At 43.3% G+C, this 60,948-nt stretch overlaps 1 protein-coding gene across 1 annotated transcript; it reads left to right on the plus strand.

Annotated features, from left to right (window-relative positions):
- Window positions 1–12,954: 12,954 nt before the first annotated feature.
- Window positions 12,955–60,572, plus strand: LOC311147084 (collagen alpha-1(XV) chain-like; the record flags this gene model as incomplete). The annotated part of the gene is made up of 43 exons (XM_084183709.1): window positions 12,955–13,264; window positions 19,887–20,443; window positions 22,439–22,513; window positions 23,160–23,252; window positions 28,015–28,147; window positions 28,708–28,745; window positions 28,858–29,058; window positions 29,171–29,197; window positions 29,294–29,356; window positions 29,448–29,525; window positions 29,618–29,677; window positions 29,972–30,103; window positions 30,330–30,413; window positions 31,483–31,536; window positions 31,660–31,695; window positions 31,847–31,975; window positions 32,083–32,142; window positions 32,252–32,287; window positions 50,374–50,415; window positions 50,534–50,596; window positions 50,988–51,023; window positions 51,244–51,327; window positions 51,635–51,700; window positions 52,286–52,321; window positions 54,145–54,207; window positions 54,366–54,455; window positions 54,551–54,586; window positions 54,848–54,901; window positions 55,014–55,070; window positions 55,190–55,249; window positions 55,552–55,593; window positions 56,880–56,907; window positions 57,028–57,102; window positions 57,259–57,284; window positions 57,572–57,661; window positions 57,810–57,954; window positions 58,125–58,189; window positions 58,395–58,523; window positions 58,652–58,756; window positions 59,480–59,548; window positions 59,670–59,867; window positions 60,073–60,188; window positions 60,356–60,572. The coding sequence occupies 43 exons, from the start codon at window positions 12,955–12,957 to the stop codon at window positions 60,570–60,572; spliced, it is 4,158 nt and encodes a 1,385-aa protein (XP_084039835.1).
- Between the last annotated feature and the right edge of the window lie 376 nt (window positions 60,573–60,948).

Below are 60,948 nucleotides of genomic sequence, written 5' to 3' on the forward strand. Positions count from 1 at the left end.
TAGAACGGGGCTAATGACTTTAAACTGGGGCTAATTACTGTTTTGTCTAAATTACACTATAGGAGCTTGGGAATACTAAAACGAACATCCAAAACAATATTGTGACGCAACGCGCAAACCATGAATAGACGTAACTTTTTGGTAGCAAATGTAATGTTCTTCATACATAGAAGGCCATAAAAGGAACATCTTCGTCTTTCTCTCTGTGTAAAACTTCATTGCGTATACTGTGTCATGTACACTGACTGTACAAAACATTATGAACACCTGCTCTTTCTATGTCATAGACTGACCAGGTGAATCCAGGTGAAAGCTATGATCCCTCTTCTTCTTCGATGAGGTTTAACGGCGGTTGGCATCCAATAAATGTTGTATTACCGCCTTCTACTTGACTGGAGTATAACTCCCTTATACTTTCCTTTAAAAAAAAATAATAATACAAAATGTAATACAAAATAAAAACAATTATAATACTAATACCCTACCATCTAACACTACACTCACAAAACATAAACAATTATAATAAATACCATACTCCACTATTTAAATCTATTTAGTCCTTCTTCAGGCCAACAGCCTGAAAGGATGGGACACCACCACTTAACACACCCTGTAACTCTTCTGATGTCAAGTCTCACACACCCAAATGCCTCTCTGCAGCTCCCACCACAACCTCTATTTTCTGCGACTTATGTTCCATCCCTGCAGTACAGTTGATAAACATTGCTATTAATACCAAAAATCCATATATCACTTGTTGGTTTATCCCTCTGTACTGGTACAGATCTACTACTCACACCACTCCTCTCAGGATCCCTTCCCCTTGACCCATCCTCCTCTACTTTCTTCACTGCCTCAGCATATGACAACTTCTGCACTACTCTAACCCTGGAAACCTCAACCTGCCTCTCTACTTCTCACACGTAGAAACCTCCCTCCTACACACTGCTGGGAGGGGAGGGGGGGGGGGGAGGGGAGGGGGGGGGGGGGGGGGGCAATTTAGCCATAGGAAAACAGAACTGCAACAGAGGCTGCATTGAGTTGGATCGCTGAGAGGGAAAGTGAACTTATGTATGTGTGTGTTCGGAAAGAGAGAGTTGAAAAGTGAAATGCTGTATAATTACCTGTTCCAGAGTGGAGAACAGTCACACACTGTCTACCTCTCCACTGGTCTCCACCCGTAGCTCTTATATCTAGACAGGGATTGGCTGGGAGAGCTGCCAATCAGTTTTGTTCCTCTGACACAATAAATAATTTGGCTGCTGTATGGACAGCCTACCTACATACTCTGTCTTCAAGGCTAGATTGGTCCAACCGTACATTTAAAGTGATGTTTTATGCTTTTTATGTCAAGTTAGCATTTTGTTAGTAGTAATGCCCTCTTATTTGAAAGTTATGTGGCAATTTAGGAGTTTTATGTCATTGAGATTTGTCACTTTTTTTAAGACATTGGCAGCCCTCAGATGAAATTTAGGCTTAGCTAAATGTATAACCAACTGATGAGGATAGTTACAGGAGGAAGGATCTGAATATCCTAATGTCTGATGGCATACAAATAATTGATTATTTTTCATGCAAAATCAGATTGAAAGAAGAATATGACATTGGAATGTCTGTCTGGCTACATGGTGGAACAAATCCTTTTTTGAGAGAGAGACTACAAGAAGCCAAACTGAACTAGAGGCCAGTGGGCCCATGTGTCTAACTAAATCACCCCAATAAAACCAGATTGCTCTTGATCTGCTGCCCATAATATTAATACAACATTCGAAGGTCAGACTCTTGATAAGACAGCTTCCCAGTGATTGTGATTTAATGTGGCAAAGTTCTGTTTTTGTTCACCCGCAAAGCCTCCTTCGCTTTGCTAATTGATTAGTGAGGCCTGGCCTCTGTCAGGTTGGCTCTTCTCCTCCACATTGACGGTAATCCTCCCAGGAACCTGACCTCTGGTGACATCACTATGGACAATCTAAAGGGACAGGGACTGCTGTGGCACCCTATTCCCCATATAGCGCACTACTTTTGACCAGAGTCCTATGGGTCCTGGTCAAAAGTTGTGCACTACAAAGGGAATAGGGTGCCATTTAGGGCAGACTGTGTGAATGCTAGGTTGTTCTTGTGAGGGAGTGGTTTTATCTGCAGTTCTGTTTATGACCACATGGTGAAGCTGGAGGACCACTCTGTGTCTACTGTATGAATGAATGGTTCCAGGATGTAATTCTATTGTATCACAGTCTTACAGCATGGACACTGTACAAGCTGTAGACATACAGGGAAGGTGAATGCTTTTACACCTGTAACAAACTACACAAGAAGTTACCAAGAAGCTTAATTGTTATATTAAACACAGTCACTTTTACAATAGGGACATTTGAAGGAATTCATTACAGATTTGAATGGGGGTATTCAAACCCATTCATGGTTAGACTTTATATGAGCACAGTATTTATATTATCATTGTTCATTGCATATATTGTAGGCATATTAATCACTTTGTGCCGAAACTATTTTATACATAGTACATTTGATGAAGTGCTAGGTGTTACTGGATAGTGGATATAGTGTACTACATTGTCAAATGTATTGTGTGCTGATTCCATATAGATGGAAAATTACAGTATCTCTGTGTGAATAGATTAACAACAACTGATGGCTTGTGACAATAAACCAATTACTGGATGTTGTGGGGACAGTGAAGTGAGATGGAGGTTAGCCCCTAGCCCTCTATAGTGGTATTCTTATAGGGGCCCCCTCACATGAAACACTACCACCGCAGGGCAGGCTAACCTGGGCTTCCTTCCTTCCTCCCTGCCGGGTTTCCTTAAAATTACACTAAATCCATCATCTGGTTCATTTAGCAAACCTCCAGTCCCAACTCTCCCAGTAACTCTCATTAGGACCACTGAAACACTAGTGTCCAGTCTCTTTAGTATGGAATCCATCCATACCTCCACTGTGGATTGCTGTGACAATGCACAGGCAATTCCAAGTGCTGGTCGTAATATCTAAACATGCACATCACAATAACAGTTGGTGTTCAATGGATGATTGTGTATTGATAATCTTAATGTGCATTTGAATGGGTACTGTAACTGTACTTGACGCAGTATCTGAACAGTGTGTTCCTCTGGTACTTATAGATGATTGGTCCAGAGTGGGCTCATCCTCGTCTTCCATGTTTGTGTGTGTGTGCTGCTGACAGTGCTGTCAGAACCTGTCCTAGGCCCCATCCCCATCCCCTCAACACACAACACCAGGGTCCTGAGTACTGAGTAGCGAAACAGGCTTCTCTTTGTCACTACGCCTGCCTGCCTGTCTTTTTGCCTGCCTGTCTGTCTGCCTGCCTGCATGTCTTTCTGCCCGGCCCCTCTGATCACTGAGCTGTGCAGGCTTGGCAGAAATCCCTCTCCTCTCCTCCATGCCCTGCATTCCCATCTCCTCTGTCACAGTCCAGCTTTTCACTCTCCCATGTTTAATCAGTGCAGGGGGGGGTTACAGGTCCATTATCCATTTACATTTTAAGTCTATAAAACATATACCCGTAGGCTACCACTCAAAATAAAAAATGCCACTAAGAAATATATACAGAGTTTAAGTAATAATACATTCAGTATAAACAGGAAAATAAAAGAAAAAAGAAGTGGCCCTCCACCCCCAACCTCCAATCCCAATCCCCAACCCCACCCAGCCAACATGTCTCCATCCAACCCCTGATTGCTGCCTGCCAGCAGTAATCGTCTCTGATTGATTGAGAGATTCTAGGAGCTATCATCTTTAAGTAACATAATAGATGCAAAGCGTTGAATATTTACATTCATGCACTTCAAAATAACTTTTGTAACTTTGCCCTTGAAGCATTTAACTGCAGGGCATTAGAAAAAAGGAGCTGCCTGGTATTTACTGTCCATGATATCGGCAAGCGTACGAATTCCATATTTGGTCCATTGGGGGGATGCAAAAGGCAGCCCTCCAGATCGCAAGGCATTATTGTGAAATATTGGAGAATGAGCACACCATTTTGATTCCCAGTTACCTTGTTTTTACATTTTAATAGGACCAAAGTGTACTTTACATTGTTTAAGGGATATATCAGTGAATACTACCTCTCTTAGGGCAATAGGAGACACCATATGTCTCTCTATACTCAGCCAGAGGGGGGAAAAATCATGTCTAAACCAATAGGATGTGTCGAAATGCTAGTGCCTGGAAATACGATTTAAAGTTTGTTACGGATAGTCCTCCTAAGTCTTTCCCTCTTTGTAAGTTTGTTAATTTTATCCTGGATTGTTTACCTTGCCATACACATTTTGAAACTGCACTATGAATTTTATCCCAATTGCCAGAAGGGGGAGCCATGGGAAGCATTGGACTACAGAAATTCAGCCGCAGCAGTACAGTGCATTCTGAGAGTATTCAGACCCCTTTACTTTTTCCACATTTTGTTACGTTACAGCCTTATTCTAAAATATTTTTTCCTCATCAATCTACACACAATACCCCATAATGACAAAGCAAAAACAGGTTTTTAGATTTTTTTGCAAATGTACAACAACAAAAAAACCGGAAATATGACATTTACATAAGTATTCAGACCCTTTACTCAGTACTTTGTTGAAGCGCCTTTGGCAGCGATTACAGCCTTGAGTCTTCTTGGGTATGACGCTACAAGCTCGGCACAACTGTATTGGTTGAGTTTCTCCTCTCAAGCTGTCAGATTGGATAGGGAGCGTCGCTGCACAGCTATTTTCAGGTCTCTCCAGAGATGTTCGATCGGGTTGAAGTCTGGCAGGGCCACTCAAGGACATTCAGAGACTTGTCCCGAAGCCACTCCTGTGTTGTCTTGGCTGTTTGCTTAGGGTCGTTGTCCTGTTGGAAGGTGAACCTTCGCCCCAGTCTGAGGTCCTGAGCACTCTGGAGCAGGTTTTCATCAAGAATCTCTCTGTACTTTTCTCCGTTAATCTTTCCCTTGATCCTGACTAGTTTCCCAGTCCCTGCCACAGAAAAACATCCCCACAGCATGATGCTGCCATCACCATGCTTCACCGTAGGGATGGTGCCAGGTTTCCTCCAGATGTGACGCTTGGCATACAGGCCAAAGAGTTCAATCTTGGTTTCATCAGACCAGAGAATCTTGTTTCTCATGGTCTGAGAGTCCTTTAGGTGCCTTTTGGCAAACTCCAAGCGGGCTGTCGTGCATTTTACTGAGAAATGACTTCCGTCTGGCCACTCTACCATAAAGGCCTGATTGGTGGAGTGTTACAGAGATGGTTGTCCTTCTGGAAGGTTTTCCCATCTCCACAGAGGATCTCTGGAGCCTTCGGGTTCTTGGTCACCTCCCTGACCAAGGCCCTTCTCCCTCGATTGCTCAGTTTGGCTGGGTGGCCAGCTCTAGAAGAGTCTTGGTGGTTCTAAACTTCTTCCATTTAAGAATGATGGAGGCCACTGTGTTCTTGGGGACCTTCAATGCTGCAGAAATATTTTAGTACCCTTTCCCAGATCTGTGCCTCGACACAATCCTGTCTCAGAGCTCTACGGACAATTCCTTTGACCTCATGGCATGGTGTTTGCTCTGACGTGCACTGTCAACTGTGGGACCTTATATAGACAGGTGTGTGCCTTTGCAAATCATGTCCAATCAATTGAATTGACCACAGTTGGACTCCAATCAAGTTGTAGAAACATCTCAAGGATGATAAATGGAAACAGGATGTACCTGAGCTCAATTTCGAGTCTCATAGCAAAGGGTCTGAATACTTATGTAAATAAGGTATTTCAGATTTTTTATTTTTAATAATTTTGCAAAAATGTTTAAAACCTGTTTTTGCTTTGTCATTATGGGGTATTGTGTGTAGATTGGTGAGGGAAAACATTACTTTAATCCATTTTAGAATAAGGCTGTAACGTAACAAAATGTGTAAAATGGGAAGGGGTCTGAATACTTTCCGAATGCACTATATATTTATTTTGACAATAGATATTCTGCCGGTTAAAGCAACTGGGACATTATTCCATCCAGGTCAGATTGAATTTACTTTAGCGTTCTGTTAAAGTTTCTGCTGATGGTTTTATCTAAATAAAAGGAAATATATCTACTCCCAAGTATTTAAAATGGGAAACGATTGGGATTCCATAAGTAGAAGATGGTGTCCTCCATCGGGGTCTTGAGATGCAGTAGGGCTGATTTTGGTTAGATTGATTTTATAATTTGAGATTAAGCTGAATTTATCTATGATCTTCAATGCGTTTGGGAGTGATTGAGATACATTGTCTAGATAAAGTAAAATATCGTCAGTGTATAACGAGATTAAGTAATCAGTAGATTCTAGGGAAATTGGTGTTATTCCTTCGATTGAAAAATTGCCTGGGCCAGGGGTTCCGTGGATAATAAAAATAGCAAAGGGAAAATTGGATTGCCTTGTCTGCTGCTTCTAGTGATTCTGAAAGGAGCAGATATTGCCTGTTATAACTATGGCTGAGGGATTGGCATATAGCATTTTAATCATAGTAATGAAATTGGAGCCAATTCCCATATGTTCCAAGACAGACCAGAGATATGTACATTCTCATCTATCAAAATATTTGTCTGTATCGAGAAATAATACAGCCCAAGGAGTTGTTGTTTCTGATGAAGCATCTAAGATATGTAATAGTCGACTGAGTTTATCTGAGGATTAAAGTTTTTTAACAAACCCGCTTTGGTCCGTGTGGAACAATTTGTGTAAATCTCGAGACGGGACAACAACATTTAGGAAAACAGTTTCATATCTGTGTTTATCAAAGATAGGGGGCGATAGTGAGAACACTGGGTGACATCCTTACCTTTTTTAAATAAAAGTTACATTAGTGCTGTATTCAAATCTCCTTGATGAACCTTTGTGAATGGCTGTGTTAATCATTTCGAGCAATAGTGGACCTAATTGATTCCAACATTTTAAATAAACCTCAGAAGGAATATCGTCCCATCCATTGCCTTTATTCATGCTATCCAATGCCCTTTTGAGTTAATTAAGAGAGATTTGGGCTCCCAGTGAGGTGGCTTCTTCAGTTGAGAGAAGAGGAGTTCTTAAATATTTTAGAAAGGCCTTAGTCTGGCGTGTGGATTTACAATCAGAGGTGTAGGTACAGTTATTTATAGAAGCGGGACAATCTTTGATTGATTAATTTGGGTTCTGATAGCAATTCCCCTGTTTTAGATTCAATAATTGCTATATCAGCTAATAGATCAGTACTGTGTAGCTTGTTGGATAGTAAACGACTAGGACGATTACCATGGAAGTAATGGTTGAGTCTAACTCGATTGATGGCAAATTCTGCTCTCTTTAATCAATAAATTAAGTTCTGTCTTGACTTTGGAAAGAGTAATAGCTACCTGGTCTGAAAATAGTGTTTGTTGAGAACTCTCTAATCCAGTTAACAACATTTCCAATTCTGGCATCTTTAATTATGATTTCTTCAACCCAGATGCAATTGCAGTTGCATTATTTTTTATAAAACCTTCGGTGGCATCCCATAGAAGCTGGGGTTCATCGACTGAATTTGTATTGATCATTTTGAATTAATTTAGTTCACTTTCAAATTGATCACAGAAGGTAGGAATTGTAGTAATGAAATGGTGAAACGCCATCTTGTGGCTCTTTTAGTAGATTCTAAGATTTGAAGTTGACATTAGTAAGCATGGTGGTCAGACAAGCTCATATGTTGAATTTATATTTTCTCAATTAAAGAAAATAGAGGTGTAGATAATAGTATGAAATCGATTCGTGAGACTGATTTATGCCTGTTTGAGTAGAAAGTGTACTCTTTTGCTTTAGGATTATGTGCTCGCCAGGCATCAATGAGGTTGTAATCAGAGAGTATATGCTGGAGAGCCTTGGTTGTGTGTGGATTGTAGTTGGTCTTATTAGATTTGACTCGCATGTCCAAAATGGCATTCAGGTCTGTCCCAATATCCAGATGGAATTCCTAACAATATCCTGTTCAGAGAAGAAGAAAAAACATAGGATCACATGAATTTGGAGTGTACGCATTAATAAAGGCAATTTCCTTTCCATTATGGATACATCTAAGGAAAGTGATTCTGCCTTTTTGGTCTTTGCCTTTTACCCAATATGGTGATTTTGAGTTTCTTATGTATCATTATGATAACACCTTTTAGTTTTGTTTGGGGCTGATGAAAAAGCAGCCAGTTTGTACAAATGGTTCTGAAATTCTACAGTATGTGCGTCCTTATGGAGCAGGTGTGTTTCTTGGAGCATTGCTATATCAATATTGTTTTTTGCTAGGATATCAAGACAGCTGGAACGCTTGATAGGAACATTTAGGCCTTACAAATTCCAAGAGAGAATAGCTAGCGTTGCAATTGTTCTTCAGAAAGGAATGTTATATTAATGATATAATTGTTATCTTTAGTGTTAATAAGCCCATGGATGTGTAACAAAAACCATCCCCCCCCCCCCCCCCCCCTTCCCTCCCTCCCCTTCCTTAAACAATTGTGTAGTAGTCCGTATGGGACTGGCCATCTCTCATTACCAGTAACAAAAAGTAGGGGAATAGCTTCCAACTTATATTGCCATATTTTGCCATTTAGGGATTCAATGTGCTGTAGCCCCATAAGGAAGCAGGCCCAGTCTGTGTGACACCTCAATACAGTATATTGTTCATTAATTGTTGTGGTGTCATCACTGTGTTAATGTCCTCCTGTTCCATAGGCAATATAATAATAACAAAGTCCAATACTCAACAATAATAGTAATAATTCTCCTTGTACCCACTTGAGGGGGTGTCCTCATCATTGTCTTATGCTGAGGGCAGCATATACCCTAGCCATATTCTAGGCTGCGTGATTGAATGTTGAGCCAGTCATAATGGGGTTCAATCTGTCGACTTGTCCCCTTGCGTATTGGGTTTGATGTGGTTCTCGCAGAAGTCTTGAGCTTCCTTGGCAGTGGAGAACGTGCATCTTGTGTTCTGGAAGGTCAAGAGGCCGGATGGATGAAGCCGCATCTCAGATTTAGCTTGTGTAGCTGGGATCTCACCTCATTGTAGGTCGCCCTCTGTTTTAGCAGTTCGCCACTATGATCTGGGTAGATGCTGATCCTTTTCTCCACATACAGTGAGGGAAAAAAGTATTTGTTCCCCTGCTGATTTTGTACGTTTGCCCACTGACAAAGACATGATCAGTCTATACTTTTAATGGTAGGTTTATTTGAACAGTGAGAGACAGAATAACAACAAAAAAATCCAGAAAAACGCATGTCAAAAATGTTATAAATTGATTTGCATTTTAATGAGGGAAATAAGTATTTGACCCCTCTGCAAAACATGACTTAGTACTTGATGTCAAAACCCTTGTTGGCAATCACAGAGCTCAGACGTTTCTTGTAGTTGGCCACCAGGTTTGCACACATCTCAGGAGGGATTTTGTCCCACTCCTCTTTGCAGATCTTCTCCAAGTCATTAAGGTTTCGAGGCTGACGTTTGGCAACTCGAACCTTCAGCTCCCTCCACAGATTTTCTATGGGATTAAGGTCTGGAGACTGGCTAGGCCACTCCAGGCCCTTAATGTGCTTCTTCTTGAGCCACTCCTTTGTTGCCTTGGCCATGTGTTTTGGGTCATTGTCATGCTGGAATACCCATCCACGACCCATTTTCAATGCCCTGGCTGAGGGAAGGAGGTTCACACCCAAGATTTGACTGTACATGGCCCCGTCCATCGTCCCTTTGATGCGGTGAAGTTGTCCTGTCCCCTTAGCAGAAAAACACCCCCAAAGCATAATGTTTCCACCTCCATGTTTGACGGTGGGGATGGTGTTCTTGGGGTCATAGGCAGCATTCCTCCTCCTCCAAACACGGCGAGTTGAGTTGATGCCAAAGAGCTCGATCTGACCACAACACTTTCACCCAGTTCTCCTCTGAATCATTCAGATGTTCATTGGCAAACTTCAGACGGGCATGTATATGTGCTTTCTTGAGCAGGGGACCTTGCGGGCACTGCAGGATTTCAGTCCTTCACGGCGTAGTGTGTTACCAATTGTTTTCTTGGTGACTATGGTCCCAGCTGTCTTGAGATCATTGACAAGATCCTCCCGTGTAGTTCTGGGCTGATTCCTCACCGTTCTCATGATCATTGCAACTCCACGAGGTGAGATCTTGCATGGAGCCCCAGGACAAGGGAGATTTACAGTCTTTTGAGTTTCTTCCATTTGAGAATAATCGCACCAACTGTTGTCACCTTCTCACCAAGCTGCTTGGCGATGGTCTTGTAACCAATTCCAGCCTTGTGTAGGTCTACAATCTTGTCCCTGACATCCTTGGAGAGCTCTTTGGTCTTGGCCATGGTGAAGAGTTTGGAATCTGATTGATTGATTGCTTCTGTGGACAGGTGTCTTTTTTATACAGGTAACAAGCTGAGATTAGGAGCACTCTCTTTAAGAGTGTGCTCCTAATCTCAGCTTGTTACCTGTATAAAAGACACCTGGGAGCCAGAAATCTTTCTGATTGAGAGGGAGTCAAATACTTATTTCCCTCATTAAAATGCAAATCAATTTATAACATTTTTGACATGCGTTTTTCTGGATTTTTTTGTTGTTATTCTGTCTCTCACTGTTCAAATAAACCTACCATTAAAATTATAGACTGATCATTTCTTTGTCAGTGGGCAAACGTACAAAATCAGCAGGGGATCAAAAAAATAATCCCTCACTGTAGGTCAGAGCCCTCGATTCTACTGCGAGGCGAACAATTCGCAGTTTGACTTCAAAACTGTGGATTTGTACAATCATAGAGTGAGAGCCATTCCGGAGAGGACCCGTGTGGTGCGCAATATTAATTAGCAGCATGGGACCCAGCTTCTCCTGCCCAAACAGTTCATAGAACAGATTGCTCATGAAAGAAGTTGGGTTGCCCGCATCCACGCCTGTTTCAAGTCCTACAACCCGTACATTCACTTAACCAGAATAATTTTCAAGTGATTCCATTTTCTCTTTTAGGAGATTGATTGCCCCTTCTAGCTTAGGTCGCTCTGTTTCCAGGTCATGGATTCACACCTCTGTCACATTGACCGTCTTCTCCAGACTTTCCACTTTAGTTGAATAGGCATCCACTTTAGAAGTGAGTGATTAATTTACCGGTTTTAATTGCAAGTCGAGGGCAGAGGTAGTCTCCTCACGAACAATCTCTCGGAAAGTAGCAGCCAGCTCTTTCTGTTGTGTGGTGTTGAGAGCCGCCATGTTCCCACAGGTGAATTGTGGGTGGACAGATTATTTTATCTGCTGGAGTGAAATGGATCTGCAAATCTTTTCTTGTCATACAATGAATGTCTCACACCTTAATATGATGTTTACAATTGACCATTTTTGAAAACAAATCCGTTAATTCATAGTAATTTTGCAAAAGAAAGCCACGATAAGGTCACGCATTTCAATGCATGCCACCAGATCCCAGCAAAAGCCTTGTTGAGCATTTTTGTCAACAATTCAAAAACTGTGGAGATGTATTGCCATAGCCGCGGGAAGAAGTTTGGGGCTGTTTGCCCATGCTACAGACAGCTATATTGGTCCGCTTATACATAACTAGTAAAGGCCCGGGGCACTACTTTTGGTCAAAAATACTTTTTGCAAACAAAATCAAATTTTTATATTAAAGAAAAAATCATTATTTTTCAGGGGGTGCAGCAGCACCCTCAGCACCCCTAGTTCCCGCGGTTTATGTGTATTGTTACACCTATAGTTCTATTCAGCTTATTCATGTACATGAATGCAACTGACTAAGGATAGGTAATATGTGAAATGTATGAACCGTTAATGTCACATTTAATTGTGTGCCTTTGTGGTGCCCTTTTTACAGCATTCTTTTGAGGTCTTGTAGTCCTGACTCTTGTCCCTGGGGGAATTGAAAATGTGTATAGTGCTCACCATGTCCTTTAGGGCTGGGAATTGCCAGGGACCTCATGATACAATATTACGATATTATCACGGTACTTAGGTCCCGATACGATATGTATTGCGATTCTCATGATTCTATATGTATTGTGATTCGATACTGCGATTATATTGCGATTTGATGTTCCAAGCATATTGCTCACTATACAGTATGTCTGCTGCAGAAACATATGAGAGAGCCATAATAAAAACGAGTTTTGATCAGTCATGGAAATAAAGGTGCTGAAAACATGTTGGATCACTTTTTAAAAAGAAGATGGAGAACGTACTATAGGATAAAAAATGCTAGAGCTAATGTCGCGGTGCCCCTAATTATTTTTACTGATTTGTTGTCGGGCTCCCGAGTGGCGCAGCGGTCTAAGGCACTGCATCTCCGTGCTTGAGGCGTCACTACAGACCCCCTGGTTCGATTCCAGGCTGTATCACAACCGGCCGTGATTGGGAGTCCCTTAGGGCAGCGCACAATTGGCCCAGTGTCGTCCGGGTTTGGCTGGTGTAGGCCGTCATTGTAAATAAGAATTTGTTCTTAACTGACTTGCCTAGTTAAGTAAAGGTTAAATAAAATAAGAAATAAAAATAGTAAGCAAACTGTTGATGGCCAGCTCCTGCATGTAAGCTGTACTAGGGTTGATGATAATGGTATACAGAGGGGGATGGCATTACTCAAGGGGGCTGTGGCTTACGGCTGGCCCTTACATCCTCTTAACACACCCACCCACTGTGATGGGAGCCAGAGTGAAGTGAGCCAGACGTGGTGTAGAGCTGCTGCCACTGCTCTTGCTGTGCTGCCTGTGAAATACCTAAGTCTGCGTGGTGCTGAGGGGGCCTGGAGCAGGGGTCGCTGCTAATCACAGAGCAGAGCAGAGGGAGAGGAGATCCAGTAGTGGCTGAGAGAGAGATAGAGAGAGAAGATAGAAGCAGGGAAGGGAGTGGAGCATGAGAGCTGAGCTGTGAACATACTGGAGAACATAAATCTTGTTGACTTTTTAGTCGGTAGTTGGAGCATCAGGACAGGATGGCTGTCCTGCATCTGTGCAGTCTGCTGCTGCTGCTCATGGCTCCTGTTCAAGGCCAATGGTGGGGTGTGTTCTGGGGGAAAGCACAGGACATGACCACACAGGCCCCCACCACCGAGGTCCCCACCACCACCACCAAGGTATTTTGGACAATGGAAGGGACAGAGGTGGGCACCCAGACGGAGGTGTACACTACTGCACCTGTTCAGAGTACACTTCTACAGAGCACACAGGAGCCTGCAGGTGCTGGAACAACAGAGATCAAGCCCAAGGCTAAGAAAATACCTCTGAAAATGTGGAAGAGTCGTGGTAAGTTATTCTGTGCTGTGCAGGAGTCGAGGAACACCTGGAGTGTGCTGGATGATGTAGTTTTTTCAGGTTAATTTCCGTTTGGGATTCTGTCCAAAAAAGTGGTCTTTATGTTGTGTTTAAATAACAACAGTTCTGCTACTGGTTCTGCACTTGGCTTGCACGTTCAATTAAACAGAACCAATGCTCTGTGAGTTCTCAGTCATCGACTTAGCATAATGCTGTAAAAACTTCCCCTGAAGGAATCTAAAGGCCCTGACAATGTGGCAGCTGTGGAGCTATGGACTCATGGTGGTTCATAATTTTTGTTAAAGTAGTCTCAAGCTGATACTTGTAGTGGGATCATGACAGAGATTAGGTAGTGTGTTCCCTCACAGCCTGCTCAAGCTTACTGAGCATGGCTACGCTTTTTTAACTTGTCTAATTGAGGCTGTGCATTGCTGAGGGGAGCAGGTTTCCTGCTAGCCCCTTGGTTTCCAAAGTAAATCCCTATCACATGATATTAAAATAATAGGATTAGGGCCAAGAGCCTTCCTGGAACCTGGGGAAAATGTGGTCCGAGAAGTGTGAGAATTGTTTCAGAGCCTGCGCTGGGCTGGGTTGTGCGGTGAGAGAGCGAGAGTGGGGAATGGGGCACAGACGGATGGGTGAGGTACGGGAGGGAGGACTGATATCAAGAGGCTGGAGATGAGAGGAGCGATACAACATTTTCATAACTGAGATGGATGGGGCACCGGATATAGGGAAATCCATTTCCAAAATACTGTATGTCTGATGTCTTGCCTGACTAGAAGAATTGGGGGCTAAATCATCATTCAGTAAACTCCGAGAAAATCACTGGACAAAGAGGACAAAGTTGTATCCACATTCTGCAAGCTCTCTCTGAACAAAATGTGTTGTTAACTCTTGTCTCTCCTGTCTATTCCTCTGTCTGAGCTGTACTGTAGGTGTTACGCTCTGACATCTTCTCTCCACAATGTTAATGTGTCTGTCTGAGGAGGATGTCTGTCTGTCGATCCAGCTTTGATAATTGCCGGCCATAAACAGTAACTCACGCTCCCAGACATCCACTCAGTATGGCAACCTACTTATAGAACTTTAGACAGTTCACACCATTCACCTGTATGTTATTAGCATTACTGTGTTGCTATGCTAAAACAGGCAGGGTTTTCATTGAGGACATCAGATATATGTTTGTATATAAAATACCAGTCAAAGTTTGGACACACCTACTCATTCAAGAGTTTTTCTTTATTTTTACTTTTAATAGTGAAGAAATCAAAACTATGAAATAACACATATGGAATCATGTAGTAACCAAAAAAGTGTTAAACAAATCAAAATATATTTTATATTTGAGATTCTTCAAATAGCCACCCTTTGCCTTGATGACAGCTTTGCACACTCTTGGCATTCTCTCAACCAGCTTCAACTGGAATGCTTTTACAACAGTCTTGAAGGAGTTCCCACATATGCTGAGCACTTGTTGACTGCTTTTCCTTCACTCTGCGGTCCAACTCATCCCAAACCATCTCAATTGGGTTGAGGTCGGGTGATTGTGGAGGACAGGTCATCTGATGCAGCACTCCATCACTCTCCTTCTTGGTAAAATAGCCCTTACACAGCCTGGGGGTGTGTTGGGTCATTGTCCTGTTGAAAAACAAATGATAGTCCCACTAAGCGCAAAACAGATGGGATGGCATATCGCTGCAAAATGCTGTGGTAGCCATGCTGGTTAAGTGTGCCTTGATTTCAAAATAAATCACTGACAGTGTTACCAGCAAAGCACCATCACACCTCCTCCTCCATGCTTCATGATGGGAACAACAAATGTGGAGATCATCCGTTCACCTACTCTGCGTCTCACAAAGACAGCAGTTGGAACCAAAAATCTCATATTTGGACTCATCAGACCAAAGGACAGATTTCCACCGGTCTAATGTCTATTGCTCGTGTTTCTTGGCACAAGCAAGTCTCTTCTTATTATTGGTGTCCTTTAGTAGTGGTTTCTTTGCAGCAATTCGACCATGAAGGCCAGATTCACGCAGTCTCCTCTGAACAGTCAATGTTGAGATGTGTCTGTTACTTGAACTCTGTGAAGCCTTTATTTGGGCTGCAATCTGAGGTGCAGTTAACGCTAATGAACTTATCCTCTGCAGCAGAGGTAACTCTGGGTCTTCCTTTCCTGTGGCAGTCCTCATGAGAGCCAGTTTCATCATAGCGCTTGATGGTTTTTGCGACTGCACTTTCAAAGTTCTTGACATTTTCCAGATTGACTGACCTTCATGTCTTAAAGTAATGATGGACTGTCATTTCTCTTTGCTTATTTGAGCTGTTCTAGCCATAATATGGACTTGGTCTTTTACCAAATAGGGCTACCTTCTCTATACCCCCCTACCTTGTCACAACACAAATGATTGGCTCAAATGCATTAAGAATGAACTTTTAACAAGGCACACGTGTTAATTGAAATGTATTCCAGGTGACTACCTCATGAAGCTGGTTGAGAGAATGCCAAGAGAGCGCAAAGCTGTCATGAAGGCAAAGGAAGAATCTCAAATATAAAATATATTTTGATTTTTTTAACACTTTTTTTGGTTACTACATGATTCCATATGTGTTATTTCATAGTTTCGATGTCTTCACTATTATTCTACAATGTAGAAAATAGTAAAAATAAAGAAAAACCCTTGAATGAGTAGGTGTGTCCAAACTTTTGACTGGTACTGTATTTCTACCGAGTTGTTTTACGTGAACTTCTGAAAGATCTTTCTCTGATCCCACTAATAGATTGGCTTGGTTGTGGTAGTCTGGGTTGTGTGACTCAGTCAGTGTTTGTGTGAGGCTACATGTTGTGGGAGGCATTTGTTCCGAGTGGAGGATGTTCAAACACTACCACCCTCCTCCCTAATTGGCATGTCTTTTTCCACTTTACTAATTTGATGAATTACAGACACAATCAGAGACCATGTCTCGTCTGTGGGCGAAGAGGCCCACTGATGTGTAGAGGAGGGTTAACACTTGACAAGACTGAGGGGAAATCAATGGCCAAGAGGTTACCTCGTGGAATGTTGGGGTGAGAGTGTTCGCCAAGGGAGATGAACTGCATGTGGGGGAGAATGGAGAGAATGTGATCTACCAGTATCTTTCTCCGCTAAGCCCTGTCTCTACACCACGATGAAAGGCCCCTCAACCCCAATTAAAGGCTTTACGCCAAGTGTCTGTAGGTTATGTTGGACAGGGTAAAAAGATTGAGGGCAATGAGCCATTGGTGAACGTTTGACTCATTAGGGGGTCGTTAGGCTCAGTGATCAGGATAGATGGGTTTGGGAGACCCTGGCCACATCGGTTATGGTAGTATGAGATATCAGTCCTATACTGTGCTTGCGCTCTTTGGGATAGTTTCCAGGACACAGTTTAAGCCGAGTGCTGTACTACCCACATGAAAAAATACTATAGTATACTTTGGTATAAATACTATAGTATTCACTGTAGTGTTTTTGCGGAATTTACTGTAGTATACTGTAGTATTTACAGTTAACTATAGTAAAATAAAACTACAGTATATACTATAGTAATTAATGTCGTGTTTTTGTGGATTGAAGTATACTGTAGTATTTACGATAGTATTTTTGCAGACTGTACTATACTGTAGTATTTACTGTAGTGTTTTTGTTTTATCTTTGACATACTGGAGAAATACTAAAATAGCACATTTTCCATAACCTGTAGGTAGGTAGGTAGGTAGATAGGTAGGTAGGTCGGTCTGGGATCTGAACAGATAGTTCAGCGCTTCTGCTGTTTTCTATAATCTGTAGGGAACACAATATATGGTCTATACTTGGCATGTAGGTTTCTCACTAATGGGTGGCACAAATTGCGATATGGGGAGGGGAACGGGCAGTGTATAGTAATTACTATAGTAATTAATGTAGTGTTTTTGTGGCTTGAAGTATACTGTAGTATTTATTGTAGTGTTTTTGCAGACTGTAGTATACTGTAGTATTTACTGTAGTGTTTTTGTGGACTGTAGTATACTGTAGTATTTTGGGTGGCACAAATTGTGAAATGTGGAGGGGAATGGGCAGGGTATATGCAAATTAAATACTGTGTTTTTCTGGACATTACTGTAGTATTTACCAGAGTGATTTTTTGTGGCTAATACTATAGGATTTACTGTAGCATTCCACAGTATACTACAACATTCTATAGTAAGCACTACACATGATCGAGAGATACTACAGTGTGTAGTATATTATTCTACAGTACACTACAGTTTACTATATAATTCTATAGTACGTACTGTAGTATTCTATTGTGAACTGTAATATATCTTCATCTATGTAAAAAGTATTTTCAATGTAGAATTTCCATTGAAAGTGCTTTTTAGTCCAGGACTAGGCTTAATCTGTGTCTGGGAAACCCTACCTTTGTGTTCTATGCATAAAACCATATAATAGTGATTGTGATGATAGCCAGGGACTGATCAAGGTCAGGTGACAGCACATACACTACCGGTCAAAAGTTTTAGAACACCTACTCATTCAAGGGTTTTCTTTATTTTTTACTATTTTCTACATTGTAGAATAAGAGTGAAGACATCAAAACTATGAAATAACACATATGGAATCATGTAGTAACCAAAAAAGTATTAAAGAAATCTAAATATATTTTTTATTTGAGATTCTTCAAATAGCCACCCTTTGCCTTGATGACAGCTTTGCACACTCTTGGCATTCTCTCAACCAGCTTCACCTGGAATGCTTTTCCAACAGTCTTGAAGGAGTTCCCACATATGCTGAGCACTTGTTGGCTGCTTTTCCTTCACTCTGCGGTCCGACTCATCCCAAACCATCTCAATTTAGTTGAGGTCAGGGGATTGTGGAGGCCAGGTCATCTGATGCAGCACTCCATCACTCTCCTTCTTGGTCAAATAGCCCTTACACAGACTGGAGGTGTGTTGGGTCATTGTCCTGTTGAAAAACAAATGATAGTCCCACTAAGCCCAAACCAGATTGGATGGCGTATCGCTGCAGAATACTGTGGTAGCCATGCTGGTTAAATGTGCCTTGAATTCTTAATAAATCACAGACAGTGTCACTAGCAAAGCACCCCCACACCATAACACCTCCTCCTCCATGCTTTACGGTGGGAAATACACATGCAGAGATCATCCGTTCACCCACACCGCGTCTCACAAAGACACGGCAGTTGGAACCAAAAATGTGGACTCCTGCCAAAGGACACATTTCCACCGGTCTAATGTCCATTGCTCGTGTTTCGTAGCCCAAGCAAGTATCTTCTTCTTATTGGTGTCCTTTAGTAGTGGTTTCATTGCAGCAATTCAACCATGAAGGCCTGACTCACACAGTCTCCTCTGAACAGTTGATGTTGAGATGTGTCTGTTACTTGAACTCTGTGAAGCATTTATTTGGGCTGCAATTTCTGAGGCTGGTAACTCTAATGAACTTATCCTCTGCAGCAGAGGTAACTCTGGGTCTTCCATTCCTGTGGCGGTCCTCATGAGAGCCAATTTCATCATAGCGCTTGATGGTTTTTGCGACTGCACTTGAAGAAACTTTCAAAGTTCTTGAAATGTTCCGGATTGACTGACCTTCATGTCTTAAAGTAATGATGGACTGTCATTTCTCTTTATTATTTGAGCTGTTCTTGCCATAATATGGACTGGGTCTTTTACCAAATAGGGATATTTTCTGTACACCCCCCTACCTTGTCACAACACAACTGATTGGCTCAAATGCATTAAGAAGGAAATAATTTCCACGAATTAACTTTTAAGAAGGCACACGTGTTAATTGAAATGCATTCCAGGTGACTACCTCATGAAGCTGGTTGAGAGAATGCCAAGAGTGCGCAAAGCTGTCATCAAGGCAAAGGGTGGCTATTTGAAGAATCTCAAATATATATTTTGCTTTGTTTTACACTTTTTTGGTTACTACATGATTCCATATGTGTTATTTCATAGTTTTGATGTCTTCACTATTATTTTACAATGTAGAAAATAGTACAAATTAAGAAAAACCCTTGATTGAGTAGGTGTTCTAAAACTTTTGACCGGTGGTGTACTTATATGATATTATCTGCTAATTGATTCGTTACACTGGAGGAGGAGTTCCATAAAGGTTCCAGTGATTGCAGTTCTGACTGCAGTGGTGAAATGACGTAACTCGATTACGTACAGGATGCTGACATGTCTTGATGAGAGCATTGGATGTTATTGTGATTTTTAGTAATGCTATGCTGATAGTAGAAATGTTGCTGATATCTATAGTAATACTGTACCCTCTATTATATTTACATTTTAGTAATTTAGCAGATGCTCTTATCCAGAGTGACTTACAGGAGCAATTAGGGTTAAGTGCCTTGCTCAACGGCCCATCAACAGATTTTTCAGTCGGCTCGGGGACTTGAACCAGCGACCTTTCGGTTACTGGCACAACGCGAACCAGCGACCTTTCAGTTACTGTCCCAATGCTCTTAACCGCTAGGCTAACTGCTAGGCTAACTGCCACAGAGTTTTCTTTACAGCTTTAGGCTCATACGTGATTCTGTTCATTGTGTTTTGATCTCATGATTCTGTTGCGTTTCCTCCTCCTTACAGAGCATGGCTCTAAAGGCCACCTAGACCTGACTGAGTTGATTGGGGTGCCGCTCCCTCCCTCTGTCACCTATATCACCGGCTATGAGGGCTTCCGGCCGGCCTACAACTTCGGGCCCGGCGCCAACATCGGACGCCTCACCAAGACCTTCATGCCCGACCCTTTCTTCAAGGACTTTGCCATCATCGTCACCATTAGGCCCAGCAGCAACCAGGGAGGGGTGCTGTTCGCCATCACTGATGCCCAGCAGAGGGTGGTGCAGCTGGGGCTGGCGCTGACAGCCGTGGAGGATCAGACTCAGAGTATTCAGCTGTACTACACCGAGGGGGGCCAGGGGTCCTCACACAGCCAGCAGGTGGTGTCTTTCAAGGTGCCTGATATGACCAAAAAGTGGACAATATTCACTCTGTCGGTGCAGGACCAGGAGGTGCGCCTCTATATGGACTGTGATGACTTCCAAGCAGAGACCTTCCACAGGAGCAGCCACCAGCTCAGCTTTGAGCCCAGCTCAGGCATCTTTGTGGGCAACGCTGGAGGGACTGGGCTGGAGAGGTTTGTGGTAAGTCGAGGGTTGCTTCTGATCATTTTACAGTACCATGTCTTACTGTAGGTTTATGTGTGCTGGGTTTGGGTGGGTTGGTCTCTCTCTCTCTCTCTCTCTCTCTCTCTCTCTCTCTCTCTCTCTCTCTATCTCTCTCTCTCTCTCTCTCTCTCTCTCTCTCTGTGTGTGTCTATGTTTAATTCTTTGCACAAATTACTTGCACTGTGTGGATTGTTAGTCCTACTCTGTTTGCCCAGGCTGCGTTAGCATGAACATTACTCCATTAACATGATAAAAGACTCAAAGGTCATCTGTGTTTAATTAGTCTTAACTACTGTCCTAAAAGCTCCACAGCTGGGACATCTTCCCATTCGCTATGCACCACTTGTCTAGCATACAATATCGGATTTCAACAAGAATGTTTAGCTATATCATAAATAGTGATTAATGTATGAATATGCTCAGTCAGTTTCTCAGAATCAGCACATATAAGGTTGTATAACTCCGCTCCAAACATCCTGAAATTTGAGAGCCATCGATAGTACACAGACTAACGGGAGGTCCTGGCAGTCTCTCAGAGAGGAAGGGAGAGATCAGCTTTGTTTAATAAACAGACCCATGGTCAGCTCTGCTCAGCTCAAGTCCTCACGTTCATGTGTCCTGTGATGTCTGTTCCAGTTTTTGCTTCTCTGAGAGGAGAAACGGTGAGGTTCACTAACTGAGGAATTAAGGAGGCGACAGTAGTGTCTGGTCTAGTCAAAACAATATCTCCCACATACCACACATTGACTGTCAACCAGTGTAGTTATGGAGAGTGAGACCATTGAGATATTTCATATTGATTATCTATGAAGAGAGAACTATTCAGCTGGTTCAATATAACCAATTAAAATATTCATATTAATAATTTTGTTGGGTGTCATACTTCTAGATCAAGTCCAGTAAGAGCAGAACTTCCCCTAAAGCCCACTTCTATTAGGTCAAACAAACACTGAGCTATTTATGTTCGTATTCTTATATTTTATTATTTCTTATTGTTGTTGCATTGTTGAGAAGGAACCTGCAAGTAAGCATTTCATTGGACAGTGTATACCATGTGTATCCTGTACATGATATGACTAATAAAAACTTGATGAAGTGAATGGGACTTTCTCCACGCCCCTAAATGAACCATCCGGCAACGTTCTTTATTAGTATGCTGCTGCGCCTCGAGAGTTCTGACGGTGGTGGTGGTGGTGTGTGTTTGGGAAAGTGGTTTCCGTGGCGACGGCAGCAAAGTGGGCAGCTTTTCCTTTTGTTGTTGTGAGGCAATTTGGTGCTGGACTGGCGAGGGGCCTGAGATGGCCAATAGGGGTACACCACAGTCAGTCAGTCAGTCAGTCAGAGCAGAGGGGCCAGAGAGGGAGGGGGGATAATAAGAGGGAGGGGTAGAGAGAGGGGAAAGTGGGAGAGGAGGAGGTGAGAGGAGGTGAGAGGGGAAGATGGGGGCGAGAGAGGGGGAGATGAGGTGGGAAAGGAGGGGTAGAGCGGGAGGAAGAGTAGGCGGTAGAATAAGGGAGTCCCACAGTTAATCATCAAGCCAACAGAACACAGTGGACTGTCATGCGGGGCGATACAATACTGCTGGGTTAAACTCTGTGCCACGAGATGGCTCTGGCCCTTCAAAACCAGCCAGGACGACAAAGCTCCGAGTTTTGTTCTGATGCAGCCTTGATTCGTTTCACTCTCACTCTCTCTCTCTATCTGTCTTTCTATCTTTGGTCTTGTGTTCTGTCTCTGTCTCTCTATGCAATATTGTCTGTTTTTATGATTTTACAGTAGTAAATGTGTTTCAGTAGTTTGCTGTGTTCCATACTGACTGACTGTGGGGCCAGTATTTTACATCCCACTGATCCCAGATCAGAATCTGCCTCTTTCTCTCTCGCTCTCGCTCTCTACATCAGCACAATAACTCCTTATCATACATCACCAAAGCATTATCACATAGCTCTCTCTTTCTCTCCCTCTGTACAGGGCTCTATCCAGCAGCTGGTGATCAAATCAGACCCCAGGGCTGCAGAGGAGCAGTGTGAGGAAGATTATCCCGATGTGAGTGTCTACACACCACATCCTGACACAATACACATTCAGTTCCATTGATATGTATGTATCCATAGCCTTGAGATCCTGACATTCTAGAGGCCTCTTGAAAAAGAAAAGGAGAGCCTCACACTCTAGGAGCTCAGATGCAAATATTCTAGAGGCCTCGTATTGAGTAACGTGTTGAGCGTTTGGCTCGCAAGACAAATTTATCCATGGCTTGACTTGCATAAAGAATACACTTGGCTCTCTCTAGTGTTCAAAAGAGGGAATAATGTTTACTAGTTGACGGTCACTTTTAACTGGCTCTCACTCACATCACTCACATCCATTTGAATCACAGGAGGTTGGTGGCACCTTAATTGGGGAGAACGGGCTCGTGGTAATGACTGGAGCGGAATCAGTGGAATGACATCAAATACATCAAACACATGATTTCCAGGTGTTTGATGCCATTCCATTTGCCGTTCTCCCCTCAGCAGCCTCCACTGATTTGAATGTACATAGCTGCCACTACTCTCGCCTTGCTTCACCTAAATTATGTGAATGAAGAGTTCCCTCTAGTGGTTAGTTAGGGAAATTCTACTTCTAGGTCACTGGTGTCAAAATCATGTTTGGATGGAGAGATGTATGGTGGTAGTCTTCTGTATTCCAGGCTTCTGGGGATGGGAGTGGGGACGAAACGATGGACGACCGTGAAACAGAGGATGAGCTGATGAACATGGAACGAAGAAAGGAAACAGCACGGGTGAGTAAAGATGGATAGTGTGAGCATGGGGTGTGAGAGATTGTGTTCAGTGAGAGGCTGTCAACGGACGCTGGGTGAGCAGAGATGAGAGAGAGAACATCCGTCCACACAACTAAGATTGGCTTGGACACAAGGCACATTGCTGTCTGAGCAACACTTTCTAACAGACTTCATTGGAAGTCTCTTACATAAGCCTTTGACATGTAGTGGAACATCTTTTGTCTGTTTCATCAGTTTCAATTTGTACTGATACAAAACACAAGTAATGTAATAGTGAACACTGGGGGGATATATTCCAGTAGGACGATTCAGTACCTCTATCCCTCTACCCAGTTTTGCGAAACCCAATAACTAGCCTGCTAATATTGTTGCACTCGTTAAGTCTAGGGGTCTTAAGCCTTGTTACATGGTCTGTAACCTGAATGAATGTGTGCATTTATGTGAGAAATCAGCGTTTGAGGACCGTGTTGAATGCACATCACTGCATGGAAAGGCACATTTACGGGTCGAACACGCCAGTGCACAATTCCAAAAACAGTTTCTGGAAATTTGCGTGAAAGTGCACAGCCCTGAACACGTCCGGTATATCTCCGATAACGGACCACTTGTGTGTGCGGACGTGTGTACGGGCATGTATATATCCGGAACGGTTCAGTAAATCCCCACACGTCCACCCACATCTTGAAATTCCAATGCATGTTTGACGTCAGTTGCAATACATCTCTGTCCACGTCCGCCCAAGTCTCTCCCATAAATGTCAGTAAATAACCGTGCACTTGTTTAAGGCTGTGCATGCTTATTCGCCACAATGAATGCTAATGCTAGTCATTGCTAGCTTGCCTTAGTGGCTGTCAATGGTATATTAAAAACACAATTAATTGTGGAATTAATTAATTAGTGAATTAAGAATAGCTATTATTAATATCACACCTCAGGGTTCCTACACCTTTTCAGAAAAAAATATGTAAGCACCACTATCAAGGTTTTCCCTGCACCTCACAATGTCGCTATACTATCGCTAAACATCTCTTAGTTCCTTGAATAAAACACACAAATCCACTCTATAATTTCAGCAGAGAAGGAGAAAGCAGGTAATAGTATCTGCATTTAGTCTAAGCAGGGCCTGAAACTAAAGTAACCGCCATGGAGGCTCGACCTGGGCCAAGCTGGAGGAATTCTGCCAGTACAATGCTTGAGTTTAATATTTTTTACTTTCATCTTTGAATTTCAAATGTGGTGCTTACCAGCTTACATTTGTGTAAACAGGTATACACCAAATGAAGGAAATATGAACGAGACTATTCAAAAGTTTTCAAAAGAATCAAGCACTATACTGACAGTCATCCAGCTTGGCCCAGGGCGAGCCTCCATTGGGGTTACTGTGGTGCTATAGTGTTGAGGGTAGAGGGGTCCATGGGATCTAGGTTGCTTTGACGAAAACTCCCCATATATGATTTGTGTGGTGTGGCTCGCCAAGTAGCTCTGGTCCCTCTCCAAGTTCTTGACAAAGGGCAGTGAGCGCCTCACTCTGGAAGCAGGGGGGGCTTAACGAACCACACTGGTTTTCCGTTTTGCAGGCCATCCTCATCGCTCATCAGGTCAACATTAACTCCTGTCCAAATGTCTCTCATCCTCTGCAAGCACTCTTGACTGTGCATCTAGAAGCAAAAACTAAGAAAACTATAGAATACAGTAAACAAATGCATCAGTCTCAAGTCATGCATATTCATATATACTGAACCAAAATATAAACGCAACATGCAACAATTTCAAAGATTTTACTGAGTTATAGTTCATATAAGGAAATCAGTCAATTGAAAGAAATTCATTAGGCCCTAATATATGGATTTCACATGACTGGGCAGGGTATGAAAAATTTATGCACTCACTAACTGTAAGTCGCTCTGGATAAGAGCGTCTGCTAAATGACTAAAATGTAAACTGTAAATGGGTGCAGCCATGGGTGGGCCTGGGATAGGCCCACCCACTGGGGAGCCAGGCCCAGCCAATCAGAATGCGTTTTTCCCAACAAAAGGGCTTTATTACAGACAGAAATACCTTCAGACGATCCTGCAGATGAAGAAGCCGGATGTGGAGGTTCTGGGCTGGCATGGTTCCACGTGGTCTGTGGTTGTGAGGCCAGTTGGACGTACTGCCAAATTCTCTAAAATGACGTTGGAGGCAGCTTATGGTAACAAAATTCTCATTAGATTCTCTGGTAACAGCTCTGATGGACATTCCTGCAGTCAGCATGCCAAATGCACGCTCCCTCAAAACGTGAGACATATGTGGCATTGTGTTGTGTGACAAAATTGCACATTTTAGAGTGGCCTTTTATTGTCCCCAGCACAAGGTGACCTGTGTAATGATCATGCTGTTTAATCAGCTTCTTGATATGCCACACCTGTCAGGTGGATGGATTATCGTGGCAAAGGAGAAATGCTCACTAACAGGGATGTACACACATTTTGAGAGAAATAAGCTTTTTGTGTGTATGGAAAAGGTCTTTTTTCAGCTCATGAAACACGGGACCAACACTTTACATGTTGCATTTATATTTTTCTGAACTTTAATTTAAAGCCCCACCAACCCCAGATAGAGATATTAAAGGGGAATTCCAACCTATCACGTAAACCCCACCCCCCCAAAAAAACAAATTTATATAAGTGAAATTACTGAGATTATTAGTATTATAGGAATATTGTGAAAACAATAGTTGAATTCCACCTGGTTGAAAGGGGCTTCACATGCTTTTGGCTCCATGCACCGGATGTATCGCCCTCAAACAACTAGCCAAAGATAATGTAATGACCCAGCTGGGTCATAAAGGAAAAAGAGACGGACACCAGATGTGCAGGGCAGAACACAGGTTTATTCCTAAACTGGGCTATTGTTCAGGCCACAGTCCACGCCGCTAAATTCCGAACGTACACAAATATACCATGTCAAGTTAAGGGTCACCCTCCTAGGAGCAGGTCAGGGTCCCGAACAGAAGAGAGAGAGATGAGACAGTAGCCCCTATTTATGCATTTCAAAACCCCATGGGATTACCCATCATACCCCCTCAACCTTTCCGTCTGTCCTGGCATATTGAACCCCTGCTAGCACCTATGAGAACAATAACACACCCATGAAAACTGAACACAATACCGGGTCGTTACAATAATTATAATCAAACGAGATATGCAACAAGTTATGCATGTGATACTGGCAGTACACAGAGCTACAAGCATGTGGGCGTTTTTGCCAAAATATGAACCTGGTTCATGATTACTGTTATTTTCAGTAAAACAGTCAATGCAGTTCTGATACAGAGGCAATTAGTGTTCCAACAAAGTACAGCAAATCGGTGATTAATGGAACCCCAGGGGCTATAGCAGCCACTCTAGACCAGGTGGTTGGAATTCAACATTTGTTTTCATTCTACTCTTCTAGACTCAAATATATAACTTGAAACATGTAATTGGGCCATGCACCACCTTTGTATTCCAAGGACCAGGAGTAATACAGGAGTGGTAAAACTAGGGTTACACAGAAGCTACTTGTACAAAAAGGCTTACCACCTTTCTCCTCTGGCAACCCTTCTTTGCGTGTTTCTCCACGATTGTGTCCCCTATGTTCTCAGGTAAACCTGAAAGATACGCCCGCCTCAATCTCGTAATAGGTGGCACAAGAACCTGCAATGGATATAAGCAAAAGGTTAATTGTATGTTGGTTTGGTGCATCGCCTTGTTATCGTATGTAAAAAGGCATTAAACATAACTTTGAGCGTTTCACTCTTTTTCTCCTGTGTAAACACAGCCTATTCTCACTAGATGTGTATGTAGCTATGACACCCATGCATTGTATGGGCAACACCAGTATATCTCCTTCACTCTATTTATACAGTGCCAATTGTACAAGAAAATTATAGAAGAGGCCTGTATTAAATGTAAAAAATAAAACAGCTAGCAACATAAGCTAGTAGGGCGAAATGGAAATTCACACCCACGACCGTGCACCTCAAATATCACAGGAATATAGCAGATCCGATTTCACCCAGAAACTCTGCTTTTCATGCAGTGCATGTGCCCAGAAGACAGCAACGTACCGAGTTCAGGGCCAGCTCCGACTTGACCTCCTGGTTGGCCAGTCCAAGCGGATTATAATTTGTTCAAATGGTGACGAAACATAAATATGTACAAAAAGGAAAAATACCAAAGGCATGCCCAAACTAAAGACATCATGGCCACTAAACAAACCCAGTAGCCTCACGGCTTGCCCCCTGAGACACTGACTGAATATCACCTTAATTGGCAGCACTTGGTGTGCTTATCAACCAGGCCCCCTGGGGGAATGGAGTGTGGAAGTGTAACCTGGATAGCGTGTTTGTCTATGTCCCCCCCATATCAAGTCTCTACACTGGCCTTTGATGTGTCTGTTATGTCTACTGGTAGCAGTGGTTGTTTATCAGGAAAATGTGGCCAACCCCCACATCCTTGTCAATAGGAAGCAAACACAGATACAGTGCTGCACTCATGTACCCAGTGAAGATCACTTTTTGTTGTCTGTTTCTCTTCTGTTCCGGGAGTGCTCCAGATTCCAGCTGTGTGTATGCTACATTGACTTTCATCCTCCCAACACTAACACACCAATTTACTTACCCCCCCTCTCTCTCGCTCGCTCTCTCTCTCGCTCTCTCACTCTCTCGCTCACTTTTTACTCTTTCTCACATTCACTCTTTATCTCTCTCTCTTCCTCCTTAATATTTTTCTCCCTCCAGCCAGAGGATATGCTGAGCGGGCCGGTGCGAGCCCCGCCCACAGAGTCTCCGGAGGTGGAGCTAGATGAGTACTCAGGTCACCTGACTCCCACAGAGGAGGCCCATCAGGAGATGCTGCTCAGAGGTGGGGAAGGCAGGTTCACCATGCTCTTATCTTAACCAATCATCATATTACATTTACATTTTAGTCATTTAGCAGACGCTCTTATCCAGAGCGACTTACAGTTAGTGAATAAATTTTTTTTTTTTATACTGGCCCCCCGTGGGAAACGAACCCACAACCCTGGCGTTGCAAACGCCATGCTCTATCAACTGAGCTACATCCCTGCCCGGCCATTCCCTCCCCTACCCTGGACGACGCTGGGCCAATTGTGCGCCGCCCATGAGTCTCCCGGTCACGGCCGGCTGCGACAGAGCCTGGATTCGAACTAGGATCTCTAGTGGCGCAGTTAGCACTGCGATGCAGTGCCTTAGACCACTGCGCCACTCAGGAGACTATGGCAGTACAGGGCACTTTCATATAACTGATAATTGAGCTTGATTTAACTCGTCTGGTGACTATGTCAATTGTTATTAGATTTTCCCTTTGCATTGATCAATCATATCTGTCTCTCATTGGTTAATATTGTTGGTTGAATACATCATATATCCCTCATTGGTTAATCCTATTGATGTCTCTTATTCCTCTCTCAGGACCCAACCAGACAGAGGAGCCAGAGAGGTCAGGGGATGTAAGTAATAGTTACGTGCCTCAAAACCTGATGTCCTTTAAATGCTTAATTCATTATTCAGTATTTAATACATCTTCTTACACAACGTTCTCCTCTTTGCGCTGATCATCAGGGTGGGCCTCTTAGCCACAGACAGAAAGGAGAGCGAGGAGAGCCTGGGCCTATGGGTCCTGCTGGTCCCCGTGGCCCCCCTGGCCCCTCCACTCCCTCTGAGGGTAGGAGGTCTGGGCACAGCCAGCCAGGACCCAGGGGCCCTCAGGGGCCTTCAGGACCAACAGGGGCCCCTGGGGTGCCAGGGAAGGATGGACAGCCAGTGAGCTTTATGTCATTACTCTGTGATAGTAGTACATGTTTGATTATGTTTTCTATTACCTTCACTTGACATGACTGAAAAGATAAATCAAAGGAGCATTCACATTTTTCAGGGAAGCAAGGGTGAAGATGGAGATCCAGTGAGTAAATGTGGTCTTGTGTCAAATTGTACTGTTCTGTCATACATAAATACTGTATGTTTTAAGAAATGACCTAATCTATGGTCATCTCCACAGGGACAGAGAGGACCTCAAGGTTTCCCAGGTTTGGCAGGGGAGGTTGGAGTCAAAGGAGACAAGGTACAGTAATAAAAGGTGTTCAAAGGAAAAATGTATATTCAATGTGTGTGAGATAGGCAGTTAGTCGTACCCTGTGTTCTCTTCTGTACAGGGGGACCCAGGAGCAGGCCTACCAGGGCCTCCAGGCCCCCCTGGACCTCCCGGACCCCTCAGATCACACAGCGTACCGGTGGGTAGCAGTGTAACATCCTGGAAACATCGGATTGAACTGGGGATCAAATGGGGATTTGTCTTAATTGCCTGTTTTCCTTTGAATTGCAGTACGGAGAGGATGCACTCAGCTCTGGCTTTGGGGACCTTGATGATACAGAATTGATCAGAGTAAGAACTTTAATTCTGCTGTCATCTGTTATGTTTTTCTCTAATAAAATGTCTCTAGGAGGAGTATTTTAGCCACATACTGCCAGCCTTATCTCGCAAGATTTCATAAATAAGTTTTGCTACACTTGCTTGCGAGATCAGGCTGGAAGTACGAGGCTACGAGAATTCATCACTCAATGTTAAACGTGTGCCATGCATCCCATATCCAACAGGTGGTGGTGTTTAATCTGATCACCTATAGTTGAGACCAACCCACTGTGATGATTTTACAGTAAGGTGTCCTCTCTCTCCTAGGGTCCTCCTGGCCCTCCAGGTCAACCTGGCCCCCCTGGACCCACCAGCCCCTTCAACGCCTCTGAAGGCCTGTTCCCTGGACAACCAGGTCCTCCTGGCAGATATGGCCTTGTTGGGAAACCTGGACCTCCGGTGAGTTGTCTGTCTATCTCACGTTCTCCCTAAGATCCACTATTGATGTTTCCACCTGTTACCACCCATTTTCACCTGTTATTGATGTTCCCACTTTTGTTTTGTATTGTACATTTTATTTTGTTATACTCTTCTATATGTGTATGCATGCATTGTAGTTGACAGTGGTTTCCTCGCCACTCTCTGTTGTTATTGACCTGGCTGTCCCTGGCCTTTATTGTTTCAGGTGATTGAGGATTGGTTTAGTGGTTCTGACTTGGGCTCTGGGTTTGGCTCAGGGTTGTTCGGCTCTGGGCTTGGTTCTGGCGAGGTATTTCCCTGGTTCCTTCACTGAACCAGTAGGCTTGAAAAGGCAGAACGTTCTCTCCAACCATGTTTTCTAACAGCCTGGCCCATTTAACTTACTGTACGTGAGATGAGTGTGTGTGTGTGTGTGTGTGTGTGTGTGTGTGGGGGGGTGTGTCACTGGTGTATCACACAAGGCCGGGGGGCCCACTAGCTCTGGGGGCCTTTTGTTGGGGGAAGGGCAAACATTTTGCCAAGGCTAACATTTTTAGAATTACAGGAATTTAGCTGTAAAACTGCAACATTTTCTCTCAGCATCATGGCAAAATGTGTAAAATAGCATGAAATTAGCTATAAAACTGCAGAATGTTTCTCTTTGCCCCATGGCAAAATGTATAGAACCCCCCCCCCCCCTAATTCTAACAGCCTTGCTCAGACCTTGCGGGGGCCCCCACGAAACTGAGGTACGCCACTGGTGTGTGTGTGTGTGCACGCATGTGCTTCTGCTTAGAATTGTTTACCCATCTATGAAACCATCAGGGGTCTATGCTCATCCCCCATCCCCTCATTAAGCGGGAAACAACCTAGGTTTGACTTGATGGACATTGAGCTTGAGCTATATGCTTCATACATCAAACATGGTCAAGCTACATTGGAGAGAACCTGCCTTTTTATATAAGTCTGTTGCCTGCGTGCTTTCACTAACTGCATTTATGGAGCTTGCCCTTTATTTTTTTACAGTCAATGAGCCATGTTGTTCCTTTAGGAATGGCAAAAGGGACAATGGTGGCAACGGCTGGCTATGTTTTTTCTATTTTAGACAGAGGAATATCATATTTTATGATGAAAAGTAACTAATTCTGTGGGATTCAATATCAAATTCTCACCATGAATAATTACCATGAAGAGAAATATTTTAAATGACTTGTTGGAAGTTATCTTTGCAACTGTATCTATGGTAGCTACTATCATTCTAAGGAAAGCAAGACAGTCTTGGTCATGATAGACTAGTCACTTGACTTGTGTGACCTGTATGTGCAGGAAATTCAGAGAGCAACGGTTGTGACATCACATCTCTCTGCTGTTGATTTCAGGGTCAACCTGGTCTGGATGGGGATGTTGGGCCGACAGGGCCTAAAGGTCTGAAAGTAAGATGACAGTTACTCTGGAAGCTATTGTTTGCATTTTCTAAGGGAATGTAGCTGATTTGATCCCCCACAATCATTTCCATTGCAAATGCTTACTTTAACCTATCTCTCTTCCTCACATAGGGTGAACAAGGACTAGTTGGACCAAATGGACCAAAGGTATTTCTAACCATCTGACCACTCAGTTATCAGTTATAAAAATGCATTAATCAAACAATGAGACCTAAGTTCCTAATCAAGCTGCTGACATGCATATCTACTACTATACTGTGTTCTTCATAGTCAGTTTTGGGCTTATTCTTCCCTGCAGGGTGAATCAGGTGACCCAGGGTTGGCAGGAGCTACAGGACCGAGGGGACCAGAGGGGAAGAGGGGCGACCCTGGCCCTCGGGGGCTGCCTGGCCCCCCCGGACCCCCAGGAGCAGGATTGTTTGTTGAGGTGCTGTTTTGTTGATTTTACTGTTGAGTCAGTTTCCTATCATACGGTTGTCTTGTTTTGTCTCTATTGATTCTGAATGCAACAATGTTGTGTGTTGGTGCTTGCAGGACATGGAAGGGTCTGGGAAGCATGACATGCTCCTTGGCGCAGGACTCAAAGGCCCTCAGGTGAGTGAGAGTGGTGTATGTGTGTGTCTCCTGTAGTTTTGAAGTACTTGTAAATTGTGTTTCTCCTTAAGTTTCCATGAGAATAACTGTTATCTACTCTCTTCTGTAGGGACCTCCAGGTCTTCCTGGCCCTGCAGGACCAAAGGTAGGATTACAAACATGAAAATAACTAGGCTGTGAAAATAGTGGTGTAGGATTTTAATTTGATCACACTGTTGTTGCAGGAAATGTAAACTTTAGTGTATTCAAGGTTTAAAAATGCTTCTAAAGTTTGTATTTTCCACTTTAACATTTCAGACTTGATTTGCCCTAAATGAAAATGTATCAAGCTCTACAAAAATGTCCATTAATTATAATCCACACAATAATTCACGTTTTCTGCTGTGAGAAACTGGTCAAATTACAATCCTACATCTGTAACTACACTGAACAAAAATATATACGCAACATGCAACAATTTCTAAGATTTTACTGAGTTACAGTTCATATAAGGAAATCAGTCAATTGAAATAAATTCATTAGGCCCTAATCTATGGATTTCACATGACTGGGAAGACAGATATACATCTGTTGGTCACAGATACCTTAAAAAAAAGGTAGGGGCGTGGATCAAAAAACCAGTCAGTATCTGGTGTGACCACGCTTCATGCAGCGCGACACATCTCCTTTGCATAGAGTTGATCAGGCTGTTGATTGTGGCTTGTGGAATGTTGTCCCACTCCTCTTCAATGGCTGTGCGAAGTTGCTGGATATTTTATTTATTTATTTATTTAACCTTTATTTAACCAGGTAAGCCAGTTGAGAACAAGTTCTCATTTACAACTGCGACCTGGCCAAGATAAAGCAAAGCAGTGCGATAAAACAACAACAACACAGAGTTACATATGAAATAAACAAAACCTACAGTCAATAACACAATAGAAAATCTATATACAGTGTGTGCAAATGTAGTAAGTTATGGAGGTAAGGCAATAAACAGGCCATAGTGCAAAATAATTACAATTTAGTATCAACACTGGAGTGATAGATGTGCAGAAGATGATGTGCAAATAGAGATACTGGGGTGCAAATTAGCAAAATAAATAACAATGTAAATAACAATATGGGAATGAGGTAGTTGGGTGGGATAATTACAGATGGGCTGTGTACATTTTACATTTTACATTTTAGTCATTTAGCAGACGCTCTTAACCAGAGCGACTTACAGGAGCAATTAGGGTTAAGTGCCTTGCTCAAGGGCACATTAACGTCATTTAGCAGACGCTCTTAGCCAGAGCGACTCACAAATTGGTGCGTTCACCCTATAGCCAGTGGGATAACCACTTTACAATTTGGGGGGGGGGGGGGGTTAGAAGGAATACTTTATCCTATCCCAGGTATTCCTTAAAGAGGTGGGGTTTCAAATGTCTCCGGAAGGTGGTGAGTGACTCCGCTGTCCTGGCGTCGTGAGGGAGCTTGTTCCACCATTGGGGTGCCAGAGCAGCGAACAGTTTTGACTGGGCTGAGCGGGAGCTATGCTTCCGCAGAGGAAGGGGAGCCAGCAGGCCAGAGGTGGATGAACGCAATGTCCTCGTTTGGGTGTAGGGACTGATCAGAGCCTGAAGGTACAGAGGTGCCGTTCCCCTCACTGCTCCATAGGCAAGCACCATGGTCTTGTAGCGGATGCGAGCTTCAACTGGAAGCCAGTGGAGTGTGCGGAGGAGGGGGGTGACGTGAGAGAACTTGGGAAGGTTGAACACCAGACGGGCTGCGGCATTCTGGATGAGTTGTAGGGGTTTAATGGCACAGGCAGGGAGCCCAGCCAACAGCGAGTTGCAGTAGTCCAGACGGGAGATGACAAGTGCCTGGACCAGGACCTGCGCCGCTTCCTGTGTAAGGCAGGGTCGCACTCTCCGAATGTTGTAGAGCATGAACCTGCAGGAGCGGGTCACCGCCTTGATGTTGGCGGAGAACGACAGGGTGTTGTCCAGGGTCACGCCTAGGCTCTTCGCACTCTGGGAGGAGGACACAGCGGAGTTGTCAACCGTGATGGCGAGATCATGGAACGGGCAGTCCTTCCCCGGGAGGAAGAGCAGCTCCGTCTTGCCAGGGTTCAGCTTGAGGTGGTGATCCGTCATCCATACTGATATGTCTGCCAGACATGCAGAGATGCGATTCGCCACCTGGTTATCAGAAGGGGGAAAGGAGAAGATTAGTTGTGTATCGTCAGCGTAGCAATGATAGGAAAGGCCATGTGAGGATATGACAGAGCCAAGTGACTTGGTGTATAGGGAGAAAAGGAGAGGGCCCAGAACCGATCCCTGGGGGACACCAGTGGTGAGAGCACGTGGTGCGGAGACAGCTTCCCGCCACGCCACTTGGTAGGAGCGACCGGTCAGGTAGGACGCAATCCAGGAGTGAGCGGCAAAACAGGTGCAGTGAACGGTAAGCTGCTCTGACAACTGATGCTTAAAGTTAGTGAGGGAGATAAGTGTCTCCAGCTTCAGAGATTTTTGCAGTTCGTTCCAGTCATTTGCAGCAGAGAACTGGAAGGAATGGCGGCCAAAGGAGGTGTTGGCTTTGGGGATGACCAGTGAGATATACCTGCTGGAACGCATACTTTGGGTGGGTGTTACTATGGTGACCAATGATCTAAGATAAGGCAGGGATTTGCCTAGAAGTGATTTATAGATGACCTTGAGCCAGTGGGTTTGGCGACGAATATGTAGTGAGGGCCAGCCAACGAGAGCGTACAGGTCACAATGGTGGGTAGTATATGGGGCTTTGGTGACAAAACGGATGGCACTGTGATAGACTACATCCAATTTGCTGAGTAGAGTGTTGGAGGCTATTTTGTAAATGACATCGCTGAAGTCCAGGATCGGTAGGATAGTCAGTTTTACGAGGGCATGTTTAGCAGCATGAGTGAAGGAGGCTTTGTTGCGAAATAGGAAACCGATTCTAGATTTAACTTTGGATTGGAGATGCTTAATGTGAGTCTGGAAGGAGAGTTTACGGTCTAACCAGACACCTAGGTATTTGTAGTTGTCCACATATTCTAAGTCAGACCCGCCGAGAGTAGTGATTCTAGTCGGGCGGGCGGGTGCAAGCAGCATTCGATTGAAGAGCATGCATTTAGTTTTAGTTTAAGAGCAGTTGGAGGCCACGGAAGGAGTGTTGTATGGCATTGAAGCTCATTTGGAGTTTTGTTAACACAGTGACCAATGAAGGGCCAGATGTATACAAAATGGTGTCGTCTGCATAAAGGTGGATCTGAGAGTCACCAGCAGCAAGAGCGACATCATTGATATACACAGAGAATAGAGTCGGCCCGAGAATTGAACCCCATAGAGACTGCCAGAGGTCCAGAAAACAGGCCCTCCGATTTGACACATTGAACTCTATCTGAGAAGTAGTTGGTGAACCAGGTGAGGCAGTCATTTGAAAAACCAAGGCTATTTAGTCTGCCAATAAGAATGCGGTGATTGACACAGTCAAAAGCCTTGGCCAGGTCAATGAAGATGGCTGCACAGTACTGTCTTTTATCGATCGCAGTTATTATATCGTTTAGGACCTTGAGTGTGGCTGAGGTACACCCATGACCAGCTCGGAAACCAGATTGCATAGTGGAGAAGGTACGGTGGGATTTGAAATGGTCGGTGATCTGTTTGTTAACTTGGCTTTCAAATACTTTCGAAAGGCAGGGCAGGATGGATATAGGTCTGTAACAGTTTGGATCTAGAGTGTCACCCCCTTTGAAGAGGGGGATGACCGCGGCAGCTTTCCAATCTCTGGGGATCTCAGACGATACGAAAGAGAGGTTGAACAGGCTAGTAATAGGGGTTTCAACAATTTTGGCGGCTAATTTTAGAAAGAAAGGGTCCAGATTGTCTAGCCCAGCTGATTTGTAGGGGTCCAGATTTTGCAGCTCTTTCAGGGCATCAGCTATCTGAATTTGGGTGAAGGAGAAGCGGGGTGGGCATGGGCATGTTGCAGCGGAGGGTGCACAGCTGGTGGCCGAGGTAGGGGTAGCCAGGTGGAAAGCATGGCCAGCCGTAGCAAAATGCTTATTGAAATTCTCGATTATCGTAGATTTATCGGTGGTGACAGTGTTTCCTAGCCTCAGTGCAGTGGGTAGCTGGGAGGAGGTGCTCTTATTCTCCATGGACTTTACAGTGTCCCAAAACTTTTGGGAGTTAGTGCTACAGGATGCACATTTCTGTTTGAAAAAGCTAGCCTTTGCTTTCCTAACTGATTGTGTATATTGGTTCCTGACTTCCCTGAAAAGTTGCATATCGTGGGGGCTGTTCGATGCTAATGCAGTACGCCCCAGGATGTTTTTGTGCTGGTCAAGGGCAGTCAAGTCTGGGGTGAACCAGGGGCTACATCTGTTCTTAAATCAGAATTTTTTGAATATTTAAGATGGAGAGGAAAGCACTTTTGAAGAACATCCAGGCATCCTCTACTGACGGAATGAGGTCAATATCCATCCAGGATACCCGGGCCAGGTCAATTAGAAAGGTGTTTTCACTTAATTGTTTTAGGGAGCGTTTGACAGTGATGAGGGGTGGTCATTTGACCACGGACCCATTACGGATGCAGGCAGTGATCGCTGAGATCCTGGTTGAAGACAGCGGAGGTGTATTTAGAGGGTAAATTAGTCAGGATGATATATATGAGGGTGCCCATGTTTACGGATTTAGGGTTGTACCTGGTAGGTTCCTTGATAATTTGTGTGAGATTGAGGGCATCTAGTTTAGATTGTAGGACGGCCGGGGTGTTAAGCATATCCCAGTTTAGGTCACCAAGCAGTACGAACTCTGAGGATAGATGGGGGGCAAGCAATTCACATATGGTGTCATATGGGTCTTTAGCAAGCGGCAACAGTGAGAGACTTATTTCTGGAAAGGTGGATTTTTAGAAGTAGAAGCTCAAACTGTTTGGGCACAGACCTGGATAGTATGATAGAGCTCTGCAGGCTATCTCTACAGTAGATTGCAACTCCGCCCCCTTTGGCAGTTCTATCTAGACAGAAAATGTTGTAGTTCGGGATGGAAATTGCTGAATTTTTGGTGGCCTACCTAAGCCAAGATTCAGACACTACTAGAACATCAGGGTCGGCAGAGTGTGCTAACGCAGTGAATAACTCAAACTTGGGGAGGAAGCTTCTGATGTTAACATTCAAGAAACCAAGGCTAATGTATAGAGAAGATTAAGACAAGATGGCGTATTGAATAGAAAGCAGGACAAACCACCTCAAGATAAAAACATAATATTCAAAATCAGTAAGTTAGACTAAATATTAGGATTTCATATCTTCGCAGTTAATAAAATTAAATCTGGATAATAACACAAAACAAATCATAAGGCTAGAGAAATATATCGACAAATATTACAACAACACGCAATACCCAAACATGGCGGAAGATAAACGAGGAGAACCAATCTCCAAGAGAAAACGCGACTCGTCGAACGATACAGATGATATATGCTTTTCACCACTGGGTCTGGTAAGTGTGGAAAGCGACCTGTTGAAGTCGATAAATGACAAATTGGGCATACTAGAATTGGTCAGTAAGGACGTTAAAGAGTTGAAAGCAAGTCTTGAAATGAGTGACGAAAAAGCTGTGATAATGGAGAAAGAAACCAAAAACGTAAAAGTGACAGTCACTAAGATGGAAACGGACGTTAGGGAACTTAAAAAGGAGAACAACCTTCTGAGATAAGCCTTACTAGACATCCAAACTAGATCGATGAGAGAAAATCTAGTATTTACGGGTATTCAGGAAAAGGAGGCAGAAATAACCGAGAATATTATGAAGGATTTCCTGCATACAGCGCTTCAAATCCCACTCGAGGCTGTCGATAAAATCCAACTCGAACGTGTACACCGTTTTGGACAAAGAGGACAGAAATATGATCGCCCAATCGTTGCCAAATTTGCATTTTTTAAGGATAAAGCAATGGTTAAAAGCCTAGGTTAAAGATTTGCTGGCACGAAAATAGACATGAATGATCAGTTCCCGAGGGAGATTGCAGAAAGGCGCAAAGTTCTGTATCCAATCTTCAAGGAAAATAGATTAAAAGGTAAACGTGTTGCACTTGTGGTCGATAAACTATATATTGACAATCCAAATGTTCAGAGACACAAAGACTACTCCATGGCTATTCTAAAAGTTGTAATAGAGGAGTCGAGTAATGGAACACCCAATACTAGCAATGATAGGAATTGTAATATTAAAGAACATTTATAGTAAGTATAGTGTTTTAAAATAGGATAAAGCGATATAACAAGAAAAGATAACAAGCAGAATAATACATATTTTAATACAACTAATTAGAACATGGCTTTTTTGGCGGGCAGTTGTTGTTTTGGCGGAAGGTTGTTGTGGTTGGTTCTCCCTGGCGTCCTTTCCACCTTGCGGCAGGTGTGGGATGCGAGTGCGTTTGAGCGCTCTGCCCATTTCCTCCGCAGTCAACCATGTGGTGTGCATTTTTGTGTTTGGAAAGGTGTGGCGTTAAGTGAGTGAGAGGGGAAATGGTTGCATATCCCAGAGCCGACGGGTGTCTATGAGCAGGGGTAGTGAGAGAGCTTTCAATTTTGTGTAGATGAGGGATATACATTTTTAAATATAGTATACATCTAATCTAATTTTTTATTGTCCTATCATGATGGAAAGATCCCCAACCCTATATCCTGGACACCCACCTGAGTGCCCCATACACCAAAGGGAAGTTCCCATCTGTTTTATGGACCTGCTGAGAGTATGCAGCCTAAACAGAGAAATAAATGCGGTCAGAGACCTACTTGAGCAGCACCGCCCCCTCAAGATTCTGAGCCTGCCTGGCAGGGGGTCACACTCGGACAATCAGAGAGGGGGTTTATCATTGTGGCCCAGGTGGCACAAAATAATCAAAGGTCTGACTGCACGGAGATGCTTGGGAAAAATGGTTACAACGGGGGACCAGAGTGTTTGTGTCTCAGGTGAAGAGGGTGGATCTGATCTCCATCACCTAGGACTTGACATAGATTAATCAAATCTCACATTGTTGTCAATTTCTGCTCAATCTTGCATGCTTTCTCAATCAGCTGTTACTGTATGTGCACTCATAAATCAGGTCCTTTCTTGAGTTGGCTCTGGGATGTAAGAACCGTTGAGCATCTGATTTTATGGTTGATTGTGGAGGAAGGGGGTTGAGTGTGTTGGAGTATGTGCGTGTGTGTTTGTCCTGCATCTGTTGTGGGGAGTATGGGATGGACCGCGGTAATTGTTTGCTAGGATAATAATTGCTTGTCAATAAATGAAATGGCAATCCGGGGTATATGTTAAAATCCTATGCATGAATATTACGCATATTAATTGATAATGATGGAAAATAAGATATGCAAGATATTTGAATAGATATATATTTTGAGAGAGAGAGAGAGAGAGAGAGAGAGAGAGAGAGAGAGAGAGAGAGAGAGAGAGAGAGAGAGAGAGAGAGAGAGAGAGAGAGAGAGAGAGAGAGAGAGAGAGAGAGAGAGAGAGAGAGAGAGAGAGAGAGAGAGAGAGAGGAGAGAGAGAGAGAGAGAGAGAGAGAGAGAGAGAGAGAGAGAGAGAGAGAGAGAGAGAGAGAGGGTGGGATGCCGATCACTGGGATAACGACTCAACTTGGGATGAGGAGGGGCTTTAATGGGGGAATTAGTGGAGAACAATTGAAGGGTTACTTAGTAGCAATGCAAATATCACGGTACAGCTATATGGACACTCAATCATTATGATATTTTTTATTGGTAAATTTACAAACATATATAATGATAAATAGACTTGAAACTTGTATCTCATTATGGTTTATAGTGAAATAAGTATAGCCAGTTATAATTGTAATGGCTTAGCTGATAATAACAAAAGAAGAACAATATTTACATGGCTCAAAGAGAAGGAATATAATATCTATTGTTTACAGGAAACTCATCAATTCTAGATGAAGTTGCGTGGAGGCTTAAATATCCTGATGTAGTGAGATATACATGGCGGAGACTCAATCAAGCTAGTCGTCTTGACTTCTTTCTTATCTCATTCTCGTTGGCACCAAAAGTTTTAAAAGTGTTGATAGGGGACAGAATGCGGTCGGACCATCATATAATTGGCATATACATTACTCTTACTGAATTTCCACGTGGGCTAGGATATTGGAAATTTAATCAAAGCCTATTGGATGATAATTTATTTTTAACTAGGACAAAGGAATTTATAACTGACTTTTTCCGACATAACATAGGTACAGCAAATCCCCTTATTGTATGGGACACCTTTAAATGTGCCTTTAGAGGCCATGCAATTCAGTACTCATCTCGAAAACAAAAGCAATTTAGGTCAAAATAATTTATACTAACAAAGGAAATAGAAAGTCTAACATAACAGATAGATTGCAATAAAAACTGTAACATAGAGGCTCAGAATAAATTAGAGGAAAAACAAAAAGAAATGGAGAAACTTATTCAAGAAAGATCAAGTGTAATATATTATAAAAATAAAGCATACTGGATGGAATATTGGGAAGAATGCACCAAATTATTTTTTTATCTTCAACATAGGAATGCTACCAAAAATAATTTAATAAAACTGGTTACAATTGACAGAGTCACCCATGATTCACCAAATTATATTTTGAAGGAGGAAACAAAGTACTTTAAGCATATGTTTTCGTTTCAGTCGCCTACATCTCCTCTAACTGAAGCTAATTGTAGAGATTTTGTTTCTATTGATAATGTCAAATTAACAGTCATACAGAAAGACTCATGTGAAGGTGAAATTACAAAGGAGGAACTTCTGGATGCAATTAAAGACTTTAAGTCCGGTAAAACTCCAGGGTTGGATGGCATACCAGTCAAGGTATACCAAACCTTTTTTGATATACTAAGAGGACCGTTATTAGCATGTTTTAACCACTCCTATATAAATATATAAAATTTACATTACCATGTAGTTTACCAATAAAATGGTCTGATGGTGATGTGGATATACTCAGAATACATATCCCAAAGGAAATAAATGATCTCACTTCAATAAATTTGAACAGAAAGTTAGCAAAAATACAGTGGGGAAAAAAAGTATTTAGTCAGCCACCAATTGTGCAAGTTCTCCCACTTAAAAAGATGAGAGAGGCCTGTAATTTTCATCATAGGTACACGTCAACTATGACAGACAAATTGAGAAAAAATAATCCTTAAAATAATTTTTAATGAATTTATTTTCAAATTATGGTGGAAAATAAGTATTTGGTCACCTACAAACAAGCAAGATTTCTGGCTCTCACAGACCTGTAACTTATTCTTTAAGAGGCTCCTCTGTCCTCCACTCGTTACCTGTATTAATGGCACCTGTTTGAACTTGTTATCAGTATAAAAGACACCTGTCCACAACCTCAAACAGTCACACTCCAAACTCCACTATGGCCAAGACCAAAGAGCTGTCAAAGGACACCAGAAACAAAATTGTAGACCTGCACCAGGCTGGGAAGACTGAATCTGCAATAGGTAAGCAGCTTGGTTTGAAGAAATCAACTGTGGGAGTAATTATTAGGAAATGGAAGACATACAAGACCACTGATAATCTCCCTCGATCTGGGGCTCCACGCAAGATCTCACCCCGTGGGGTCAAAATGATCACAAGAACGGTGAGCAAAAATCCCAGAACCACACGGGGGGACCTAGTGAATGACCTGCAGAGAGCTGGGACCAAAGTAACAAAGCCTACCATCAGTAACACACTACGCCGCCAGGGACTCAAATCCTGCAGAGGATTGGGAGAATGTCATATGGTCAGATGAAACCAAAATAGAACTTTTTGGTAAAAACTCAACTCGTCGTGTTTGGAGGACAAAGAATGCTGAGTTGCATCCAAAGAACACCATACCTACTGTGAAGCATGGGGGTGGAAACATCATGCTTTGGGGCTGTTTTTCTGCAAAGGGACCAGGACGACTGATCCGTGTAAAGGAAAGAATGAATGGGGCCATGTATCGTGAGATTTTGAGTGAAAACCTCCTTCCATCAGCAAGGGCATTGAAGATGAAACGTGGCTGGGTCTTTCAGCATGACAATGATCCCAAACACACCGCCCGGGCAACGAAGGAGTGGCTTCGTAAGAAGCATTTCAAGGTCCTGGAGTGGCCTAGCCAGTCTCCAGATCTCAACCCCATAGAAAATCTTTGGAGGGAGTTGAAAGTCTGTGTTGCCCAGCGACAGCCCCAAAACATCACTGCTCTAGAGGAGATCTGCATGGAGGAATGGGCCAAAATACCAGCAACAGTGTGTGAAAACCTTGTGAAGACTTACAGAAAACGTTTGACCTGTGTCATTGCCAACAAAGGGTATATAACAATGTATTGAGAAACTTTTGTTATTGACCAAATACTTATTTTCCACCATAATTTGCAAATAAATTCATTAAAAATCCTACAATGTGATTTTCTGGATTATTTTTTCTCATTTTGTCTGTCATAGTTGACGTGTACCTATGATGAAAATTACAGGCCTCTCTCATCTTTTTAAGTGGGAGAACTTGCACAATTGGTGGCTGACTAAATACTTTTTCCCCCCACTGTAGATAAGATCTTGCTACCATGGAAGGGTAAATACCTGTCAATTTGTGGAAAAATCCCCCTGATGAACTCTTTAGTATTATCCCAGTTTACCTATTTGCTTATGGTCTTGCCTACGCCTAACGAACAGTTGTTTAAATTATATGAGAACAAATTTATTTGGAACGGCAAGCCAGACAAAATTAAACGTGCCTATTTATTTACATTTAAATTTTTTTTTTTTACATTTTAGTCATTTAGCAGACGCTCTTATCCAGAGCGACTTACAGTTAGTGAGTGCATACATTTTTCATACTGGCCCCCCGTGGGAATCGAACCCACAACCCTGGTGTTGCAAGCGCCATGCTCTACCAACTGAGCTACAGGAGGTCTATTTATTATTAATATAATGAATATGAATTCGGAGGACAGAAATGATTAAATATTAAAGCATTAGACCTATCACTAAAAGCTTCAGTCATACAAAAGTTATACTTAAATCCGAACTGGTTCTCTAGCAAATTAGTAAGATTGTCTCATCCAATGTTCAAGAATGGCCTTTTTCCCTTTATTCAGATTACAACCACTCACTTTCAGTTATTTGAAAAGGAAATAATCTCCCAAATATCACTATTTCTAAAACAAGCCATAGAAAGTTGGTTGCAATTTCAATTTAATCCTCCAGAAACAACAGAACAAATAATGCAACAAATATTGTGGTTAAACTCAAATATACTAATTGACCAAAAAACTTATTTTTTTGAGAAAATGTTTAAAAAAGGTATTATCTTTGTAAATGATATTATCGGTAGGACTGGTGGAGTTATGTCGCACATGCAGCTAACAAAAACATATGGAAATGTCTGCTCTACCCAAAATTACAACCAAATAATTGCAGCCTTACCGCAAAAATGGAAGAGGAAAGTGGAAGGGGGAGAAAGTAAGGAACTTGTCTGTCGGCCTTGCATTAAAGAACATAATTGGTTAAGGAAAACTGTGATAAATAAAAAAGTATATCAGTTTCATTTAAGGACCAAAGGATTGACAGCCGTCCCATATAGATTGCAAAATAGTTGGGAAGAGATTTTTGACGTACCGATTCCATGGCATAGTGTTTATGAACTGATGCGCAAAACGACACCGGATTCAAAACTTAGAATATTTCAATTTAAATTATTATATAAAATTCTTGCTACCAATATAATGTTATTTATATGGGGGATACAATCTTCCCAGCTCTGCAGATTTTGCTGCGAAGAGACAGAATCATTAGATCATTTGTTTTGGTACTGTCCATTTGTAGCTTGTTTTTGGACACAGGTCCAGGAATGGCTAAAGGATTGCAATATTTACCTGGAGCTAACCTTGCAGATAGCATTACTGGGTGATCTGAAAAGTCATAGTCAATCGATCAATAATATAATAATACTTTTAGCAAAAATGTTTATTTTCAATTCGCAATCTGTAGAAGCAATGAGAATAGAAAGGTTCAGAACTTTTGTAAGACATCACAGTACAGTTGAAATATATATGGCAAATAGAAATCCTATATGGATGGTGTTAAGAGATAGATGGGAGGTGTTGAATGGAATTGAAGGATGGGACTAATAACAACTAACAACAACTAATAACAACAAGATAACTAATAATGTAAGCATACTGTGTCCATAATAAGTATATAGGTTGTAGGTTGGGAGCTTTTGTGAAAGAGCACAGTTAGAAAGATATGGCATATATAAGCAAACCGGATGGACATCATGAAAATGATCGGAGAGGTTGAGAGTAGAAGAAGTTCAGGCAAAAAACAAACAAAATGTAAATATTGTAAAATTGACTGAGTCCATAAAATGTAGATAGTAAGTATAAGCTTCACTAGTTTACTCCAAGTAGGGAAAGGGTGGCAGGGTTGGAAAGTAATAAAGGGGAATATATTTGTTTTATAGGATATGTATGTATGTATGTATGTATGTGTGTGTATGTGTATATATATGTATGTGTGTATGTATGTATGTATGTATGTATGTATGTATGCATGTATGCATGTATGTATGTATGTATGTATGTATGTATGTAAACATGTGGGATTGTCACGCCCTGGCTCTGGGGACTATGTTATGTTGAGCCAGGGTATGTAAGTCTATGTTTGTATATCTATGTGGGCCTGAGTGACTCCCAATCAGAGGCAACGAGTGTCAGCTGGTTGTCTCTGATTGGGAGCCATATTTAACTATCGGTCTTTTCACTTTGTGTTGTGGTTTCTTGTTCCGTTAAGGTTTGTTCGTGTTGTAACCTTAGACGTCACGCATCGTTGGTTATTGTTTTGATCGTGTGATCAGTTAATAAATATATATTATGTTCACCTTCAACGCTGCGCATTGGTCCTCTCTCGTAGACGATCGTGACGGAAGAAACCACCAGAACTGGACCAAGCAGCCTAGTGAGGAGCAGAGTAGGTGGACTTGGCAACAGTGGAGGCAGAGCTTCGACTGGGTCAAGCCGAATGAGGAGCTGAATGACGGAGATTGGAAGCAGAGGAGCGAGAGGTGGGCGAGAATTATCGAGGCCTGGCCCACGGGGAAGAGAGACTCCCAGAAATTTTTTAGGGGGGGGCTCACGACGTCGGACCAGCAGGAGGCCGCGATAGAGCGGCCCAGTGGGTTGCCAGAGGAGGCCGCCAGGTTACGGGGGCCACTGGTCGAAGAGGGGATGGAGGATGTAGAGGCACGGCGAGAGGTACTGGCGTGTGTTGCCAGTCCGGTCCGGCCCGTTCCAGATCCCGGTGTAGGGCCAGTGGTGTGTGTCCCCAGTACGGTCCGGTCTATTCCTGCTCCCCGCACCAAGTCAGGGGTGCACATCGTCAGCCCGGTTCGGCCCGTTCCTACTCCACGCACCAAGCCTACGGTGTGCGTCGACAGCCCAGCCCGGCCCGTTCCTGCTCTCCGCACCAAGTCTGTGGTGCGCGTCGCCAGCCCAGTCCGGCCCATCCAAGCTCCCCGCACCAAGCCAGTGGTGTGCGTCGTCAGTCCGGCACGGCCCGTGCCTGCTCTCCGCACCAAGTCTGTGGTGCGTTTCGTCAGCCCTGTCCGGCCCGTTCCTGCTCTCCGCACCAAGTCTGTGGTGCGCGTCGCCAGCCCAGTCCGGCCCATCCAAGCTCCCCGCACCAAGTCAGGGGTGCGCTTCGTCAGCCCGGTCCGGCCCGTTCCTGCTCCCCGCACCAAGTCAGTGGTGTGCTTCGTCAGCCCAGTCCGGCCTGTCCCTGCTCCACGCACCAAGCCTACGGTGTGCGTCGTCAGCCTGGTAAGGCCCGTTCCTCCTCCACGCACCAAGCCAGGGGTGCGCGTCGTCAGTCCAGCACAACCCGTGCCTGGGTCATGTCCGGAGCCGGATCCGCCGCCGAGGCGGAGTGCCCACCCGGTCCCTCCCCTGTTGTGGTTGTTTGGCGCGGTCGGAGTCCGCGCCTTTGGGGGGGGGTACTGTCACGCCCTGGCTCTGGGGACTATGTTATGTTGAGCCAGGGTATGTAAGTCTATGTTTGTATATCTATGTGGGCCTGAGTGACTCCCAATCAGAGGCAACGAGTGTCAGCTGGTTGTCTCTGATTGGGAGCCATATTTAACTATCGGTCTTTTCACTTTGTGTTGTGGTTTCTTGTTCCGTTAAGGTTTGTTCGTGTTGTAACCTTAGACGTCACGCATCGTTGGTTATTGTTTTGATCGTGTGATCAGTTAATAAATATATATTATGTTCACCTTCAACGCTGCGCATTGGTCCTCTCTCGTAGACGAGCGTGACAGGGATTGGAAGTGATGCAGACAATTACATTGATGGAAGTTACAATCTATCTGCAATATTAAGTTGATCTACCCCCCCCCCCAAAAAAAAAAAAAATAAGAAGAAGAAGAAACCAAGGCTTTTACGGTTGCAGAAGTCAACAAATGATAGCGCCTGGGGGGTAGGAGTGATACTGGGGGCTACAGGGCCTGGGTTAACCTCTACATCACCGGAGGAACAGAGGAGGAATAGAATAAGGATACGGCTAAAGGCTTTTTAGAGCTGGTCTTCTAGTGCGTTGGGTACAGAGAATAAAAGGGGCCGATTTACGGGCGTTGTAGAATAGATTCAGGGCATTATGTACAGACAAGGATATGGAAGGATATGAGTACAGTGGAGGTTCACCTAAGCATTGGGTAACTATGAAAGAGAGAGCATCACTGGAGGTACCGATTGAGCCGGTCTCCGTGTGTATGTGGGGTGGGACAAAGGAGCTCTCTGAGGCTGGTTGAGCGGGACTGGGGGCTCTACAGTGAAATTGTATAATAAGAACTAACCCAAACAGCAATAGGCTAGGCATATTGACATGGGAGAGAGGCATAACGCAATCACAGGTGTTATTCGAGAGGGCTAAGACAACAACTGGTAATGGCGACGAAAATTTGGGCTGAGGCTAAACAGATAAACAGGATGGGGTACCGTGTAAAGGAACAGTCCAGCAGGCATTAGCTGTGTAGCTGAGCGATCATAAGGTCCAGTGAACAGCAATAGGGAGCAGTTCATAGGCTGCTACAGCACAGGCAAGCAGGAGGCACGGCTGTTGATTGCGCATGCTAGCGGGCCGGGGCTAGCGGATGGATCTTCTTAGTTGTCGCAACGGGAAGCCTGTTGAAACCATATCAGACGATTACATCGGCAGACCAGTCGTGATGGATCGGCGGGCTCCGTGTCGACACTAGGAGGTCCCGTCCTGCTGACAGAGAGGTAGATAGCCGGGAGATGGGCCTGGCTCGAGGCTAGCTCAAGGCTAACTGGTACGTCGGGACAGTGGTGATTAGCCAACAACAGCCATTCTGTTGCAGCTAGCTAGTTGCGATGGTCCGGTGTTAAGGTCCAGTGATTCCGGCAGAAAATCCGATATGCTCTGGGTCGATAGCATGCTGTGGCCGATAATTGTTCAGGCTAGAGCTGGCTGGTAGGTAGTGCAGGCCACGGACAGTGGTGAAGACCGATAACGGTGGCTAATAGCAAGTAGCTAGTTAGCTCGCTAGTTTCAGCCGTAGGTTCTTGATAAAAATAAAGAAATAATAGAATCCGTTCCACATTGGGTGAGGCGGGTTGCAGGAAAGTATATTTAGTTAAAGGGTGGAAAGTGAGAGAGAGATATAGTGGGGAGAACAAGTATTTGATACACTGCCGATTTTGCAGGTTTTCCTACTTACAAAGCATGTAGAGGTCTGTCATTTTTATCATAGGTACACTTCAACTGTGAGAGACGGAATCTAAAACAAAAATCCAGAAAATCACATTGTATGATTTTTAAGTAATTAATTTGCATTTTATTGCATGACATAAGTATTTGATACATCAGAAAAGCAGAACTTCATATTTGGTACAGAAACCTTTGTTTGCAATTACAGAGATCATACGTTTCCTGTAGGTCTTGACCAGGTTTGCACACACTGCAGCAGGGATTTTGGCCCACTCCTCCATACAGACCTTCTCCAGATCCTTCAGGTTTCGGGGCTGTCGCTGGGCAATACGGACTTTCAGCTCCCTCCAAAGATGTTCTATTGGGTTCAGGTCTGGAGACTGGCTAGGCCACTCCAGGACCTTGAGATGCTTCTTACGGAGCCACTCCATAGTTGCCCTGGCTGTGTGTTTTGGGTCGTTGTCATGCTGGAAGACCCAGCCACGACCCATCTTCAATGCTCTTACTGAGGGAAGGAGGTTGTTGGCCAAGATCTCGCGATACATGGCCCCATCCATCCTTCCCTCAATACGGTGCAGTCGTCCTGTCCCCTTTGCAGAAAAGCATCCCCAAAGAATGATGTTTCCACCTCCATGCTTCACGGTTGGGATGGATTTCTTGGGGTTGTACTCATCCTTCTTCTTCCTCCAAACACGGCGAGTGGAGTTTAGACCAAAAAGCTATATTGTTGTCTCATCAGACCACATTACTTTCTCCCATTCCTCCTCTGGATCATCCAGATGGTCATTGGCAAACTTCAGACGGGCCTGGACATGCGCTGGCTTGAGCAGGGGGACCTTGCGTGCGCAGCAGGATTTTAATCCATGACGGCGTAGTGTGTTACTAATGGTTTTCTTTGAGACTGTGGTCCCAGCTCTCTTCAGGTCATTGACCAGGTCCTGCCGTGTAGTTCTGGGCTGATCCCTCACCTTCCTCATGATCATTGATGCCCCACGAGGTGAGATCTTGCATGGAGCCCCAGACCGAGGGTGATTGACCGTCATCTTGAACTTCTTCCATTTTCTAATAATTGCGCCAACAGTTGTTGCCTTCTCACCAAGCTGCTTGCCTATTGTCCTTTAGCCCATCCCAGCCTTGTGCAGGTCTACAATTTTATCCCTGATGTCCTTACACAGCTCTCTGGTCTTGGCCATTGTGGAGAGGTTGGAGTCTGTTTGATTGAGTGTGTGGACAGGTGTCTTTTATACAGGTAACGAGTTCAAACAGGTGCAGTTAATACAGGTAATGAGTGGAGAACAGGAGGGCTTCTTAAAGAAAAACTAACAGGTCTGTGAGAGCCGGAATTCTTACTGGTTGGTAGGTGATCAAATACTTATGTCATGCAGTAAAATGCAAATTAATTATTTAAAAATCATACAATGTGATTTTCTGGATTTTTGTTTTAGATTCCGTCTCTCACAGTTTAAGTGTACCTATGATAAAAATGACAGACCTCTACATGCTTTGTAAGTAGGAAAACCTGCAAAATCGGCAGTGTATCAAATACTTGTTCTCCCCACTGTATATATACGAAAAAAATACAAAAAACTAAAAAACAGTTTATTTATACGAGGACACAACAGAATACACAACCGCACTGCTACTCCATCTTGGCGGGAACTGGAACACGCTATCATACACGTCGATCCAGAGCATCCCAAACATGCTCAATGGGTGACATGTCTGCTGAGTATGCAGGCCATGGAAGAACTGGGACATTTTCAGCTTCCAGGAATTGTGTACAAATCCTTGCGACATGGGGCTGTGCATTATAATGCTGAATCATGAGGTGATAACGGCGGATGAATGGCACGACAATGGGCCACCAGGATCTCGTCACGGTATCTCTGTGCATTCAAATTGCCATCAATAAAATGCAATTATGTTCATTGTCCTTAGTTTATTTCTGCCCATACCATAACCCCACCGCCACCATGGGGCACTCCGCTTGCCCACACGACACAAAACACACCATCTGACATCTGCCCGGTACAATTGAAACTGGGATTCATCTGTGAAGAGCACACTTCTCCAGTGTGCCAGTGGCCATTGAAGGTGAGCATTTGCCCACTGAAGTCGGTTACGATACTGAACTGCCGTCAGGTCAAGACCCTGGTGAGGACGACGAGCACTTTTAGAGTGGCCTTTTATAAGGTGCACCTGTGTAATGATTATGCCATTTAATCAACTTCTTGATATGCCACACCTGTCAGGTGGATGGATTATCTTGACAAAGGAGAAATGTTCACTAACAGGGATGTAAACAAATTTGTGCACAACATTTGAGTGAAATAAGCTCTTTGTGCATATGGAACATTTCTGGAATATTTTCTTTCAGCTCATGAAACATGGGATCAACACTTTACATGTTGCGTTTATATTTTAGTTCAATGTAGGTTCACATGGAAATCTGATAAGTTGTATATCCTTTCTGTTTTCTACAGGGTGAAGATGGGAAGGATGGGGCTCCTGGGTTGTCAGTGAAGGTTGGTTGCATCTTTTTTACACTACCTTCTATAATATCATTAGTGGACATTGATGGTTGTGTCTTCCTTATACTGTGTAATTTTATCCTGTCTTCACCTTTGTTCTGTCTCTTTTCAGGGTGAGCCTGGTGCTCCTGGCCCTGAGGGACTCCAAGGACTAGCTGGACTTCCTGGCGCCAGGGTCAGTATTGAACCAGAAAGTACAGCATGCCTCATGTGCTGTAACCATTAACTTAAGTCTTAGCTAAACCCAGGGGTGAAAGTAGATTTAATTGATGTGTCCACTGCTGTCCGAGTGTGTCTTGGTTCCGGCCAGTCATATCTGCCTAGCCAAAATTGTAATGTTCACGTTGAACCACACTGCAAATTTGTCATGCGGCTGACAGGCAGTTATGATACATCTTGGTTTAATAGCCTACAGTTTTTTTGCCATCTTTGTTTTTATAATTGTGAAAGGCTCATGTTTTACCAGTACAATGTACCCCCACTATTTCCGTACAGGCATACTTTCACCTACTAACTGTCTACTATAAAGGTGTTTCACTATGGTTTTTGTGCTTGTCTCTCCCCAGGGATTGAAAGGAGACAAAGGCGATCCAGGACCAAAGGTATGTTAGTGTTAGACAACAGAACGATTCCAAACTAACCCTGATGTGAGATGTTCTTCTACCCTCGTCTACTGTTCATCATATAGTATGTGTGGTTGTATCAAAGCCTGTTACAACATTATAGACCATTGGTTGTATTATTCAAAATGGCATGTATTCATGTCATGTTAAGTTCATGGGGGAAATGTGTCCTAACTGTCCTGTGTGCTGTGTCTTCCAGGGAGAGTGTGGTCCTGATGGACACAATGTACCTGGTCCTCCTGGTCCTCCTGGCCCTCCAGGACCCATCATCAATCTGCAGGATGTAGGTCCACCCCTCACAACTCCCATCCTCTGTCTGAGTGCTGTTTCACAAATAACACACACATATTGACCAGGAATATAACTGTTGTGTTTTATTAAGGGGTTATTACCTTCATGAGTATTCATAACCAAATGGGAGTGCACACATATATTACATGAAGTATCTTGAGATGTCTGTTGCAATTGAATTCATCGCCATCCACTTGGTTTTCAAATATTCATAGTTTATACAGTATGTAAAGTGTATAGCTTGTATAGATACAGTAGATTTACTATTGTAATCAGGTGTGTCATATATTTATCCTCAGCTCCTCCTGAACAACACAGAGGGCATGTTTAACATCACTGAGATCCGTGGGTCCCCTGGCCCAGTGGTGAGAAGCACAATGTTCAGTTTATATGTATTTCTGAAACTAGTCGGTTATATTTGAATGGAAATGTCCATTCTGCCCTACATTAAATGGGCTGGACGCTGAAGCATGGGACATATCAATATGCCTCAGGGCAGTTTGCATTTATTGCTATGTCATGCATGAGCAATGACATTAATGATTAATTCATTCTGGTCACATCTGTCATGTGTGAAGCCAGAATGGCCTGTTTTCAATTCCTCAATGCCTATTTATTAGAAGTAGGTTCAGCTAAGGGTCAGCCTAACCATCTAATCAACCATTAATGCAACCATAATACATACTTGATCCAGAATACATATAGTTAGGTTATATAATGCATATACTTAGCCTACTTACATAATGTATGTATACGGTCACACTCAACCATGATTATATCAGGTCTAAAGCTTATTGATACATTACAGCCTTGAAATGTGTGTATTTTGTGAGATGCTTGCTAATACATGCTGCATAGAAACTGCATGTTACTGTATTATTCCATGCGATTGACAGCTATGCTAACGTAGTCCTGCTACCTGCCTATGTGTGTTTTGTTGCATGTCACAGGGCCCTGAAGGAGAGCCTGGCAGAGCAGGATTCCCTGTAAGATAAACTCCATACTTAATATGTGATAACCCCATATATGGCATGCAGGATCCATTGTATATTTATGTATTACTGTATTACAGATTTAATTTTGTCTTTGCCGCCTGAACATGTAACAGAGACTGAACATTAGTCCAGATGCGACAAAACTAGGGCCTGAAGGACCTGCCTTGTTGATAGTGCTGTTAAGAAGGCAGAGTAGCGCTTTATTATGGACAGACTTCTCCCCATCCTCTGTAGCTCAGCTGGTAGAGCACGGCGCTTGTAACGCCAAGGTAGTGGGTTCGATCCCCGGGACCACCCATACACAAAAAAAAAAATGTATGCACGCATGACTGTAAGTCGCTTTGGATAAAAGTGTCTGCTAAATGGCATATTATATTATTATTATTATTATTATTATTATTATTATTATTAGCTACTGTTGTATCAATATGTTTTGACCATGACAAGGAACCAAGCAGTTTAGTCACCTCAACTTGCTTAATTTCCACATTATTCATTACAAGATTTAGTTGAGGTTTAGTGAATGATTTGTCCCAAATACAATTATTTTAGTTTTTGAAATATTTATAACTATCTTATTCCTTGCCACCCATTCTGAAACTAACTGCAGCTCTTTGTTAAGTGTTGCAGTCATTTCAGTCACTATAGTAGCTGACCTGTATAGTGTTGAGTCATCCGCATACATAGACACACTGGCTTTACTCAAAACCAGTGGCATGTTGTTAGTAAAAATTGAAAAAAGTAAGGGTCCTAGACAGCTGCCCTGGGCAATTCCTGATTCTACCTAGATTATGTCTGATAGGCTTCCATTAAAGAACACCCTTTGTGTTCTGTTAGACAGGTAACTCTTTATCCACAATATAGCAGGGGGTGTAAAGCCATAACACATAAATTTTTCCAGCAGCAGACTATTATCGATAATGTCAAAAGCCGCACTGAAGTCTAACAAAACAGCCTCAGGGCACACACTTTCTAGTAGGCTTAAATTGAAGATATGGCAAATAGGAGTGGGAATATTGTCCGCTATTATCCTCAGTAATTTTCCATCCAAGTTGTCAGACCTCGGTGGCTTGTCATTGTTGATAAACAACAATAATTTTTTCACCTCTTCCACACTCACTTTACAGAATTCAAAATTACGATGCTTGTCTTTCATAATTTGGTCAGATATACTTGGATGTGTAGTGTTAGCGTTTGTTGCTGGCATGTCATGCCTAAGCTTGCTAATCTTCCAATAAAAAAGTCATTAAAGTAGTTGGCAATATCAGTGGGTTTTGTGATGAATGAGCCATCTGATTCAATGAATGATGGAGCTGAGTTTTTGGCCAAAATTTCATTTAAGGTGCTCCAAAGCTTTTTACTATCATTCTTTATGTCATTTATCTTTGTTTCATAATGTAGTTTCGTCACATGATTTCTCAATCTGCAGTACGTTTGCCAATCTTATTTTCAATTTATTTTGCCTCATCCCTCTCAACCATAAAATTGTTCAATTCCTCATCAATCCACAGGTATTTAATAGTTTTTACAGTCATTTTCTTAATGGGTGCATTCTTATTAGTAACTGGGATAAGCAATTTCATAAATGTGTCAAGTTTAGTGTCTGGTTGCTTGTCATTACACACCATGGACCAACAAATATTATTTACATCAACAACCTAGGAATCACTACAAAACTTGTAGGTTCCTTATCATAATGAGAAGAGTCTGTCGTTCTGAATAAAACATATATTTTGACTCACCTACTATAAGTACATTATGTTCTAATACGCTTATCTTTTCTGTTCATAATTATTCTTGTGATCTTTGCCCAGGGCCCAAGAGGACCAAAGGGTGACATTGGGCTTCCTGGTCTTCACGGTCCACCAGGAATGAAGGTAAGCTCAGAGGAAGCTCTCATCTTTAGTGTTAACTGCCCTTGCATGCTAGGGCATTTATATTCTCTGGACCTTACATCAGATAGGTAGGATTTCTTTAACCTAACCAAGACCTGATGATCATGTCTTTGTATCTACTATGTCTTTCCTCATCATAGGGTGTGAAGGGGGAATCTGGTGTCACGATAGCTGCCGACGGCACTGTGTTGACAGGTGTCAGGGGCCCTCAGGGACCAAAAGGAGTCAAGGTGACGTTTCTTTCTACCTCTAGGGTCAAAGGTCATTGTATGGTAGTGGTTGTCTGATGATAAGCGTTCTGACCTTGTATGGGTGCTGTTTACAGGGTGAGCGTGGGTTCCCTGGAGCTGCTGGTATCATGGTGAGTGAATGAATACTTGTTAAATCAATGCTCTGTTACATTGGTCTTAGCTATAGACATCTGAAACAACTGTAAACATATAAGGCTGGTTTCCCGGACAGAGACTAAGCCTAGTCCTGGACTAAAAAGTACTTTCAATGTAGAATTTCCATTGAACATGCTTTTTTGTCCAGGAATAGGCTTAATCTGTGTCTGGGAAACTGGTCCCTACTGTCTACTGAGTGAAAATGTTATGAAAAAATATAATGTTTTATTTTTAAGGGACCAATTGGACCAACTGGACAAAAAGGAGAATACGGATTCCCTGGTCGACCGGTTAGTGTTTTTAGTCAACCCTCTACTGTTTTCATTTGTTTGGTTATTATATGAGAGTTTGAGCTGTCACTTTAATCTGCCCTGTGTAAGTGTTGACCTTTTTCTTCTGTAGGGACGACCTGGAATGGCAGGGAAGAAGGGAGACAAGGGAGATTCCATTGGTCAACCAGTAAGAATCGCCATCTTGAAATGTGATTTTATGGGATTACAGTACAATCAACTAACTAACTAATAGAAAAGTGAGGTGTCATTGACAGCGATTGATTGATCGGTGTGATTGTGTTTTAGGGACTTCCTGGTCCTCCTGGCCCTCCCGGTCCCCCAGGACCAGTAATAGGACTCAATGGAGTAAGTACAGTATGCCTGTATAACTAAGAATTGATGTGCTGATGTCATTGCTGTTTCTCTACTATTATTAGTATGCACTGTGGAACGGAATGGACATTTGGTTTTAGTAGCAATGTTCATACAGTAGCAATGAGACCTACTGGAGACAAGCAAAATAGAACAACAAATGAGCGATAGATTGTCTCCAGTGATGGTGTAATGTCAACACATTAAGTATTCGCTTTCATTGGATATCCAGATGCTGTCAATTATGTCGTCATCAATACTAGTCTGATGTCATAATTTCCCTCTGAATCCTAAAGACAGTTTTTCCGGTCCATGCCAGACCGTTCTGCAAAACACCAGTAAGTTTGTGTTTGAGCCCCTCTAAGGCCCTTTGGGTGTGGCGGTGCATGTAAGTCCGTGGGCTCTTACCGCTAACAGGCAGTCCCTCCCTGTCCTCTCCTCCTGTCTGCAGCCGTGCTGTGTCTCCCTCCGTGTTTCCTGGGTTTGTGGTGGTCCTCACAACAGCATAAAGCTGGCTCCTGCTCTTCCGCAGGTCATAAGGTCATATGTGACATCATACAGTCACATCTCAACCATACTGAATAGTCAAATTGTCTTCAATACATCAAGTTCTGAATTGATGAATTCAAACTCTTTTGAATGTTCAGCCTGCTTTATGCTGACAGTATAGAAGTCTAGTAGAAATCTAAAGAGCTTTTTTCCCATTGAGTGATCCTGTTCCTTTAACCCTGGGCATTTTGGAAGGTCTGTTGCTGTGTTGCTGTTGCATGTGGTTTTATCTGTTGGGTTTCAGCTTTAGAGCACTAAGAGGTTATTAATCAAATCAAATCAAGCTTTATTTATACAGCACATTTCATGCAACGTGCTTTACAGGAAAAAATGACACAAACTGAACAACTAAAAAGCACCCTAAGGAAAAGCAATGCTAAAAATATGTTTTAAGATCTCTTTTAAATATGTCCACAGTTTCGGCCCCCCTCAGGTTCTCTGGCAGGCTATTCCAGGCTGGGGGCATAATAACTAAAGGCTGCCTCCATGCCTCTTGGTTCTAGGCTTTGGGATAGTTAAAAGGCCAGTGCCAGAGGACCTGAGGGACCTACTGGGTACATACTTTAAACGCATGCCTGACATGTATTGGGGTGCACTATCGTGGATTGATTTAAAAAACAATAGAAGAATCTTAAAATTAATTCTAAAACTCACAGGCAGCCAGTGCAGAGACCTTAAAACCAGTGTAATGTGTGCTCTCCGTCTTCGAACTTCTCTGCGGTTCAAGGTGGCCAACCAAAATAAGAACATTCAACCTGAGTTCCTTACTACCTCTCGCCCTCCTTGTCCTCATTCTATGTTTAACCGGTGTGTGCAAGGCTGGCAGGGACGTTTTAACACCTAAATGAATTACACATCTCTCTCCATGTCTCCATTTTAATTTCCAGACATTTTGGACTGAACAGAAACAACTTTACTTGTTGCCTGTATAGGATGTAAAGCTGTTTTGTTGGTGATTATTTTGGGGGAATTATGTGGATCTGGTTTTGGGTGTAATTTTATATTAACCGTATTATTTGTGACATCCTTCCACAACAAGTTTGATCCACAATAACCATACAATCTTGTGTTTTAGGTGAATGGCAGCAGGGGATCATCACAAGGTAAGTAATCAATGAATCACACTGACAATATCGGATCACCTATCCAGCCTATGGAGCAGGCTTTACATTTTTATAGATGATCTCAGTTGTCTCATACACCTGTACTGTATTTATGTAAAGGTGGTAGGAGAGGAAACAGAGGTGCTAAAGGGGAAAAGGGAGAGGTTGGACTGCCTGGAACACCTGGAGAACAAGGTATGTATGTGCAGCCAAGGGTGCAGTTCCTTCTCCATTTAACTTGTTTATTGGCAATTAGCGCACTTAATTATAACAGAAACTTTACGCATGAGCGTATTCAGACATATGTTTGCAACAGACGACAGTTAACTAAGATGTCTTCTCCCTCCTCAGATGATGTTCTTCCAGAAGGTTTTGTGGTGAGTCTTTCCCCTTAAGTTCTTTAAGGAACATTTACAAGTAGTGGAAATGTATGTTACGTAAAACTCTTATGCATGTCATAGGGCGGAATGTGGCCTAATGGTTAAGAATGTTGGGCAGTAACCGAAAGGTCGCTGGTTCAAATCCCTGAGCTGACTAGGTAAAGAAATCTGTCGATGTGCCCTTGAGCAAGGCACTTAAACCTAATTGCTCCTGTATGTCGCTCTGGATAATGACTAAAATATAAATGTAATAGTCTGATTCAACCAAACTGTGTGTTTCTCAGGGAGAAAAAGGGGACGTGGGCTATGAAGGAGAGAAGGGTGATGCTGGGTTGCCTGGCCCTCCAGGTCTTCCTGGGAGATCAGGCCTTGTGGTGAGTAATTCCAGGCTCCAAGTACTCAAAAAAGTACAGTGTACATTTTACAAACTGTAGTCAAGGTAAATAGTAAAGACACTCTCATTTCCATACATGATAAAGCTTTTACTTTTGTATGTTACATTTGCATATGCTGTATATGTAGGGGCCAAAAGGTGAGTCCATCGTTGGCGCCCCTGGTCATCCTGGAGCTCCTGGTGAACCAGGGGTTCCTGGCATTGGACGACCAGGCACTCGGGGGCTCCCTGGCCCTGCCGGACCCCCTGGACCACCCCCTGTCTATGCCTCAGGTAACTGTGCACTGTGTGCTCGCTAAAATACAACATCTTAAACTAAGCCTTACTGTCATGCTTTAGTTTAGGGTGAGTTCCATGTTTATGTATTTAATAAAATACACAAATGTATGTTTAGTAAACCTACATTCCCCTTTATACCTTTGTATGACTGTTCTATTTTTCAGCTGTGAGTATTCCTGGCCCACCTGGGCCTCCTGGTCCTCCTGGGATTACTGGCTATGAAAACCCGGTAAGACAACCAGTAGGGTACTTCCTTGTATACTCACCAAATCAACATAGGTAAACACACAGGGAAATGTGTGTATGTGTTTGTACACACTTGTGTGTGTTTGCGTGTGCACTATAGAGTTCTCTCATTGTCAGCATGGATTTGCTTGAGCAGCATTGTCTATGTCCAGATGATTCAGTGTGAACTTCCTCTCTTCTCACCCCAGGTGACCACATACAGGAACACCATCACTCTGATGAGGGAGAGCCACCGTGCTGCAGAGGGCTCCATGGCCTACGTCTCAGACAAGGAAGAACTCTACCTTAGAGCCAGAGATGGCTGGCGCAAGGTTCAGGTACTTTACAGTCCCACAATCCCACAGTTATGTCTTCAGTTAATTAAAAGCCTTTGATATTGCTAAATTGGCATAGAAAATGAGATGTTGCCTGTGCTTATTCAGTGATGTGTGTCCTGTCTCTCCAGCTTGGTGAGCTGATCCCTGTCCCAGCAGAGACCCCATCCTCTACATTGTCCCAGGCCCTGAGCAGACCAGGAGATCGCAGCAGACCCCACAGGCCACACAGCCAGGTACTGTGGCTACAGTAACACACCACCCACTGTGGTTACACTGCACACTACATCTGGGGGGGTGCTTATATTTGTCCTGTTACACACAAGTGTGTAATGGAAATGTCGTTTTCTATTTTTTTTTAAATACTTTTTTCTCCCCAATTTTGTGATATCCAATTGGTAGTTACAGTCTTGTCCCATCACTGCAACTCCCGTACGGACTCGGGAGAGGTGAAGGTCGAGAGCCATGCGTCCTCCGAAACACGACCCTGCCAAGCCGCATTGCTTCTTGACACACTGCCTGCTTAACCCCCCGGAAGCCAGCCGCACCAATGTGTTGGAGGAAACACTGTGCAACTGGTAACCAAAGTCAGCGCGCCCGGCACGCCACAAGGAGTCGCTAAAGCGCGATGGGACAAGGACATCCCGGGTCTGTAGTGACACCTCTAGCACTGCCTTAGACCGCTGCGCCACTCGGGAGGCAGTAAATGTAGGGAGTGGGGTCACGGCCAGGGTCACCATTGTACAGCGTCCCTGGAGCAATTAGGGTTAAGTGCCTTGCTCAAGGGCTCATCAACAGATTTGTCACCTTGTCGGCTCCGGTATTCGAACCAATGACCTTTCGGTTACTGGCCCAACACTTTAATCTAGGGGCTACCTGCCGCTCTTTTTTTCAATGTTTTATTTCTGATTTCTTTACTCACGGCATGTCAATCTCTGCTTGTGTCTCTGTTTTTTTAGGAACTAGTTGGAACTAGCTACATGCCCAACTATAATGTCCTACCTCATACAGTACCTTCAGTACCTGGGGTAAGACTTCATTTTCATAATCAATATGCTATAGGTTTATACCTCTGTTGCACATTGTCACAATGGACTTGCTTGAGCTGTGTTGTCTATGTTTAAGTCCATTGACTGTTTTCCTCCCCAGCTGCACCTGGTGGCCCTAAACACTCCGTTCTCTGGGGACATGCGTGGCATCCGGGGGGCAGACTTCCAGTGCTACCAGCAGGCCCGCGCCATGGGCCTCACCGCTACCTACAGAGCCTTCATGTCCTCACACCTCCAGGACCTGGCCACCATCGTCAAGAAGGGAGACCGCTACAGCATGCCCATCATCAACCTCAAGGTACAGTTGTTGTCTCTTATGACAACTAAAACATAAACAATGGACTGATAGGTCCTTCGTTTTTTGGTTATGATGCGGTAAGACAGTTGTACTAATCTCATTAAGGTATAGTCATATTTTTCTAAATGAAAAGGTATATTTCCTTCATTGAAACTACAGGAAGTCTGTGACTGTAAATGTGACTTCAATCGTATCTTTTCCACAGGGAGAGGTGCTCTATGGCAGCTGGATGAACATCTTCTCTGGGAATGGAGGCGTGTTGGACCCATCAATCCCTATCTACTCCTTTGACGGACGGAATGTCATGATGGACCCCACTTGGTTAGTGACCAACTTTGACTGACCCCTTAAAAGACATACAGAGAACAATCACAGATTGTGATATTTAGTTGAACACTGAATTAAGTCACTCTGGAAATGAGTATCTCTAAATGTAAAATGTCATAGGTCTGTGTTTAACTCTCTGTGTGTGTTGTCTGTGAACGCAGGCCTCAGAAGCTGGTGTGGCATGGCTCCAGCACGGTCGGCATCCGTATGACCACTAACTACTGCGAGGCGTGGCGGGCAGGTGACATGGCAGTGACGGGCCAGGCCTCGCTCCTTCAGACGGGCAGACTGCTGGGCCAACACACCCGCAGCTGCTCCAACCACTTCGTAGTGCTATGTATCGAGAATAGCTACATTGACCACAGAAGGTCTAATTAACCTCAACACACACATCTAGTATACACTCTCTCTCACACACACAACTATATCCCATTAATGTTTTCATGAAGAACATGTAAAACTAAGCTATTGACGCATGTACAAGCAAATACAGTACACACACACACACAAACACACACACACACCTCTCATTGACAGCAAACAGCCATGTGGACCACACAATAAATGAACTCCCTCCACAAACACAAGAGTCTCCTATTAACAAAGAGCAGCTATATGCTGGACCAGAAGAGACACTTTAACACTATCACATACTGACCACAGCACTCACCTATCTACCACAAACAGATAGAGCATCTTCATACTGACCACAGATGAAACTCCCCCCACTTCATTCACCTCTCATTATTAACCT

Source organism: Coregonus lavaretus, assembly GCF_964263955.1.
Source record: "Coregonus lavaretus genome assembly, chromosome: 19".
Lineage (NCBI taxonomy): Eukaryota > Metazoa > Chordata > Actinopteri > Salmoniformes > Salmonidae > Coregonus > Coregonus lavaretus.